At 41.8% G+C, this 71573-nt stretch overlaps 4 protein-coding genes, 1 long non-coding RNA gene and 1 pseudogene across 6 annotated transcripts; all 6 read right to left on the bottom strand.

The window, feature by feature from the left end:
- Positions 1-7302: 7302 nt before the first annotated feature.
- Positions 7303-15239, bottom strand: LOC149982745 (uncharacterized). The gene is made up of 2 exons (XR_016496495.1): positions 14478-15239; positions 7303-12964 (listed from the first exon to the last, which is right to left on the bottom strand). It is a non-coding gene; the product is annotated as an uncharacterized LOC149982745 (long non-coding RNA).
- Positions 15240-46038: 30799 nt separating this feature from the next.
- On the bottom strand, positions 46039-47486 carry LOC118936655 (uncharacterized). Its single transcript, XM_090236915.1, has 2 exons — positions 46785-47486; positions 46039-46631 (listed from the first exon to the last, which is right to left on the bottom strand). Exons 1-2 carry the CDS (start codon positions 47297-47299, stop codon positions 46607-46609), a joined length of 540 nt encoding a protein of 179 aa, XP_090093041.1. The 5' UTR covers positions 47300-47486; the 3' UTR covers positions 46039-46606.
- Positions 47487-47669: 183 nt separating this feature from the next.
- LOC149982744 (uncharacterized) lies at positions 47670-50639 on the bottom strand (annotated as a pseudogene). Its single transcript, XR_016496494.1, has one exon. The product of XR_016496494.1 is annotated as an uncharacterized LOC149982744 (transcript).
- LOC149982743 (uncharacterized) lies at positions 50506-52415 on the bottom strand. Its single transcript, XM_090236918.1, has 2 exons — positions 52333-52415; positions 50506-52007 (listed from the first exon to the last, which is right to left on the bottom strand). The coding sequence occupies exons 1-2, from the start codon at positions 52413-52415 to the stop codon at positions 51104-51106; spliced, it is 987 nt and encodes a 328-aa protein (XP_090093044.1). The 3' UTR covers positions 50506-51103.
- A 13489-nt stretch (positions 52416-65904) lies between these two features.
- On the bottom strand, positions 65905-68358 carry LOC149982742 (uncharacterized). Its single transcript, XM_090236913.1, has one exon. It carries the CDS (start codon positions 68356-68358, stop codon positions 65992-65994), a length of 2367 nt encoding a protein of 788 aa, XP_090093039.1. The 3' UTR covers positions 65905-65991.
- A 601-nt stretch (positions 68359-68959) lies between these two features.
- On the bottom strand, positions 68960-70118 carry LOC149982741 (uncharacterized). Its single transcript, XM_090239248.1, has 2 exons — positions 70036-70118; positions 68960-69710 (listed from the first exon to the last, which is right to left on the bottom strand). Exons 1-2 carry the CDS (start codon positions 70116-70118, stop codon positions 68960-68962), a joined length of 834 nt encoding a protein of 277 aa, XP_090095374.1.
- Between the last annotated feature and the right edge of the window lie 1455 nt (positions 70119-71573).

Genomic DNA, 71573 nt, shown 5'->3' with positions numbered 1-71573 from the left:
TTTCTAGGCCTCCCAGGTATTTTCATTTAAAGTAATGTATATGATTACTGCTGCTAGGGGGAGCTGTGACGTCAATGGGGAGCGTTAGTGAGATCGTGAGGTCTTAGAGGTTTCTTCTTCAATCTTGGAGAATTCCTACTACTGAAAACTAATAACGTTTCTCTGTCTCATCATTTTACCCTATTAATCAAGTTACGTAATGTGCAAAAGTGCAGTATGACTCTCAGCATATTGAGGTAACATGGTTAACTACATAGTCCATGAGTTTGGTCACATTTGAAGGCAATTGAAGGGAGTTTTAACAGAGTGATAAACTGGTTGGTATTTTCCCCATTGTAAGTAATGGAGGTTGGCTAGGTTGCTTATGGTTTACATGTAAGAGAAGGGAACAAGATGGCGTCTGAACTTTCTGTACTTTTTTTCAACAACGTTTCAGATCCTATTTGTTTTATTTTCTATCAAAGACTCAGTTTAGTTCAGGTAATATTTGTAAATATGTGATGTCACGATAAAATGTGTTGATATTTCTACAGCTTAATGCTAACCATATTTAGCTTAATGCTAACCATATTTAGCTTGGCTAAGCGCTAGCTAGCTCTAGGCTAGTTTATCTCAGTCTGATAGCTTACATGTTAGTGGTTTATAATATAATGGTTGTAGCACCGTTTAGCACAGGCCTCCAGTAATGTATAGCTTTTCCCAAATTGACACTGATAGTACAGTGAGTTATATATAATGTGAATGTGTAGATGTGTGGTGATAGTATTTTAACCTCAGACCTTTTATTTTTTTGATACAGGAATATGAAATGTGGAGATGTAATGCAACAATAGAGTTGTAATGGATACTTGGTTTTGACAACCAAAAAGATTAACAAAAGAGAACAGTATTTTAATACATCTTGGAGAATTCCTACTACTGAACACTAGTAACGTTTCTCCGTCTCATCATTTTACCCTGTTAATTCAGGTTTATTATCTGCTGACCACATCCCAGTCCGAGGCGTGTAACATCTGTCAACAGGTGTCAAGGACTTGAAAGTTACAGACATCGTGTCAACTGTTAGGACAAGGGATAACAGCTAAATGAAATCCAACTGATGCCATTGTGTGAAGACACACACAAGCTGATATTAATTGACTATTTTTGACTGCTGTCATATCGACACTTACATGAATTATAATGGCATTATTGTTTTGTGCTGAGTTTCACTATTTATCAAGGCTACTTGGCGATGATGTTTGTTCTACCAATGTTTTCATCATTTGACCTCACGTCTTGGTGGCTGGGGTATTTTATTTATTTTGTCGTTGTAAAAAGAAGCTCATACTGTGTTCCAACACCAATGCTTTCTGTTTCATAGTCGTAACAAAGGCATGAACACAATTGATTGAACACTTGATTGTGGTGTTTTAAGTGGTGTTTAATTTTTATATATAGCCGACAGGAACATAAACTAATGAAAATGCTGTTGTATTATTTGAAATAAAATAAAAATGGTATTCTAATTTTATCCATGGCTTTCATAAACACAACCAAATTATTATTTTTGCGATAACATATGAAATGTATTACACTGTTAGAATGTCGTAGTCAATATGACTGCTCATTAGTTTGATGGGGGGTGTCTTGAGGTCCAGAGGTTCTAGAAACCACATCAGTCAGTCTGGTCAGAGTGACTCAGTGTCACGACTTCCGCCAAAGTCGACTCCTCTCCTTGTTTGGGCGGCGTTCGGCGATTGACCTGGCTTTCTAGCCATCCTCGCTCCATTTCTCATATGTCCATTTGTTTTGTCTTGTTCCATACACACCTGGTTTTCATTCCATAATCACACTGCATGTTTTTAGTCCTCTGTTCCCCTCCATGTCTTTGTGTGTAATTGTGTCTTGTCATGCGAGTATTGTCAGGCGCTATACCTCTGTTAAGTTCCGTACTTTGGAACGCTTATGTTGTTATGTGCTGTTTTAGAATTAAAGTGTGCCTATTAACTACATTCTGATCTCCTGGAGGAGACGAGGAGCGAGTGTAGGAACATTCGGCTATGTTATATCACCTTGGTTCCATGATGGATCGTGTTGTCCAGACTATGGACCACTGGGAGAGACAGGAAGTCTCCCCAGTGCCTCGACTAGCGCAACCGGGGTTGTCTCTACCCGTCTCATCCGGAGCAGGGGACGGGTAGAGGTAACAGGGGACGAGGAGGGAATTCAGGACCTTGGCCGCCGGAGCAGGCTTTAGCCCTTAGTTTAGGGATCCCCATTATTCCTGTAGTTAGACCTTTCCCTGTTCACGCTCTGGATAGTCGACCATTAGGGTCCGGGCTAATCAGGGAAGCATTGGACTAGTAACCCAAAGGTTGCAAGATCGAATCACCGAGCTGACAAGGTCGTTCTGCCCCTGAACAAGGCAGTTAACACACTGTTCCTAGGCCGTCATTGAAAATAAGAATTTGTTCTTAACTGACTTGCCTAGTAAAATAAAGGTTAAAAAAAATGGAGACACAGGGGGGTTACGAGGAGAAAATCAGTCTCTTCCTGCGTTTTCTGTGGTACTAGGCCTTCCCTGGTTAGCTCATCATAACCCCACTATTTCCTGGCCACAGAGGGCTCTCACGGGGTGGTCGTGAGAGTGCTCGGGGAGGTGTGTAGGGGTTTCCATTGGTTAGTTACCTCTTATCGCCACGGAGACTGAGTCAATGCATGGGGCGCGCTTCTATACGGAACTGGATCTCAAGAGTGAGTATACCCTGGTGCATATCCGGGAGGGAGACCAGTGGAAGACAGCGTTTAGTACCACCTCAGGGCATTATGAGTACTTTAGATGGGTTGATGAATGCCCCATCAGTTTTCCAATCCTTTGTAGACGAGATTTTCAGGGACCTGCACGGGCAGGGTGTAGTGGTATATAGCGATGACATTCTGATATACTCCACTACACGCGTCCTTGGTACGCAGGTACGACTGTTGGAGCATGACCTGTACATCAAGGCCGAGAAATGCCTGTTCTTTCAGCAGGCCGTCTCCTTCCTAGGGGGTGTAGATGGAGGGTGACCGTATTTCAGCCTTGTGTAATTGGCCGACTCTCACTACGGTAAAGGCGGTGCAGCGATTTTTAGGGTTTGCCAATTACTACCGGAGATTCATCCGGGGTTTGGGTCTGCAGTTTGTGGGGCCATTCAAAGTCCTGAGGAGAGGGAATGAGGTTTGTTATAGGTTACAACTTCCAACCGATTACCGTATTAACCCCTCGTTCCATGTGTCTCTCTTCATGCCGGTGGTGGCTGGTCCACTCCAGGTGTCTGAGGTGCGGGAGGTTCCTCCACCCCCTCTGGACATCGAGGGGGCCCCGGCGTACTCCGTTCGCTCCATACTGGATTCGAGGCGTTGGGCCTTCAGTACCTCGTGAAGTTGGAGGGGTATGGTCCGGAGGAGAGATGCTGGGTTCCGGTGGAGGACGTGTTGAACACTTCAATGCTGCAGGAGTTCCACCGTCGTCGTCTGGATCGCCCCGCGCCTCGCCCGCTGCTGGAGACATGCATCAAGGGGGGTGCAGGGTACCGTCTCGACTTCCGAAGTCAGTCCCTCTCCTTGTTCGGGCAGCGTTCGGCATCGCCGGCCTTATAGCCATCGCCGATCCACTTTTCATTTTCCAGTTGAATTGTCTCGTCTTCCCACGCACCTGGTTCCAATTCCATAATTACATGTTGTGTATTTAACCCTCCGTTTCCCCCATGTCCTTGTCTGGAATTGTTTATTGTCAGAGTTGGTGCACGTTATGTCTGGCCCATTGTATCTATTGTTGTTGTTCATTGTGATTTTATTATTAACCTGCGCAGATGTAACAAAGTCTTTGCTCTCCTGAGCCTGACTTCTCTGCCGCCAGTCATTACAGTAGGCTCTGGTTGCTGTTCGTTTGTCACTGAACTTTAGGCCCATACAAAGACAAATCACACAACATAGAATTCCAAATAACCTTTGGCAAAAATACACAAAATAAAAGTCAAGTGAAAATAGTTATAAATGTCTTTATCAATTATGAGTAGCTAAACATTATCGACTTTTGGACACTGATGCGCAGGAGAACCCATAGCTGTCAATCAAGCAGGCGCGGTGAACGGATTATGACGCTCAAGCGTTTCAAATGACGCAACAATACAGCTCCAGACCAGAGAAAGTTAATGCCGAAGATATGAGGTTTGACACGTGTGATTTGAGGTGAGTCAAATATTTACACAAGTTTACAATACATTAACCATCCGCTCGCCTACTTAGCCAATAATTCTGTCATGGTAAGAAACACATGTGAAGGTGAACGTTGATGTATTTGAAATATTTCTTTATTTCTGACATTATATAGCTAGCCTTATAAAATACAATGATTTATTATAGCTTTGTTATTTCTGTTGCTATCAATCACTCCATCTGTATCTACTCTTCTGTCTGTTTGTCCATCTGTCTGTCTGTGTACTGTCTAGGCAGCATATGCCAGAAAGGTTCTTTCCCATATTCACAAAGTCTCACGGTAGGAGTGCTGATCAATAATTTGTTTTGTCTTTTAAATCATACTGAATATGTTTTGATGGACAGGAGGCGACCTGATCCTAGATCAGCACTCCTACCCTGAAACACTTTGTGAACACAATCCAGGTGTACTGTGATTATGAAGTTGTGAGGAGGTATTATTGTATTAGTTGTGCTGATGCATGATGGGTTGTAGGCTAGAGCTTGAGTACTCAACTCTGAAGACTGTTTCTGAATTCACTGACCTGGTGAGTAAATGTGTACAATGGCACCATCTAGTGACAGAAACATAGAAACACACATTGTTGCTGAACGAAGGCATCTCTTTATTTTCCAGAAATAAAACTTGTAGACCTTTCCTGCAGTCTCTGAGGAGATGGACACCTCTTCTTCTTCTGGACGATCTCCGTCTCCTACTGGGACTGTCTTCTTGCCCCTTCCTATCATGTGGAACAGTCTGTAAGTCATTCATCACATAACCTAGCTCTGGTCCAGGGCATTATGTGCGGTTTGCTGAAGGAAGGCTCAGTGTCTGCAAGCTGTACGTAACGCCCTGGACCAGAGTGACACATGACCCACCTCTGGCCATCATGGACAGTCAACTCATCACATTCACCTACTGTTAAGTCACAGTTGTGTTAGTTTTGTTATTAAAGGAAGTTTAATTGAACAGAAGTTTAATTATTATTTTAACACTGTAGTAAATTGTCTGAGTTCACTTCCTAAATAATGTGTTGACATACCTTTGCTCCCAGCTACAAGCAGGCAGAGATGGAGGTTCAGTTCCTGAGGGAAGAGAAGAAGACCGGTACAGAGAAGGAAGCCCACATGCTTGAGTTGAGGGGGAAGGATCGTACGATCCGAAAATCAGAAGGAGAAGGACAGACTTCAAGTGTGCCTCTGGGAGGAGGAAAAGAAGAAGAGGAATGGTGGAACGGAGAAAGACAAGATCATTGAACAATTACAGTCTGAGACACAATCTCCGAGCCCCTTTAAAAGACGAAAGGAGGAGAAGAGTAGAAAGGGGTATAATGAAAGAGTGGAAGACTGAGACTCAGGAAGGCAGAGTGTCAGAGGGAGTCAGAGCCAGAGAGCCACAGAAACGAAGGAGAACCAAAGAAAAATGCAGGAGATCAACAGACTCAAACAACTGCTGGAGCTACTGATGGTGTTGTTGTTAACTGTATCTGTGCAATTTGTAAATAATTGCATTACTCATTTGTAGGTTCTACAAGCATAAACATCAGAGACAACATTGTTGTAACACTACACAAATGGTATTGGGAATTTCATTTAGCTTCAATCAGAGAGAGAGAAGATAATAGAGGCAAACAAAAGAGAGGAAATGGCGGAAGAGGAAAGAAGGAAGATCCTTGAGACAAGAGGGGTGAGTTAGAGAACACTGCAGAGGAGAAGGAAGATGACAAGGAGGACATTCTCCCACCTGATACAAGTATCCGAAGGAGAGCTGTGGGCTGGGTAAACAAGAAGTGGGAGAAGAAGAACCTCAAAAAGATCGAGAGAACGTATCAGAGAGAAGCTGAGGAGGGCTATAAGATCATCCACATTGGTAAGACCTGTTTTCCCTCTGTTCATGACGTTTAAGTTGATAGCAGAGTAAGTTGAGACCCTGAAAGAGTTCCTCATGGGGGTCAGGTCAGGTCAATTCGGGATGGGAATTATTGCACTTTATTGACAAATTCCATGCCATGCTCAACTGAAAAGAGTAAAGAATCATTGGATCCAACTGGGTTTTCTATTCTTCATTCCCTGTGTCCATTACATTTAAGTTGATACCAGATCCACTAAGTTGAATGTAAACTCTACTTCTTCTCCCCTCCCAGCCATCCCTGGACACACAAGGCTATGTTCAACTTAGGGCCAGGTCAATTCGGGATGGGAATTATTGCACTTTATTGACAAATTCCATGCCTTGCTCAACTGAAAAGAGTAAAGAATAATTGAGATCCAATTGTGTTTTCTATTCTTCATTCCCTGTGTCCATTACATTTAAGTTGATACCAGATCCACTAAGTTGAATGTAAACTCTACTTCTTCTCCCCTCCCAGCCATCCCTGGACACACAAGGCTAACATCCACCATGACCCGGGCAGAGAGAGAGGGAGAAGAGGAAGGAGCTGCTGAAGGCTGAGGAGAGAAGGAAGAAGATGGAGGATTTCAATAAGCAGTGGAGAGAGCGGTCCCTGCTTAAAAAACAGACTCATCAACAACTGAAGGAGGAGAGGGAGAGGATGAAGGAAAACTACCTGGAGCAGATGAATCTGGAGGCTGATGCTCAAATCAACAACCGGTGTCTAACCACCCAACACAGCCACGATTACAACCACGGTCAGGAGTTGCCCTGGTGGGCCACAGGCCAACAAATAAGCCAAGAGCCCACTGGATCTGCTGATGGCCACCAGGAAAGGCCAAGGAGGCAACAGGCATGGGCAGAGAACCATCAGGGGGGGCCAGACAGCCAGCAGCTAGAAGCTCCAGAAGAGGCTGAAACATCAGAGCTAACCTCCAAGAACAAGAAAAAGAAAGGCATCTGGAAGAGTTAACCGATATAAGATACTTGTATGTACCTGAATGTTTAATTGAATTGAGCGCCCTCCAATTTCACCGGAAGTTGTCGACTGGTGTCCCGCTGACGGGACACCTAGCCCCAAGAAGTATTTTAAGACCTTAATTAGCGAGCTAGGACAGACATACAGTGGTTTGTTAATAATGGGATATGTAGGAGGGTGAGCCGGTCAAGGATCGATTCAGACAAGGTGGTCTATTGTATGACAAGTGACAGTTTAATTATGAGTAAAGATATCTGGTACAACGTATACGGGCCATTTCATTCGGTTCTTAAGGAACCAGCAGAAAAGAAGCGCAGATAACAGAGTGCACATGTCTCATATACAGAACAGAAAGTAGGTTGATTCTAGAAGATCGGGTCTTCGGGTTGGTTCAGGCTGAGGTGTAGTCTTCTTGGATTGGCCCTGTTGGGCCGTCCGTCATCCCTCTGAGTCTTGTTCTTTGTCACACAATGTTCAGCTAAAAAGGAGATTAGGTGTGTGCGCTGGTTTCTGCAAGTCAAGGCTGTCTCTTCCTCCCAATGTGTGGGTGTATGTCTTATCTGTGTGTCCTCGGCAGTTAGTGTGTGTAATGTGTGTGTGCTGTGTGTGTGGGTGTGGGAGCTATCCTGTATGGGACCTAACATGTTTTACTGTGAAAATACGTTGTCTCAGTTATAGCAATGTAATAGCAGTAGGCTGGTCACCTGCATAAGAAATAGCACTTCCTTACAAATCCCTCTCTTCACGTCTCCCCAGAGACGTGACACAACCTAACTATATCCAGACACAAAAAGAAAACTTTTCCCAGAAGGAAAAGTTTTGTGATTCCCTCTCTTCACATCTCCTAAGAGATGTGACATAAACTAGGCTAACAATTACAAAGTTTAAAATACCTTCATGTTCTCCATTCGATCCCACTATGTACTAGATTGGCTACCAGCCACCTAGGAACTTGCAACCCTCATGTCAAAAGAGAACAACAGCTCATTCAAAAACAGAACAAAAGAAAATGATGTGAAATTTAAGCCCCCCTTTTTGACACCCACTAGGGTGTCACTCATTATCCCTTATTTCAGCAGTCATAGCATTTCATGAAAAGAAAAACAAAACCTAGTAGGCACTCTCAACCTCATCCTCAAATTCGGGCAGGTCATTAGCAAGCAGAGGAAACATCTGGGAAAGGGGGGAAAGGTCAATAGCTCTAGAGATAACCCTAGTGGTGAGGGAACGGATACATGGAATGCAACAGCATCCACAGAGAACCAAAATGGCCGCGAACACCGAAATGGAGACCAAAATGGAGGAGACCAGGGTTTTATATTTACCAAAGGCACTCATCCAGGAGTCCCACATTGAGGTATCAATCCCAGAATGAGATTTCATTTTACCATTAAGAGTCCTCAAACCTTCTAGGGCTATGGTCAAGCTACCATCGGAGGCTGTGTTATTAGGGATGAAAATACAACACTGTTCACCAAACATAGTGCAAGCTCCACCTTTCTCTGCCGGTAGCATATCCACTGCAATGCGATTCTGGAATGTATTCTATCCACATTTTTATTAACAGTGCACCACCAACAAATGGAGGACTCAAACCCAGCTGCCACCTGATCCACCAACTTGTACTCGTCAGGAACTCCCCTTGGGACTCCAATGGCGTCTATGTACGTCGGATCACCACTAGATGGGGTGGTGGCACGCCTGGAACGTCCCCTCCAATATTCAGGGTTCACCCTCTGGACCCTAAGGATGAGGTCTCCAGCCTCTGTAGGGTAGATAGAAACAGGCAAAAGGAGAGTAACAAGTGCACAGCTTCCAGTAGTATTGGAGGGTAATTTATCAAACAGGACAGTGTTGCCACACCACCACCCCACATCTGCTCTGGATATTGGCCTGAAACTCCCAACAATGTTGATTGTATCCAGACACCAATTCCCAGGAACCTGTCCCACATTAGTACCGCCTCCCGTCATTTTGACACAGGTGAAATGTGCCCTGGCAACCTTGTTGGAAAACAATGGTTTCCTAGCAGTAGATTTAGTCATGGGATAGACAGCATCCCAGGCAGAGCAATTACAACTGGGGTTATCCGTAGTCATTAATGGGATTAAACATGTTAGAGTCACATCTGTAACAGACTTCTTAAAACACGGTATGATGCAAGCAGCACAACACATCAATAATAAAAATACAAGAATTAGGGTCAGAAATCCAGTAACCACCATACCAGTGTACTTACCAAACCAGGCTCCCAACCAAAAGAACAGTCTAGACTCCTCCACCCCCGCCATGGTCCTCATCTCAGCAGATAGTGCACCAAGCCCATTAAAGGCCTTAGCTATACCACCATCTGGAGTGGTGTTATTAGGAATATACGTGCAACATTGTTCACCGAACATCTTGCAGACTGTCTGGCAACCCTAGATGTGGCCTCAAGCTGTTCAGACAGACCAGTGAGTGCATCACGGGGGTAATTCACAAAACGCTGTTGATTATAGTAGATATAACTGATCCATGCAGTCTGTCTAGCATCCACTATGGCTGGACCTATAATAGGTAGTAAGTGCCAGAGTCCATCATTCCTACCCAAGGCCTGAAACTCATGAGGAACCCCCATTGGCACTCTCAACAGGTTAGTGTGTATGTCAACTACATCCTCTGTCCATGGAGCACTACATCTATGTCTCCCATGGGATGGAATGTTTTCAGGTCCCCTGGATACAGAACCCAACAGCTGTTCAGAAGTAACATCAACAATGGTCAGTGGAATTATCAAACTGGTCAGAGCATACATACCTTGCCAGTCTCCTCTAAGAATGGGTCTCAGTACTCTTTTGGGTCCACATATCCACCACACATCAGCCAGACCACTAGTTTGGTTTAGGCCTGTAACTGGCCAAGTGGCATAAATGGTTATGTTACTGCTGCAATCAGCTTCAGGCAATCTCCCATAGTCCATGCCACTACCTGTACCCGTGATGCAACTGTAATTGCCCCCATATGCCTTAACACCCCAAGGGGCCCGATGAGGAGGTACTGTAGGAAACACAAGGCTCAAAGAGGAACAGAGGGTTGAATTGGGCTGAACCTGGTAAAAACCTCTCAGAATACACAACCACCCTTCTCCTTCTCCTATAGCAAATGGGTGTGTAGCCAGAACAAGTCTAGCATGACTACAAATAGTGCAGTCCTTTCTTCTCATGGTTTTAGCTGTGTACCTCATATAAGACAGCCACAAATTGTCCCTACCATCAAAACCAGTCTCAGTGCCTAATTGATCAATAGCTGTGTAGTCTCTAACATTAATTACCTGAATAGGATTTTTTAACACAGTGGTGGTAGGTGGCAGGTTCGGTCCAGGGGTGGTAGAGGAGTGTGTCTGGCCCTGGTTCGTCTGGGACCTCTGGTTTTGGCAGCTCCCTAATAGAAAACACACCCATCGTGTCTGTCCCGGTCCTTTGTAGTCCGAGGGTGTAAGTGCCTGCATCAGAGAGCTTAATAGTTTTGATGGTTAGTAGGATTTCATCACCTTTACAAAGTTCAACAGTGCTACCAGGTTTTCCCCATATGATGGAAAACCTATCCACCTTTGTGGGATCCCCTATGCTATAAGAATACCCTCTTCTCCAATCCTAGAATTGTCCCAAGTTGGTTATCATGTAATCCCCATATGGACACCCTCCCCCATTACACAGGTACACTGACACTCCTGTAAAGCCCCACCCTCTCCCAGAGAACACATCACTAGCAAGAGCCAGACACATCTTCACTTCTATGAACAAAAACAGGGGTGACAGGACAGGGAGGGTTACTTCATTCGAGAGATGGCCCCCGGAATTCTGTTAATTCCAGTTCTCCTCTCGAACACTGTTTTTTGTTCGACAGTGTCAGTGTCCTACCCTTCCCCGTGCGATATGAATCCGGGTAGCTCTTTCAGCTAGCTGTCACCAGGAGTCCTTGTATGGTCCCCCCAACAAGCCTCTGGGACTGGATTGAGTGACTTCACCTGTAGTTCACCTGTAATGCATAAAATCCTGGACATACAGGCTTGGTTAACAAACAGTTTCTCATATGTTTTATCTGATTATATATTTAGTTTCTTATCCAATAGGCCCCATCCTATCCTAGACCACAATTTACCCATCCCCCTTTTGATACCTGGCTCTGCCCAGGTAACAACCTTACCTACTCTAAATAATGACTTAGGTAAGATTAGTATATTATCCTTCTGTTCTGACATTATCATGTAGGAGCGCCCCTTTCATTTTCCACATGTCCAATTCTCCCTTTTGTCTCCACTCAGTAACTGTTATCTACACATTCTGTTATCTTTGCTCGTCCTGGCTCCCTTTTAAAACTTATCCTCTCTGCTCTCCAACCTTCAAGGTCTCTGCAGTGCAGGGGAGGGCTCTTCTGTCTGCCTTTTCCCCTTATCTGTCTGTAGCTCGTTTTCTCATGTTTCCAAATTTGAACTAAATGTCTCACTGTTTGGCTTTATCTAAACTCATGGATTTTTTTTTTTTAGAAAAACATGTCTATGGTGGCACTTTCTAAAGTCCTTATATAGGTTAATTAAACCCCACTATAATTAATTTACCTTAAAAAATAAAAACAAAAACAAACCGTATTACCCATGACCACAAATTAAATATTCAAATGGCACCCCCTATATACAGGTGTTAAAACCAAACACAAATATCTCAATTTCTTCCCTGCCCTGTTTGCTCAAAATATGTCCCAAATACTTAACATGAGTCTACCATAAATAAAACTTATCCTAGCTAAATTTTCACACCACGTTCATCAGAGAAAATATAATGACACTATAATGTAAATTTCACTGCCTTTTTGTATTAAATTACCTTAATATCAGTATTACAAATTACCCTAGATTCTCCATCCAAATGGCTTTCCAATGAGGCTGATCAGACCACAAAGGAAAGTTACAATGGAGGTCATAAGTCATACCACCTTCCCTGTGTTTGATTACCAATTTCAAACCAGTTGTAACTTTAGTTAACGTCAACCTGCTCCGCCACAGGAGTGCCATCTGATGCACTGTCCAGCTAGACCAGTCAGGACCAGTCTCTGCCACTAAATTCTTCCACGTCCATTTATTATACCCCCCTTCTGTCATGTACCACACTGATCTAGACCAACTGATTGCATGAGTACCATAACCGCCACCTGGGCTTCCAATAACACCCCAGGTAAGTATAACAGTGGTAGTAGCGTTAGGCGGGATACACAGAGTAGCTGACCTAATCAATTCTGCAGTACACTCAAAGTCATTATTCTGAACTTGACGTTTAGACAGAACATGCGTATCCGAGAATATTGAAGCATTGGTGATGTTTAGCTGGGTAGTCTGTTCCTGGTCAGTGATTATACGCTGGGCTGCCCATATCATTACTCCCAATGTCAAAACAACATTGACTATAATTAGGACAAACAATGGGCCAGAACAACCCAGTCTTTCCCATGGTCTCCTAGCCCTTCTAGCCCATGGTGCTACTCTAGTGTCCCTATCATCTGAGGATGGGAGTCTCCTCCACATGATCAGACGGGAGGGATGTCAGAATTTGAATTCGAATTGGATGTGAGTAAATCACTTCTTACTTCAGCCAGAGTTCTGGCAGGGGTTGGGGCTGGTGTACAATGTGTCAGGTGGTGCCAAGGTGCGCCTAATTTACCTTTGACCTGGACTGAGTGTGAAGTAACCTCCTTCACTTCGTACGGTCCAGTCCACCTGGGATCAGCCCACTTTCTCTTGTGGACCTTGATCCTTACCCAGTCCCCAACTTTTACCCTTGGTTGTTCCGGGACGTCAGTCAGCTCCCTCTCTGCGACACGGTGTATCTGTTTGGAGAGAGCTGCAGACAATTCCGTCAATTTCTTCACATAGTCAGACATCCCTATTTGGTGCACATCAAGAGGGGGCATATGACCTCCCTCTCTTGGTGGCCCTGGCATTACTCTACCTGTCATTATTTCATGGGGTGAAAGATGTGTCCCTGCACCTGGTGAGGACCTCATGGCCATCAGTGCCAGGGGCAGGGCTTCCACCCAGGTCAATTTGGTTCCTGCACATACTTTAGCTATTTTAGCTTTCAGATTTTGATTACAGCGTTCCACAAGGCCCTGCGATTGCGGCCTATACACAGAGCCAAACTTGTGTGTAATGCCAAACCTCTCCTCCACCTGTCTTAGGTGCTGATTTGATGTGTTTTTTTTTAGAAATATTTTGTACACTCTTTGGATATACTTAGCCCGTCACTGGCTCGTGCCAGTGATGTATTCTTAGGAGACACTATTACTCGTACTCTGTCTTAACTCAGAGCCTCTCCGTCATATATCCAGAATTTTAAACAATAATGTTTTAATGATTAAACACGAGCCACCAATTCAGGAAATGATTATCAACATAAACTATGTTTTAACAATTTGGATAATAGATTTTTTTTTTTTTTTTTGAATTTAGGAAATACTTTTCTCACAATAATTTTAAATATTGGTAATAATATCAGGGACTTGTGAAACGCCGTTTACATTTAGTCTATAGTCAACACACAAATATTATTACATGGACATAGTTTTAAACACAATTGTTCAATTAGAACATCTTATTCTATGACATCACACATTAGTACATTTATCACATTCATTCTGGCCACAACACAAAGCGGACTTTTCAGTCCAACATATCTTAATCATACATTAATCTATTGTAGACACCTCACCGGACACTACCAGCTATTGGATTTTAACCTCACCGGACACTACCGGCTATTGGTTCTATCTAAAACACTAATTGGATTTATCTTTTGCAGATGAATGATCGAATCATACTCAGATGTTAATGATAAAACTGATCACGCCCTTTTTCAGACGCCCGAACGAATATCACTTATACATAGAATATAATCCTGGTCACATCAATACTCAATAATAGACCACCTTACCAGACACAGCTGGACCGGTCACTAGCCGGACTATCGGTGAAAATCTATCCTAGACTATATTATTTATTCCTTACTGGTGTCTGCCACCAGACCGTTCACAGCCGGACTATCAGAATATTCTATTAATATTAGGTCTACTACTAAATATCCCTTACCGGTGTCTGCCACCGGACCGTTCTCATGCCGGACTATCGGAATATTCTAACTACTACTCATCCCTTACCGGTGTCTGCCACCGGACCGTTCTCATGCCGGACTATCGGGATATTCTAATTACCACATATGTTTACTTCACTGTCAATTTCAAGTCCATTATTTACGTAAAATTTACACAAAAATTCTTACCCACACTCGGTACTACTGATCGTAATTTGGTATGACTATTCGACAATATGCAAAGTTTGATAAAACAGGTTTTGCTTACCTTATTTTGTGGTCGACCAGAGATCAGTTTCCCGAGTTGAGCAGAATTGTTGTCCACCCCCGAATGGTTTTCACCTGTCCTCCGGGAACCGTCCTTTCACCAACTCGCCCCCTCACACCCACATCAACCACTCTGGACTGGGTCGTTAGTAAACCATCCCTCTGCTACCAAGTTTCTGTTAATAATGGGATATGTAGGAGGGTGAGCCGGTCAAGGATCGATTCAGACAAGGTGGTCTATTGTATGACAAGTGACAGTTTAATTATGAGTAAAGATATCTGGTACAACGTATACGGGCCATTTCATTCGGTTCTTAAGGAACCAGCAGAAAAGAAGCGCAGATAACAGAGTGCACATGTCTCATATACAGAACAGAAAGTAGGTTGATTCTAGAAGATCGGGTCTTCGGGTTGGTTCAGGCTGAGGTGTAGTCTTCTTGGATTGGCCCTGTTGGGCCGTCCGTCATCCCTCTGAGTCTTGTTCTTTGTCACACAATGTTCAGCTAAAAAGGAGATTAGGTGTGTGCGCTGGTTTCTGCAAGTCAAGGCTGTCTCTTCCTCCCAATGTGTGGGTGTATGTCTTATCTGTGTGTCCTCGGCAGTTAGTGTGTGTAATGTGTGTGTGCTGTGTGTGTGGGTGTGGGAGCTATCCTGTATGGGACCTAACATGTTTTACTGTGAAAATACGTTGTCTCAGTTATAGCAATGTAATAGCAGTAGGCTGGTCACCTGCATAAGAAATAGCACTTCCTTACAGGTTCCTCCTTTAAAAGTTGCGTCACACCTTGCGGGCTGCCGCAGCATCCTGCGGCACAACATTTAACTGTCAGCAATTTTTTATTTTACTGCAAATTAGTGTTAGTTTGAGAAGCATTTGACAGTCTTCCATATTGGCATTACCAGAAGACGGGGAGGGCACAAGGGAGACCGAGGTTCAATTCCTTGACGGGAAGGAAGGAGTATGTTGTCCTTGTAGGATGTTACATCTATTTGGATGGAACAGAAAATATGGCGCTGTACAACGTGACGGGCGGCAGTACAGTACTGGGCTATTTAGCTAAAGAATCCCTGTGTTGTGCAGATGGGAGATCGGGGTTCAATCCCCCAATGGGGAGGAAGGAGTAGGTTGTTCTTGTAAATAAGAATTTGTTCGTAACTGATTCCATATGTGTTATTTCATAGTTGTGATGTCTTCACTATTATTCTGCAATGTAGAAAAGAGTAAAATATAGAAAAATCCTGGAATGAGTAGGTGTGTCCAAACGTTTGACTGGTACTTAGATTAATATTATGGTGTTTCTATTCCATGAAAAACAAAAAACCTCTGGGTAAATTCAGACCGTTTCGCTCTCGGAGCTCACACTGGACGGTCGGGCCGAGGAGTAGGGTTGATTTGAGCGTTCTGGCCTTACAACGGCAGTCAAGCACCCAAGCTAACGTTGGCTACCTTGCTAGTGTAAGGAAGTGCTATTTCTTATGCAGGTGACCAGCCTACTGCTATTACATTGCTATAACTGAGACAACGTATTTTCACAGTAAAACATGTTAGGTCCCATACAGGATAGCTCCCACACCCACACACACAGCACACACACATTACACACACTAACTGCCGAGGACACACAGATAAGACATACACCCACACATTGGGAGGAAGAGACAGCCTTGACTTGCAGAAACCAGCGCACACACCTAATCTCCTTTTTTAGCTGAACATTGTGTGACAAAGAACAAGACTCAGAGGGATGACGGACGGCCCAACAGGGCCAATCCAAGAAGACTACACCTCAGCCTGAACCAACCCGAAGACCCGATCTTCTAGAATCAACCTACTTTCTGTTCTGTATATGAGACATGTGCAAACTGTTAGCGGGGCTTCTTCTTTTCTGCTGGTTCCTTAAGAACCGAATGAAATGGGCCCGTATACGTTGTACCAGATATCTTTACTCATAATTAAACTGTCACTTGTCATACAATAGACCACCTTGTCTGAATCGATCCTTGACCGGCTCACCCTCCTACATATCCCATTATCAACACTAGCAACTTCCAGACACTTTGATCATTTTACTCACCCTAGCAGAGCTGGTTAGGCAGTTTCCGTGTTAACCAGAGCATTGGTGACTGTGTTGCTGGAAACAATTTAATTGAGCTTTTTTTGCTGACGTTTACTGACAGGGCTGAGAGGAACTGTTGAATGCTGTGAGATTGACAGTGCAGTTTGTTTAGGCAATGGAACAGCTAGCTAGCTACTTTTGTATTATTGTGTGTCGCTATGTTTACTAGCTACCTAGCTAGAGAGAGCATTGCCGGTTTTAAGGTCGACATGAGCTGCAACATTTTTCCACAGGGATTTTCAAGTATCTAACAACCTTGCTCTAGCGACAAAATTAAACATTGTTCACAAAAAATATTGTTTTCACATACTAGTGTTATTAATCACTATTAATAATAGGGATTAGTGGTTTGGGTGGATTATCCCTTTAAGAGACAAGTTACTCCCACCCTTTACCCATGTTTCATTGCATTGAATGAAAGGAGGTCTGGGGCATCCCCAGGGAGGGTGGTGTATTATGAGGTGGAAGTCATTGAAGTTTTAAGGAAGTATTTTTTTAAATGTAAAGTCAATTTAAAATGATTTTAAAAAACATTGCCATTCAAAAAAGGTACATGTTCTATCAGTGGGTAAAATAAAAAATTGTCCTGCATGATTTAACTTCTAAATGGTCAGGAAATTGTACAGGAACGCATCATAGCGACATAGTTCTTCTCACTGGAGATAGGGGATAACACACTGTCACATTTCATAACGCTTTTAAAACAATTACCTGGACTCCAGATTGACAAATCAGTCAATATTTGGTATGGGCATACTTGTCTAGAACACATCCATATGTTCATATTGTCCTGACAAAGTATATATTTGGCTTAGATGTGCTCAATCTAAACAGTGTAGTAAATTATTCAACTCACTTTCTCCCAATGAGCCCTGTGTGTCTGTGGGGAAGGCTGTTGCTGCCATAGCAACGTACTCTGGCCTGAGATGAACTGTTGAACTCTGTGATTGATAGTGCAGTTTGTTTAGCCGATGGTCCAGCTAGTATTGAGAATTTTTCCAGAACATATGTGGTAATTAATTGCAGAAGAGCTAGCAAGATGAGTGCACTCTATGTGCTCTGGGGTCATAAGACGACATTAGACATGCACCTGTCTGGGGAGTGGACATGACTGTTTATATTTGTAACTGTTATGACCTAATATGTACTGTTGCTATGGTTACATATAGCGGTTTTTATATGTACCACAGGAGAACAAAGAAATGAAGAGCGACACCACGGCTGTCTTTTTGGCTTTTATGTCGATCTGCAATAGTATTGTGAAAAGACAGGACAGGAACACATCAGTCTCCAATTAATTGTTCTGACAAGTTGTTCTGTCTCAGTGTTTTCTCAGACTGAGGAGAACGGGAGCTACGGGTTGTACCAGGGTGTTAGTAGGTGACGCAAGCACCCAGATGAAATAAAATACATTTAATGAAACAAAACCCCAAGATGTTAACATCATTCAGCTACTGTAGTTCCCTACCTAACATCAACAGGCAGCACCAGTAGCGCAACAATTAAAAATAGACACCAAAAGTAAATTTCCTGGCGATCATAGCGATCTGACTCCCCCCCCCTTCTGTCTGAACTTGGAATATTCCTGTTCGCGGGCTTGGGCCACTGACCCCCAACCTGGTTGTTCTGTTCTGCCTTGTGTACTATTCTAATCATTTGAAGTTTGATGGAATCACCTTTTTTAACTCTCCTACAAACTCTCGACAGCCCTGAGTTTTTCTGAACCGTCTCAGTGCTTCTCCTTCCAATAGGGCGCTTTCCCTTTAATTCCCAATTAAATATCCAGCATCAGCTGCGCAAAAGTGGGGTTGTGATGGAGACGTGAATGAGGATGTGTTTTGTAGCCTAATAGAGTTTACCCAGGATAGGATCCACTCTTGGCGTCCGTGAACTACACCTCTCCGTTGTTTTTCGTGACCTTTCTCCGCTGGAGATCTGTTGGCGGATTGGATTGTCTGACTACAACCTTTTTGTATACGGTATTTCATTTGTTTTGATGTATACTGTGATTTAAGTTAGTTGAGGACGTATTAAGAGTTGATACGCTTGATGGTTGTGTGGTAAAATAATTATTTTGAGAGCTCATTATTTGTTTAATAATATGTGTATGGTCACTTATGTTGGTAATACAACCCACGCAAAATAATACCGTTTTTGAAGTTCTTTCCAATGTTTTAAGGGATTAATGAAAAGTATATTTCCATCCTGTCTTTTACAAAATATCTTTGGTGTAGACTTGACGGACCAGATGGGACTCATTCCCTCCCAAACCAAAAGGAGAAAGCAATATTTTCTCTGCTAGGCACAACCTACCTGGCACCCCTATAAATAATAACTTTAAGTCAAAACCGTTACTTAACACGTCTTGGGACTTTTCCAGAACATGGGTGTTCCTTTCAGAGGAACAAGCATAATAATATTACTATCATACTATTCTCTCCTATTTATATCCATGTTATTTTCCTCTCTGATTAATGTACTGAACTATTGGTAATTACCCGTTTCTACGTTATAATTGTTCTCTCTTTGAGTGTATTCTTACTTCAAGTGTTCCAATTTCTATATATTGTATATTCTTCCACTTCTAGTATCATATTCCTTCAATGGGTATTTATGTACCAATCACATTCACCTCCCCTAGTGCAGGACGAGACACGTCCCTTCTGTCAGATCAAGAGAGGCCCTCAACCTTTTTATCCCACAACAGCAGACAACAGTCACTCACCTTTCACTCTTTCCTAAGCGACCTGAGTATACAGGATTTGCATTTTAATTCATTATCAATACATTCCCTCAACACGATAAGTAAGTATTCTTATAGTATTTCTCTTCCACTTTCCTAAGTGGCTTGGAATGCACATTCTGATCCACTTCCTCGACACAGAAAAGCAATATTATTCCGCATTATTTGAGTAAGGATATTGTAATATGGGGTACTTGGTAAAGTTACTAACATGGAACCCAAACCGGCTGCTCGCGTGCGCCATCGTGCATACATTTAATTTGTCCCCTCACGCCAAACGCGATCACGACATGCAGGTTAAAATATCAGAACAAACTCTGAATCAATTTTATTAATTTGGGGACAGGTCGAAAAGCATTAAACCTGTATGGGAATTTAGCTAGGTAGCGTAGCTTGCTGTTGCTAGCTTATTTGTCATGGGATATAAACATTAGAGTTATTTTACCTGAAATGCACAAGGTCCTTTACTCCGACAATTAATCCACACATAAAACGGTCAACTGAAACGTTTCTAGTCATCTCTCCTCCTTCCAGGCCTTTTCTTCGCTTGGCTTTATAATTGGCAACTTTCATTAATTAGGTGCATTACCACCACTGACCTCGTTCGTCTTTCAGTCACCCATGTTGGTGTAACCAATGAGGAGAAGGCACGTGGGTACCTGCTTCTATAAACCATTTAGGAGATGGGAGAGGCAGGACTTGCAGCGCGATCTGCGTCAGAACTAGAACCGACTACCATTTTAGTCCTTGGCAAGTGGCGCGCGAGATAATAATTGAAATAATTGAATTACATACATTTAGAAATCTATTTTGCAACGCGTGCGCGAGCGGTGTAGTCAGAATGTAAGCCAAATATATACTTTGTCATGACAATATGAACATATGGATGTGTTCTAGACAAGTATGGCTGGTTTGGGAATCTGGAGTCCAGGTAATTGTTTTAAAAGCGTTATTAGCGTTATTAAATGTGACAGTGTGTTATCCCATATCTCCAGTTATGAGAACCATAACTCGACAGCTATTATGAGTTCTAATATTATTTCCTGACCACTTAGAAGTTAAATCATGCAAGAACATTTGAATTTTACCCACTGATAGAACAAACATTTACATCACTTAGCAGACACTCTTATCAAGGAGTGATTTACAGGAGCAAATAGGGTTAAGTGACTAGCTCAAGGACACAGCGACAGATTTTTCACCTAGTGAGCTTGGAGATTCAAACCAGCAACTGTAACAGATGTGAAACGCTAGCTTAGTTAGCAGTGGTGCGCACTAAATAGCGTTTCAATCGGTGACGTCACTTGCTCTGAGACCTTGAAGTAGTAGTTCCCCCTTGCTCTGCAAGGGCTGCGGCTTTTGTGGAGCGATGGGTAACGATGCTTTGTGTGTGGCTGTTGTTGATGTGTGCAGAGGGTCCCTGGTTTACGCCCGGGTATGGGCAAGGGAACGGTATGAAGTTACCTTTCCGTTATTGGCCCAACGCTGTTAACTAGGCTAACTGTCCCCCATAGTCTTTCACCAAATTGACAGGAGTTTCATGATATTTATTCTTGGGATGGATTATCACTTTAAGGTAGCCAAATGTGACTCACCACCCGGATGCGATCTTATGAGGCAAAATGTGATTTTTAAAAATTATTATATATTTTTTTTTACATTGGATAAAAGTAGACTCAAAATGGTATATCATACACTGCATTTGAGGATCAATGGGAAAGTCATTCTGCTTTGAAAGTTGATCAACTTGTAAACTCAACTTTTGAGAAAAATCGCTTATGAATGTTTTGGTATCTAGTGAAGAGCTCTTCTTTGTCTACACCCATTCAGCATCGTTCACACCCTCTTCAGCTTTAGCCCCACCCATCTCTGACCGCACACTTGACTCTCTGGCCGATGATTTGTTAACTTCTGAATAACATGAAAACAGCCTAACAAGCTCTGCTGGCAAAGGGTGTTGTACACACGTTACGTAATGTTAGCTAACGAGCCAGCCAGCTAACTTTAGCTAGTGCAACAACAATGAACATGGCTTCCAACACTTTCTAACATTAGGCTCTAACTAGAAAAGCTCTGAGAAACGTATAATGTCCGCTAGGGATCCAGCCAGCTAATGTTAGCTAGCTAGCTAACAGTTCACTCTAGCTTTAGACCTAGCCAGGTTAACAATGAACCTAGCTAGGTAAACCATGTTTAAGACCACCACACACGTCACGTAACTTTAGCTAATGAGCCAGCCAGCTAACGTTAGCTAGTTAAACAACAATGAACAAAGTGGCAACAATGCCACACTGCTGGGAGTTAAGCAACCAGGTCCAATGTTAGCTAGCTAACATTAGACTCTTAACTAGAAAAGCAAATGGCTCTGGGAAACAAATAACGTCAGCTAAGGGACCCAATCAGCTAACGTTAGCTAGCTAGCTAACAATGCACTTTAGCTTGCAATGAAACCCCTTTCTGTTAAAATTAGAAACATATAATATATGAAAATGTAGCTGGCTATCTTTTCTGCTTCTCACTGTCAGGAATGCCATACCACGGAACAATCTGAACTCCTCTCTCGGCATATCCAGCCCACTCATTATTTTTCTGTGGCTTAACCAACTAGGCTCATAATTTACAGATGGCATACAAGTTTTGTTATTAAGGCACATGAAAGTTCACATGTTCGAGAAGGAATTTCTGGCAAAAAAAAACGCATTTTGATAAAACCGTTTTTTAAAAGTTCAAACGACTTGCCTCATGCCTAGTTTCCTGAATCGGGTCACACACTGCTCTAAAATGGCCAGTGGAGCAAAAGCTGGTCTCTACCTTTTTTATTCATACAAGTCATATGGAATGGAAGTAATTGAGGTTTGAAGAAAGTATTTGTCATGTAAACACAATTCATTAGAGAATTAATTAGAGAATATCCAAACATAATTGCTGTGGATTTGATGGAAGAGGTCCTTGGACCAATAACAATTGGTTGTATTCATGCAAGTTATATTGAGTTGAAGCTATTGAAGTTTTATTAAGGAAGTATTATTCATTACTTAAAATAAAATGAATTGAAAATATAAAAAGTCAAAAGTCCATATGGATTTGCCGTTGATTGGAGAGAACAGATCCTTGAACCAATATCAGTTTTGTTGTATTGAAGCTATCGAAGTTTTATGGAAGTATTTTTTTTCATGTAAAGTCAATTAAAATTATTTTTAAAAAGAATACAAAAAAGTAATTGGTGAGGTTCCAGAACCAAAACAGTTGGTTGTATTCTTAAAAGTAATATGGGGTGGAAGCTATTGATATTCTAAGGAAGTATCTCTAATGTAAAGTTAATTTAAATTGGTAGAATATCACAAGTCAAAAAATACTAAAGTAATTGCTGTTGATTGAAGGGCCCTGAACCAGTCACAGTTAGTTTTCCTCATGAATGTTACATGGGGTGGAAGCTATTGACGTTTAAAGTAATAGTCAATAGTAATAGTCACATTTTTAAATAAGTATCCAAAGTCTAAAATAAAACACATTGCTGTTGAATGGAGGCATGACGTCCCTGAACCAGTTGGTTGTATTCATAATAGTCTTATGGGGTGGAAGATATTGATGTTTTAATTTAAGATTTTTTTTATGTAAAGTGAATTTAAATTGATAGAAAATTGCTAAAGTAAGAAATTACAAAAGTAATTGCAGTCAAATCACGTTCGTATATGAATTGCTCAGAGATCCTAGAATGTAACCAGACTTCACTATATCATTAGGGGTGTAGTATATCCTATAGGACACCATATCAGAGATCCTAGAACGTAACCAGACTTCACTATATCATTAGGGGTGTAGTATATCCTATAGGACACCATATTTGTTCAGAGAGCAATGCCTTTATGGCACGCTGATGACGCGGTCTTCACTTGAACGACTAACTTTGTCAAATAAGCACCAATCGGGGTCATGCAAAGCTAGCTAAATAGCCAGTGAGCTGGGCTTTATGGGAGTATTCGGGAAACCCTGTATCTGTCATCAAATGTAGCTACTAACCATGTACGACAGTATTTTCCTTTTGGACAAAAATTATTAGAACATTCAGAATTATGAAGTTATGAAAACTGGTTGTTTTGCAAATGTTGTAGTTATAATATGGCTACTAATACTGGAAAAGCTAAATCAAAGTCCAAGTATACAGATTTGACGATATTCTTAGAGAAAATGCAATATGAATGCAAATGTCTCTTCACGATATGCCCAAATGTACCTGGTTGACTTCGCTCATACATCAACTTATCCGTCTGAAACTTTTGCACATACACTGGTGCCATCTTGTGGACACCAACAGAATTACAACCAGAGTGATGGCTGGAACTGGGACCTTTCTGTTGCATTTCAAAGAGGGTGTTAGAAAAAAAAGTTGTTTTTTCTTTGTATTTTCTTCTCCTATATTCAATTCACATTTCCACAAACTTCAAAGTGTTTCCTTTCAAATGCTACCAAGAATAAGCATATCCTTGCTTCAGGGCCAGAGCTACAGGCAGTTAGATTTGGGTGTGTAAAATTGCTAAAATAAGAAAATACAAAAGTAATTGTTGATTGGAGGGATGAGGTCCCTTAACCAATAACAGTCATGAAAGTCTTATGGGGTAGAAGATATTGATGTATTTTTGTGCTTTTCTGTAAAGTGGTTTATTTATTTAAACATTTTATAGATGAAGTCAAACAAAGTTCAACTAATTGCGTTCGAAAGAAGAGGTCTCTTTACAGTGTCAAATTGGTTTGAGTACTCTATGTCTTGTAGTTGAGAAGGTATTGGCATTTATAATTTACAAGCAACAGTAGGCGTTTCAGTTTTAAGACGGTCCCTTAACCCACTGAGCAGAGGATAGTACATTTTTAGCTACGTTTCACCTCCAAAAAGTAAATATGACACCGAATGGTAAAAACAAGGGGTTTAACTTATTCACTATCATCAGCTGATTTAGAATATTATATTAATATCATCCTTGCATGTTCCGTTGAAGAGTTACTGAAGAGTAAAGTCTGAATCTTTAATATAAAGCTAACTTCACCGTTGTAAAACACTGTATGATTGAATCAACCAATTTTGATTCACCAATAAAAACGGTGAGCTCATCTTTTAATAATAATGTATTCATCATAGAATCATCTTTGATTATAGTATTGTCAGTGGCGAGCCGTCATTTAGGGCAGGTTTTGAGCCCCACGTGTTTAGCAAAAAAAATATTTTGCAATGATGTTGCTTGTTTTGCATGTTATTTTGGCATTAATATGTGTCGCATATAAGTTTGCAAACAATGTAAATACTGTTCTGACTTAGTGGTGCACATTTAGACTATAGCCTGTTTTAGAGAAATGTAATCACCGAATATTATAAGAGCTTTCATTGTCTGCTTATATGCCCGCTTTATTCATCCTGCGGTTCTGATTTGGTGTACAGGGATAATGCTGTAATAACGGCCCGTGTTCTGAATTCTGTCGCTGTACATTTCAAAAGTGCTGAACAAATGGTTATATTCATTACAGTGGTTCCTCCTTTAAAAGTTGTGAGCTTATACGGCAGGACTTGAGGTACACAGTGTCACGGCGTCATTGCTCCAGACCACCACAAGGGGGAGTTAGAGCACTCAGTATGCATTTGGGTCCCAAGGTTTTTATATGACCAATCATATTGAATTTGACGCGAGCCACATGTAAGTAATTATAACGTCACAACACGTCAAGCAAAAAAATGACAATTGAGAGGAATATGTTAGTTAATTTAAAGACAAACGAGTGTGTATCATTAGTTGTTCATTAGGTGATGGGGAAGCATCATTAGTTGTTCATTAGGTGATGGGGAAGCATCATTAGTTGTTCATTAGGTGATGGGGAAGCATCATTAGGTGATGGGGAAGCATCATTAGTTGTTCATTAGGTGATGGGGAAGCATCATTAGTTGTTCATTAGGTGATGGGGAAGCATCATTAGTTGTTCATTAGGTGATGGGGAAGCATCATTAGTTGTTCATTAGGTGATGGGGAAGCATCATTAGGTGATGGGGAAGCATCATTAGTTGTTCATTAGGTGATGGGGAAGCATCATTAGTTGTTCATTAGGTGATGGGGAAATATGCAATATGCATACAAAATAATATACTTACCTGTTTGTATGTTGAAAAAAAGCATTGGAATTAAAAGTGAAATGTTTAAACTGCTTCATTATTTATGTATAACCAGTTGACGAAGAACAACTCCAATTTCATACATCATTGAAAATGTCTTACATGAATAAAAAAGTTTAAATTACTTCTTAGATATGAGGGAGACATTATACATCTTAGTACCTCATCAATTTAGGATTTATATCAATGTGTACGAGAGACAGGGGAGCAGGAACATAGTATTTTAACCGAGCAATGCAACGCAGCTGGATCATTCTGGCAATGATACCTGCACCATCTACACGCTGCAGAGACTCCCTAATTCTTCGCCATTGCACACGATGGCCCATTGCTCTGAGACTTCCTCTGACCATCTTAAAGCCCTGCATGAGGCATCCCTTTCTTCTCCATTGCACACGATGGCCCGTTGCTCTGAGACTTCCTCTGACCATCTTAAAGCCGGCATGAGGCATCCCTGCCTTAATGGGGCTGACTTTCTGGTCTAACTCTTCATCTGACATATCAGAATAGCATTCCCTGACAGACATATTATGTTCTTTCATCCTTCTGTAAAACCTTTTTTTTTTTTTAAGCGAACCGTTTCACTGTCATGGAATATGATTATATATCGACTATGAAACAAATAGGACATGGCCTGCTTATGAGTCGCCATAAAAGAAAGTTAGATTAATTCAACTGAAAATGGCGAGAACAGGCGTTTGTAGGTAAATGCTTTCGGTTAGCTTGAGAACGATAATTGCATGATTTATCATTCTATATAGTACAATGTTATGAACCGACACTGAATCGTGTGAGCTAACTACTAGCTATGTAAAATTTGGGCGGAAGAACGCCCAGTGCTGCTTACCTGAGATGCCATCATCACACAGTCCTTCTTCGTAGGTGTCCGCTATGACTTCCTTTGTGTCGTAAAGAAAGGATGAACAGTATTGGTTGTAGCCAAACTGACAATCCAAAAACTGGCCAAAATGGAGGGTGGTTGATAGCGAAGTTTTGTTTTCAAATACATTTTTTGTTCTCTAAATATTATTTAGGAAAAAATGCATGAAGTTTTGCGCTCTATAACAAAATATTTGATTGCAAAAAAAAATGTTGAACTTTGAAGCCTAGTTTTTGCTTTCAGAAAAATAATTTTTGGAGATTTGCTCTTGACAAAAATACATCCATTTGTTGCAAGTTGGGGAGGGGGGCTAATAGCTGAACAATAGGCTGTTCAACCTTTACTAAAGAATAGTCTAATAGCCGAGCTAGGTATCACAGACCAGATTTGCCCTCATGACCCAGTTAGAGCACTGATTAAGCTTTTGGGTCACAATGCACTAAGGTGTCTCTAACTGACACCGAATGGGCAATATAAACCAAATAATAAACTGATAATTGTGCACAACATCAAATGAAACAAGCAGGGAGCAGGTTTCCAACCCTCAAACTTCTTGCCCGAAATCCAGCGAGCTATCGACTGTGCACCAAAAGCATGCTCAAGCTGCAGAGTCGATAGAGCGTGTCCCTGTGGTAGCATGCTACACAATGTAGCAATACTAATGACTTTTCAAATAAGTTACCTTACACTTTATGGTGGCTGACAATTTGTTAGCTATGTTGTCCACCGGTATGTTAGCTATCTACCTAATGTTAGTAGTTATCCATCAGCCTATAGTTCATACACTGTCAAGTTTATCTAACTACCTAACGTTTGACTTGATTATTCCCGTCATTCTTAGCTTAGCTAAATGTGCTTTCATAAATTCGCTCTGGCTATCTACTCCGATTTAAGAGCACTCTCGTCTGAATGTACCAGAGTGCAGAATAATACATTTACCAGCGCTCAACACCTGTTGAATATTGCCGGTGTCAGTACACGTCAGCAAAAAAAGCTCAATTAAATTGTTTCCAGCAACACAGTCACCAATGCTCTGGTTAACACGGAAACTGCCTAACCAGCTCTGCTAGGGTGAGTAAAATGATCAAAGTGTCTGGAAGTTGCTAGCAAGGTAGCCAACGTTAGCTTGGGTGCTTGACTGCCGTTGTAAGGTCAGAACGCTCAAATCAACCCTACTCCTCGGCCCCGACCGTCCAGTGTGAGCTGCGAGAGCGAAACGGTCTGAATTTACCCAGAGGTTTTTTGTTTTTCATGGAATAGAAACACCATAATATTAATCTAAGTACCAGTCAAACGTTTGGACACACCTACTCATTCCAGGATTTTTCTATATTTTACTCTTTTCTACATTGCAGAATAATAGTGAAGACATCACAACTATGAAATAACACATATGGAATCAGTTACGAACAAATTCTTATTTACAAGAACAACCTACTCCTTCCTCCCCATTGGAGGATTGAACCCCGATCTCCCATCTGCACAACACAGGGATTCTTTAGCTAAATAGCCCAGCGCCCGTCACGTTGTACAGCGCCATATTTTCTGTTCCATCCAAATAGATGTAACATCCTACAAGGACAGCATACTCCTTCCTCCCCGTCGAGGAATTGAACCTCTGTCTCCCTTGTGCCCTCCCCGTCTCTGGTAATGCCAATATGGAAGACTGTCAAATGCTTCTCAAACTAACACTAATTTGCAGTAACATAAAAAATTGCTGACAGTTAAATGTTGTGCCGCAGGATGCTGCGGCAGCCCGCAAGGTGTGACGCAACTTTTAAAGGAGGAACCACTGTATGTCTGTCCTAGCTCGCTAATTAAGGTCTTAAATACTTCTTGGGGCTAGGTGTCCCGTCAGCGGGACACCAGTCGACAACTTCCGGTGAAATTGGAGGGCGCTCAATTCAATTAAACATTCAGGTACATACAAGTATCTTATATCGGTTAACTCTTCCAGATGCCTTTCTTTTTCTTGTTCTTGGAGGTTAGCTCTGATGTTTCAGCCTCTTCTGGAGCTTCTAGCTGCTGGCTGTCTGGCCCCCCCTGATGGTTCTCTGGCCCCTCCTGCTGGTTCTCTGCCCATGCCTGTTGCCTCCTTGGCCTTTCCTGGTGGCCATCAGCAGATCCAGTGGGCTCTTGGCTTATTTGTTGGCCTGTGGCCCACCAGGGCAACTCCTGACCGTGGTTGTAATCGTGGCTGTGTTGGGTGGTTAGACACCGGTTGTTGATTTGAGCATCAGCCTCCAGATTCATCTGCTCCAGGTAGTTTTCCTTCATCCTCTCCCTCTCCTCCTTCAGTTGTTGATGAGTCTGTTTTTTAAGCAGGGACCGCTCTCTCCACTGCTTATTGAAATCCTCCATCTTCTTCCTTCTCTCCTCAGCCTTCAGCAGCTCCTTCCTCTTCTCCCTCTCTCTCTGCCCGGGTCATGGTGGATGTTAGCCTTGTGTGTCCAGGGATGGCTGGGAGGGGAGAAGAAGTAGAGTTTACATTCAACTTAGTGGATCTGATATCAACTTAAATGTAATGGACACAGGGAATGAAGAATAGAAAACCCAGTTGGATCCAATGATTCTTTACTCTTTTCAGTTGAGCATGGCATGGAATTTGTCAATGAAGTGCAATAATTCCCATCCCAAATTGACCTGACCCCCACGAGGAACTCTTTCAGGGTCTCAACTTACTCTGCTATCAACTTAAACGTCATGAACAGAGGGAAAACAGGTCTTACCAATGTGGATGATCTTATAGCCCTCCTCAGCTTCTCTCTGATATGTTCTCTCTATCTTTCTGAGGTTCCTCTTCTCCCACTTCTTATTTACCCAGCCCACAGCTCTCCTTCGGATACTTTTATCAGGTGGGAGAATGTCCTCCTTGTCATCTTCCTTCTCCTCTTCAGTGTTCTCTAACTCACCCCTCTTGTACTTCTCAAGGATCTCCCTTCTTTCCTCTTCCGCCATCTCCTCTCTTTTGTTTGCCTCTATTATCTTCTCTCTCTCTCTGATTGAAGCTAAATTAAATTCCCAATACCATTTGTGTAGTGTTACAACAATGTTGTCTCAGATGTTTATGCTTGTAGAACCTACAAATGAGTAATGCAATTATTTACAAATTGCAGATACAGTTAACAACAACACCATCAGTAGCTCCAGCAGTTGTTTGAGTCTGTTGATCTCCTGCATTTTTCTTTGGTTCTCCTTCGTTTCTGTGGCTCTCTGGCTCTGACTCCCTCTGACACTCTGCCTTCCTGAGTCTCAGTCTTCCACTCTTTCATTATACCCCTTTCTACTCTTCTCCTCCTTTCGTCTTTTAAAAGGGCTCGGAGATTGTGTCTCAGACTGTAATTGTTCAATGATCTTGTCCTTCTCCGTTCTACCATTCCTCTTCTTCTTTTCCCCCTCCCAGAGGCACACTTGAAGTCTGTATATCTCCTTCTGATTTCGGATCGTACGATCCTTCCCCCTCAACTCAAGCATGTGGGCTTCCTTCTCTGTACAGGTCTTCTTCTCTTCCCTCAGGAACTGAACCTCCATCTCTGCCTGCTTGTAGCTGGGAGCAAAGGTATGTCAACACATTATTTAGGAAGTGAACTCGACAATTTACTACAGTGTTAAAATAATAATTAAACTTCTGTTCAATTAAACTTCCTTTAATAACAAAACTAACACAACTGTGACTTAACAGTAGGTGAATGTGATGAGTTGACTGTCCATGATGGCCAGAGGTGGGTCATGTGTCACTCTAGTCCAGGGCGTTACGTACAGCTTGCAGACACTGAGCCTTCCTTCAGCAAACCGCACATAATGCCCTGGACCAGAGCTAGGTAAATCATGCAAGAACATTTGAATTTTACCCACTAATAGAACAAACATTTACATCACTTAGCAGACACTCTCATCAAGGAGTGATTTACAGGAGCAAATAGGGTTAAGTGACTAGCTCAAGGACAGATTTTTCACCTAGTGAGCTTGGAGATTCAAACCAGCAACTGTAACGGATGTGAAACGCTAGCTTAGTTAGCGGTGGTGCGCACTAAATAGCGTTTCAATCGGTGACTTGCTCAGAGACCTTTTATTTATTTTATTTATTTATTTTACCTTTATTTAACCAGGTAGGCTAGTTGAGAACACCTTTATTTAACCAGGTAGGCTAGTTGAGAACACCTTTATTTAACCAGGTAGGCAAGTTGAGAACAAGTTCTCATTTACAATTGCGACCTGGCCAAGATAAAGCAAAGCAGTTTGACACATACAACAACACAGAGTTACACATGGAGTAAAACAAACATACAGTCAATAATACAGTATAAACAAGTCTATATACGATGTGAGCAAATGAGGTGAGATAAGGGAGGTAAAGGCAAAAAGGCCATGGTGGCAAAGTAAATACAATATAGCAAGTAAAACACTGGAATGGTAGATTTGCAATGGGAGAATGTGCAAAGTAGAAATAATAATAATGGGGGTGCAAAGGAGCAAAATAAATAAATGAAATACAGTAGGGAAAGAGGTAGTTGTTTGGACTAAATTATAGGTGGGCTATGTACAGGTGCAGTAATCTGTGAGCTGCTCTGACAGTTGGTGCTTAAAGCTAGTGAGGGAGATAAGTGTTTCCAGTTTCAGAGATTTTTGTAGTTCGTTCCAGTCATTGGCAGCAGAGAACTGGAAGGAGAGGCGGCCAAAGAAAGAATTGGTTTTGGGGTTGACTAGAGAGATATACCTGCTGGAGCGTGTGCTACAGGTGGGAGATGCAATGGTGACCAGCGAGCTGAGATAAGGGGGGACTTTACCTAGCAGGGTCTTGTAGATGACATGGAGCCATGGGTTTGGCGACGAGTATGAAGCGAGGGCCAGCCAGCGAGAGCGTACAGGTCGCAATGGTGGGTAGTATATGGGGCTTTGGTGACAAAACGGATTGCACTGTGATAGACTGCATCCAATTTGTTGAGTAGGGTATTGGAGGCTATTTTGTAAATGACATCGCCAAAGTCGAGGATTGGTAGGATGGTCAGTTTTACAAGGGTATGTTTGGCAGCATGAGTGAAGGATGCTTTGTTGCGAAATAGGAAGCCAACTCTAGATTTAACTTTGGATTGGAGATGTTTGATATGGGTCTGGAAGGAGAGTTTACAGTCTAACCAGACACCTAAGTATTTGTAGTTGTCCACGTATTCTAAGTCAGAGCCGTCCAGAGTAGTGATGTTGGACAGGCGGGTAGGTGCAGGTAGCGATCGGTTGAAGAGCATGCATTTAGTTTTACTTGTATTTAAGAGCAATTGGAGGCCACGGAAGGAGAGTTGTATGGCATTGAAGCTTGCCTGGAGGGTTGTTAACACAGTGTCCAAAGAAGTGCCGGAAGTATACAGAATGGTGTCGTCTGCGTAGAGGTGGATCAGAGACTCACCAGCAGCGAGAGTCGGTCCAAGAATTGAACCCTGTGGCACCCCCATAGAGACTGCCAGAGGTCCGGACAACAGACCCTCCGATTTGACACACTGAACTCTATCAGAGAAGTAGTTGGTGAACCAGGCGAGGCAATCATTTGAGAAACCAAGGCTGTCGAGTCTGCCGATGAGGATGTGGTGATTGACAGAGTCGAAAGCATTGGCCAGATCAATGAATACGGCTGCACAGTAATGTTTCTTATCGATGGCGGTTAAGATATCGTTTAGGACCTTGAGCGTGGCTGAGGTGCACCCATGACCAGCTCTGAAACCAGATTGCATAGCAGAGGTAAGGTGAGATTCGAAATGGTCGGTAATCTGTTTGTTGACTTTCGAAGACCTTAGAAAGGCATGGTAGGATAGATATAGGTCTGTAGCAGTTTGGGTCAAGAGTGTCCCCCCCTTTGAAGAGGGGGATGACCGCAGCTGCTTTCCAATCTTTGGGAATCTCAGACGAAACGAAAGAGAGGTTGCACAGGCTAGTAATAGGGGTGGCAACAATTTCGGCAGATAATTTTAGAAAGAAAGGGTCCAGATTGTCTAGCCCGGCTGATTTGTAGGGGTCCAGATTTTGCAGCTCTTTCAGAACATCAGCTGAATGGATTAGGGAGGAGAAATGGGGAAGGCTTGGGCGAGTTGCTGTTGGGGGTGCAGTGCTGTTGACAAGGGTAGGAGTAGCCAGGTGGAAAGCATGGCCAGCCGTAGAAAAATGCTTATTGAAATTCTCAATTATGGTGGATTTATCAGTGGTGACAGTGTTTCCTATCTTCAGTGCAGTGGGCAGCTGGGAGGAGGTGTTCTTATTCTCCATGGACTTTACAGTGTCCCAGAACTTTTTTGAGTTAGTGTTGCAGGAAGCAAATTTCTGCTTGAAAAAGCTAGCCTTGGCTTTTCTAACTGCCTGTGTATAATGGTTTCTAGCTTCCCTGAACAGCTGCATATCACGGGGGCTGTTCGATGCTAATGCAGAACGCCATAGGATGTTTTTGTGTTGGTTAAGGGCAGTCAGGTCTGGGGAGAACCAAGGGCTATATCTGTTCCTGGTTCTAAATTTCTTGAATGGGGCATGTTTATTTAAGATGGTTAGGAAGGCATTTTGAAAAAATATCCAGGCATCCTCTACTGACGGGATGAGATCAATATCCTTCCAGGATACCCCGGCCAGGTCGATTAGAAAGGCCTGCTCGCTGAAGTGTTTCAGGGAGCGTTTTACAGTGATGAGTGGAGGTCGTTTGACCGCTGACCCATTACGGATGCAGGCAATGAGGCAGTGATCGCTGAGATCTTGGTTGAAGACAGCAGAGGTGTGTTTAGAGGGGAAGTTGGTTAGGATGATATCTATGAGGGTGCCCGTGTTTAAGGCTTTGGGGAGGTACCTGGTAGGTTCATTGATAATTTGTGTGAGATTGAGGGCATCAAGTTTAGATTGTAGGATGGCTGGGGTGTTAAGCATGTTCCAGTTTAGGTCGCCTAGCAGCATGAGCTCTGAAGATAGATGGGGGGCAATCAGTTCACATATGGTGTCCAGAGCACAGCTGGGGGCAGAGGGTGGTCTATAGCAGGCGGCCACGGTGAGAGACTTGTTTTTAGAGAGGTGGATTTTTAAAAGTAGAAGTTCAAATTGTTTGGGTACAGACCTGGATAGTAGGACAGAACTCTGCAGGCTATCTTTGCAGTAGATTGCAACACCGCCCCCTTTGGCAGTTCTATCTTGTCTGAAAATGTTGTAGTTTGGAATTAAAATGTCTGAATTTTTGGTGGTCTTCCTAAGCCAGGATTCAGACACAGCTAGAACATCCGGGTTGGCAGAGTGTGCTAAAGCAGTGAATATGAAACCAAGGCTATTACGGTTACAGAAGTCGTCAAAAGAGAGCGCCTGGGGAATAGGAGTGGAGCTAGGCACTGCAGGGCCTGGATTCACCTCTACATCGCCAGAGGAACATAGGAGGAGTAGAATAAGGGTGCGGCTAAAAGCAATAAGAATTGGTCGTCTAGAACGTCTGGAACAGAGGGTAAAAGGAGGTTTCTGGGGGCGATAAAATAGCATCAAGGTATAATGTACAGACAAAGATATGGTAGGATGTGAATACAGTGGAGGTAAACCTAGGTATTGAGTGATGAAGAGAGATATTGTCTCTAGAATCATCATTGAAACCAGGAGATGTCATTGCATGTGTGGGTGGTGGAACTAATAGGTTGGATAAGGTATAGTGAGCAGGACTAGAGGCTCTACAGTGAAATAAGCCAATAAACACTAACCAGAACAGCAATGGACAAGACATTGACATTAAGGAGAGGCATGCTTAGTCGAGTGATCAAAAGGGTCCAGTGAGTGGAGAGGTTGGTTGGGGGTCACGGCGATTTAGACAGCTAAATCGGTAGCAAGCTAGCATAGGAGCAAGCTAGCATAAGATGGAGGTATGTTTTTAGCCACCTCTTGCGTTCGGTCAGTAGATTAGTGGGGTTCCGTGTGGTAGAGGGGATTAATCCAAATCACACAACAACAACAAAAATAAGAACAATAGATATAGTTATAGAGGCCCAAGAAGAAAACATAATAATAATAAAAATAAATAAATTGTCCGATTGTCTATTCAGATAGCAGCCGGTAAGACAGCTAACGGTTAAATGTAATGGACAGGGAATGAAGAATAGAAAACACAATTGGATCTCAATGATTCTTTACTCTTTTCAGTTGAGCATGGCATGGAATTTGTCAATAAAGTGCAATAATTCCCATCCTGAATTGACCTGACCCTAAGTTGAACATGAGTCCAGAATGGCACCTATTCTTTGTATAGTGCCAGGGCATATGTGATCGCTTAGCGCCCCATGGCCACTAGTAGCCCCCGGATCCCCCCAAAACACGTTTTTGTGTGTGTTTATTAGGAACTTGACCCCCATGAGGAACTCTTTCAGGGTCTCAACTTACTCTGCTATCAATTTAAACGTCATGAACAGAGGGAAAACAGGTCTTACCTACGTGGATGATCTTATAGCCCTCCTCAGCTTCTCTCTGATACGTTCTCTCTATCTTTCTGATGTTCCTCTTCTCCCACTTCTTATTCACCCAGCCCACGGCTCTCCTTCGGATACTTTTATCAGGTGGGAGAATGTCCTCCTTCTCATCTTCCTTCTCCTCTGCAGTGTTCTCTAACTCACCCCTCTTGTACTTCTCAAGGATCTCCCTTCTTTCCTCTTCCGCCATCTCCTCTCTTTTGTTTAACTCTATTATCTTCTCTCTCTCTGATTGAAGCTAAATGAAATTCCCAATACCATTTGTGTAGCGTTACAACAATGTTGTCTCAGATGTTTATGCTTGTAGAACCTACAAATGAGTAATGCAATTATTTACAAATTGCACAGATACAGTTATCAACAACAACAGTAATGATATTAAAAAAGGAAGTGGATATTCAACCAGCAGAAGAAAGGCATAGGGTTTGAGATAAATTAAGGTTAAAGGTTCAGTACCTAGGTTTGGGTTAAGGTAAAGGTTAGGTATAGTTTCAGTGAGGTTAAGGTAAGGGTTAAGGAAAGGAATAAAAGTTAACATTGGGTTAGCGTACCGCTGTCTGCCACTATTCATTTTCAGCTGGGTAAATATACACTGCCTTTTAATAATAACAATGACATGTCTTACTTGGGCCAGTTGTAGGTCCACCATCAGTAGATCCAGCAGTTGTTTGAGTCTTTTGATCTCCTGCATTTTTCTTTGGTTCTCCTTCGTTTCTGTGACTCTCTGGCTCTGACTGGTTTCTGTGTTATGCACTATAGCCCATTACCATATATATGATTGAATATTATCTGCTGTTGGCTTGTGTGGATGTATGTATGTGTTATGCAACATAGCTGACTTGAAACATTGTTAAAAGTGTCAGGGCCAGGGGACTTTCTCATGATGGAAAAATACAGAACACAGGGCACATTCAGAGCGTGGGGTTGCAGAACAAGCGGTCTTTTGTTAGATAACAGGAGCCAGGTGCGAGATAACGGTATGGAGCATGAGAGCCTGGATGTTCTTCACAGCAACACTTACATCTATCAACAGAAGCGCCAAGAGGCGGAGACCCGCAATAGGCTGAGCAAGTTTAAACCACGCCCAGGCTCTGTGATAGGCCAACAGACGGGTTGGAACTGTCTATTACAGTATAAAGAATACTGTTTTACATACATCTTGTCAGTTCTCTGTTTTGCCCTGCGAGGTGGGACAGAGAAAATTGCATTTACCACTTATTGCTTAGCTAATAAAAAATACATAGTATACAATCGATGACTCATTGTCATATTTATCCTGATACACAAGATTCGAATTGACGCAACTCTAACACACTCTACCTTCCTGAGTCTCAGGATTTCAGCCTTCCACTCTTTCATTATACCCCTTTCTACTCTTCTCCTCCTTTCGTCTTTTAAAAGGGCTCGGAGATGGTCTGTCTCAGACTCTAATTGTTCAATGATCTTGTCCTTCTCCGTTCCACCATTCCTCTTCTTCTTTTCCTCCTCCCAGAGGCACACTTGAAGTCTGCCCATCTCCTTCTTCTGATTTCGGATCGTTCGATCCTTCCCCCTCAACTCAAGCATGTGGGCTTCCTTCTCTGTACAGGTCTTCTTCTCTTCCCTCAGGAAGTGAACCTCCATCTCTGCCTGCTTGTAGCTGGGAGCAAAGGAATGTCAACACATTATTTAGGAAGTGAACTCAGACAATTTACTACAATATTAAAATAATAATTCAACTTCTGCTCAATTTAACTGTCTTTAATAACAAAACTAACACAACTGTGACTTAACAGTAGGTGAATGTGATGAGTTGACTGTCCATATTGGCCTGAGGTGGGTAATGTGTCACTCTGGTCCAGGGCGTTACGTACAGCTTGCAGACACTGAGCCTTCCTTCAGCAAGCCGCACATAATGCCATGGACCAGAGCTTGGTTATGTGATGAATGACTTACAGACTGTTCCACATGATAGGAGGGGGTAAGAAGACAGTCCCAGTAGGAGACGGAGATCGTCCAGAAGAAGAAGAGGTGTCCATCTCCTCAGAGCCTGCAGGAAAGGTCTACAAGTTTTATTTCTGGAAAATAAAGAGATGCCTTCGTTCAGCAACAATGTGTGTTTCTATGTTTCTGTCACTAGATGGTGCCATTGTACACAACATTTACTCACCAGGTCAGTGAATTCAGAAACAGTCTTCAGAGTTGAGTCCTCAAGCTCTAGCCTACAACCCATCATGCATCAGCACAACTAATATAATAATATCTCATCACAGTACACCTGGATTGTGTTCACAAAGTGTTTCAGGGTAGGAGTGCTGATCTAGGATCAGGTCGCCTCCTGTCCATCAAAACGTATTCAGTTTAATTTAAAAGACCAAACTGATTATTGATCAGCACTCCTTCTATGAGACTTTGTGAATATGAGTGTTGATGATTACAGGAGAGTGAGACCAAATCATGGACGCTGGACAGAGTGGATTTCAGTTGTAACAAAAAGGCAGTTTATTGAGTCAAAAGATATCTTGTCCTGCAGTTTAACGTGCACAGACCTGATTCATATAGCTCAGAAGGAGTTAGCTGAAGAAGGGGTCTAGACAAAGGCTGTAGCAGATTATATACATGGAATAATGTAGGTGTAGTCTTGTCGTGGTGGTCTTCTGACTGGTCCCGAAGAGTTGGGGGCGGGCCTGCTCCAGCCAGAGCAGGAACCCCAATGGTGCACAGCAGAGTCCTCTGCTCTTGGCACCCGACCAGTAGAGGGGGGTGGAGTGTCATCGGTCGCTGCATCAAAACCAAGTATCCATTACAACTCTATTGTTGCATTACATCTCCACATTTCATATTCCAGTATCAAACAAATAAAAGGTCTGAGGTTAAAATACTATCACCACACATCTACACATTCACATTATATATAACTCACTGTACTATCAGTGTCAATTTGGAAAAAGCTATACATTACTGGAGACCTGTGCTAAACGGTGATACAACCATTATATTATAAACCACTAACATGTAAGCTGACGTTGACTGAAATCAACTAACCTAGAGCTAGCTAGCGCTTAGCCAAGCTAAATATGGTTAGCATCAAGCTAGAGAACTGTTAAATGCTATTTTTGTAGAAATATCAACACATTTTATCGAGACATCACATATTTACATATATTACCTGAACTAAACTGAGTCTTTGATAGAAAATAAAACAAATAGGATCTAAAACTTTGTTGAAACAAAGTACAGAAAGTTCAGACGCCATCTTGTTCCCTTCTCTTACATGTAAACCATTAGCAACCTAGCCAACCTCCATTACTTACAATGGGGAAATACCAACCAGTTTATCACTCTGTTAAAACTCCCTTCAATTGCCTTCAAATGTGACCAAACTCATGGACTATGTAGTTAACCATGTTACCTCAATGTACTGATAGTCATATTGGACTTTTGCACATTTCGTAACTGAATTAATAGGGTAAAATGATGAGACGGAGAAATGTTATTAGTTTTCAGTAGTAGGCATTCTCCAAGATTGAAGAAGAAACCTCTAAGACCTCACGATCTCACTAACGCCCCCCATTGACGTCACAGCTCCCCCTAGCAGCAGTAATCATATACATTACTTTAAATGAAAATACCTGGGAGGCCTAGAAAATGATACAAGGGATGGATCCATCAGATAACAAATGAAGTAAAACATAAAGAATATGACCATACATATTTGTATGTTGCACATATACACATGGCATATGCTTGGGTGCCACCTTGACATCTCTGATCTGATGCCTCAGTGGTGGAAAAAGTACTCAATTGTCATACTTGAGTAAAAGTAAAGATACCTTAATAGAAAATGACCCAAGTAAAAGTGAGAGTCCCCCAGTGAAATACTACTTGAGTAAAAGTCTAAAAGTATTTCATTTTAAATATACTGAAGTATCAAAAGTAAAAGTACATTTAAAAATCCTTATATTAATCAAACCAGATGGTACAATTTTCTTTTTTTTAAATGTATTTGCTGATAGCCAGAGGAACACTCCAACACTCAGATATTATTTACAAACGAAGCTTCTGTGTTTAGTGAGTCCGCCAGATCAGAGGCAGTAGGGATGACCAGGGATGTTCTCTGTTTAGTGAGTCCACCAGATCAGAGGCAGTAAGAGATGACCAGGGATGTTCTCTGTTTAGTGAGTCCTCCAGATCAGAGGCAGTAGGGATGACCAGGGATGTTCTCTGTTTAGTGAGTCCTCCAGATCAGAGGCAGTAGGGGTGACCAGGGATGTTCTCTGTTTAGTGAGTCCTCCAGATCAGAGGCAGTAGGGGTGACCAGGGATGTTCTCTGTTTAGTGAGTCCTCCAGATCAGAGGCAGTAGGGGTGACCAGGGATGTTCTCTGTTTAGTGAGTCCTCCAGATCAGAGGCAGTAGGGATGACCAGGGATGTTCTCTGTTTAGTGAGTCCTCCAGATCAGAGGCAGTAGGGATGACCAGGGATGTTCTCTGTTTAGTGAGTCCTCCAGATCAGAGGCAGTAGGGATGACCAGGGATGTTCTCTGTTTAGTGAGTCCTCCAGATCAGAGGCAGTAGGGGTGACCAGGGATGTTCTCTTGATAATTGTGTAAATTGGACCATTTTCCTGTCAAAATGTAACAAGTACTTTTTGATGTCATGGAAAATGTGTGGAGTAAAAAGTACATTATTTTCTTTAGGAATGTAGGGAAGTAAAAGTAAAAGTTGGCCACAATATAAATAGTAAAATACAGTACAGATACAAAAACGACTTAAGAAGTACTTTAAAGTAGTTGTACTTAAGTACTTTACACCACTGGCTATCTTCAATAAATGAATGCTAGAACATTGGTAGCCAGGATTAGCTGTTTGTATCTAGTCTCTTAATAATTGCATAACGGTGCAAGTTAGACACATGTTGTCTTTTGTTTACATGTGAGCATGTCTTTTTCTGTCAATGTTGAGTGATCACACATGCCTCAGCACACATAGGTTACTTTGCCTGCTTGTAAATGTGGGCTAAAAGTGTTTCATATTATTTCAGATCATCTTAACTCCCCACCACCAATGAACCATTTATTTTATTGCAGAAAACCACTGAACCACCACTGCAATATAGACCTACACTAAGAACAAGGTGCTTTCTACAACCTAAAAGGATTATTCCTCTGTCCCCACAGGAGAATCCTTTTTGGTTCCAGGTAGAACCCCTTCTGTGCCTAGGTAGAACACTTTTGGGCTCCATTCCACAGAGGGTTCTACCCTAGAACCCTGTTGGAACCCCTTTTTAGAAGAGTGTCCTCAACAAGTTCAACCTGTTAAGTTTACACCATTTCATTCTGTCCTCAAACTGCTGATTGGTATTCAAGATAACATGCAACATAGCACCACCACCGTTGAAGGTTTTCATCAACCTCTTAAATAGCAGTGTTCCAAGATCCTCCACCAGGGGTGACTGTAGTATCCTCAAACGGACAGAAAGGAGACACTAGAGGGCCCCCACACTCATTTTAGATCCCAAGAGGTCTTTATTTTCATACTGGATGTTCTCAACCTCATCACTATCTCCTTTGTCATCTTCCATTCATGGCATTTCAACATTAAAACAGAGGGGCACATCACACTCATGTCTTTTCTTGGAGCTCAAACCACACACACACTATTATAGCATCTTGTTTACATTTCTCACATTGTAGGCGCCCAGCTGAGGCCCTGGATGGACCATATTGCAATGAGATGGGCACAGGGGTATGTACAGTTGATGTCGGGAGTTTACATACACCTTAGCCAAATATATTTAAACAGAGTTTTTCACAATTCCTGACATTTAATCCAAGTAAAGATTCCCTGTCTTAGGTCAGTTAGGATCACCACTTTCTTTTAAGAATGTGAATTGTCAGAATAATAGGACAAAGAATGATTTATTTCAGCTTTTATTTCTTTCATCACATTCCTAGTGGGTCATAAGTTTAAATACACTCAATTAGTATTTGGTAGCATTCCCTTTAAATTGTTTAACTTGTGTCAAACGTTTCGGGTAGCCTTCCACAAGCTTCCCACAATAAATTTGGTGAATTTTAGAACAATTTTTGTTTCATCAGACCAGAGGACATTTCTCCAAAAAGTACGATCTTTGTCTACATGTGCAGTTGCAAACCGTTGTCTGGCTTTTCTATGGTGGTTTTGGAGCAGTGGCTTCTTCCTTGCTGAGGGCCTTTCAGGTTATGTCGACTCGTTTTACTGTGGATAAAGATATTTCTGTACCTGTTTCCTCCAGCTACGTCACAAAGTCCTTTGCTGTTGTTCTGGGATTGATTTTCACGTTTTGTTTTGCACCAACGTATGTTCATCTCTAGGAGACAGAACACGTCTCCTTCCTGAGCGGTATGACAGCTGAGTGGTCCCATGGTGTTTATACTTGCGTACTATTGTTTGTACAGATGAATGTGGTACCTTCAGGCGTTTGGAACTTGCTCCCAAGGATGAACCAGACTTGTGGAGGTCTACAATTTTTTTTCCTGAGGTCTTGGCTGATTTCTTTCGATTTTCCCATGATGTCAAGCAAAGAGGCACTGAGTTTTTAAGGTATGCCTTGAAATACATCCACAGGTACACCTCCAATTGCCTCAAATTATGTCAATTAGCCTATCAGAAGCTTCTAAAGCCATGACATCATTTTCTGGAATTTTCCAAGCTGTTTAAATGCACATTCAACTTAGTTTATGTAAACTTCTGACCCACTGAAATTGTGATACAGTTAATCATAAGTGAAATAATCTGTCGGCACATTTTTGGGGAAAAAATAACTTTAGATGTCCTAAACATCTTGCCAAAACTATAGTTTGTTAACAAGAAATTTGTGGAGTGGTTGAAAAATTTGTTTTAACGACTCCAACCTAAGTGTATTTAAACTTCCGACTTCAATTGTATGTACAGTCCTTTCTAGTGGGGCGGCAAATTAGTTGAACAGGAGAAGAGGATGAGGTTGGTGGTGGAGGAAGAGCAGTGGGGGTGGTGGGTAGAACAGCTGGAGTGACGTTGATTGGTTGCTCTGGCTCATCACTTGTTGACTAAAAGAAAGAAAGATTTAGACATTTGTTGGACATTGCCATAGTTCAACAGCTGAAAAGCCTTCATTAACATACTCCCAGAGATAGAAAGACATCCAGTATTCACTGAATGAAGGAGCCTATTTACAATTTCATTCATCAATTAAATAAATGATACTATAGTACATTCAATGACATTATTATTGTAGACTATAGGCTACTCCTGTATCTACCTTCTACAATACCGTCATCATTGAATGAAGCAGCATACCTATCCACATTTATTATGGTAGGTGTGGTGATTGTTGGGATGGTAGGTGTAATGATTGTAGGGATGGTAGGTGTAATGATGGTAAGTGTGGTGATGGTAGGGATGGTAGGTGTGATAGGTGTGGTGATGGTAGATGTGGTGATGGAGGATGTGATGATGGTAGGTGTGGTAGGTGGGTGATTGCAGGTGTGGTGATGGTAGGTGTGGTGAAGGTTTGTATGACGGTGGTGGTAGTTATCGTAGGTGTGGTGATAGTAGGTGTGTGGATGGTAGGTATGGTGGGTGTGGGGATGGTAGGTGTGGTGATAGTAGGTGAGATGGTAGGTGTGTTGATGGTAGGTGAGATGGTAGGTGTAATGGTAAGTGGAGTGGTTGTAGGTGTGGTGATGGTAGGTGTGGTGATGTTAGGTGTGACGGTAGGTATGGTAGGTGTGATTATGGTAGATGTGGTGATGGTAGGTGTGGTGATGGTAAGTGTAGTGATGGTAGGTGTGGTTACGGTAGGTGTGGTTATGGTAGATGTGATGATGGTAGGTGAGGTGACGGTAGGTGTTGTGATGGTAGGTGTGGTGATGGTAGGTGTGGTGATGTTAGGTGTGGTGACGGTAGGTGTTGTGACGGTAGGTGTGGTTATGGTAGATGTGATGATGGTAGGTGTGGTGACGGTAGGTGTTGTGACGGTAGGTGTGGTTATGGTAGATGTGATGATGGTAGGTGTAGTGATTGTAGGTGTGGTGATGGTAGGTGTATGGATGGTAGGTATGGTGGGTGTGGTGATGGTAGGTGTAATGGTAAGTATGGTGATGGTAGGTGTGATAGTTGTGGTAGGTAGTTGTGGTAGGTAGATAGGTAGGTAGGTTTGGTGGGTGTGGTGATGGTACATGAGGTAGCTGTGGTTATGGTAGGTGTGGTGATGGTAGGTGTGGTGATAGTAGGTGTGATAGGTGTGGTGATGGATGGTTTGGTGAAGGTAGGTATGGTAGGTGTGTTAGGTTTTGTGATGTAGGTGTGAGAGAAGTGGTGATGGTAGGTAAGTTTGGTAGGTTTGGTGATGATAGATATGGTAGGTATGGTGATTATAGGTGTGGTAGTTTGGGTAGGTAGTTGTGGTAAGTTTGGTAGGTGTGGTAAGTTTGATGATAGTAGATGTGATAGTTGTGTTGGTGGATTGTAGGTGTGTTGATGGTGGGTAGGATAGTTGTGGTAGGTCGATGTGGTAGTTGTGGTAGGTAGGTTTGGTGGTTGTGTTTGGTAGGTGGGGTAGTTGTGGTACATATGTGTGGTGGTTGTGCTAGGTACGTTTGGTGATGGTAGGTTTTGTAGTTGTGGTGATGATAGGTGTGGTGGTTGTGGTACATAGGCATGGTAGTTGTGGTAGTTGGGATAAGTAGGTGTGGTAGTTGTGATAGCTAGTTGTGGTAGGTAGTTGTGGTGATTAGGCTTGGGCAGTATCCAGATTTTCATATTGTCATACCATCCTTCTCTCATACCGGGGTTTACAGTATTACCGGCATAGCACATGAGGGGGTGCTAAAAACACAAGAAAAACCTATTGCCCTCTATTACTAGAATGCTAACAAATTAGCACAAACCGATAGCAAATTCACATAGACTTTGTTAGCTAAATGCTAACAACTGAAAACGAACAAACTAATTGCAAAGCAGTGGAGGCTGCTGAGGGGAAGACAGCTCATAATAATGTCTGGAATGAAGTCAATTGACATCTTTGATGTGGTTGATCCCACTCCATGGACTCCATTCCAACCATTATTATGAGCCGTCGTCTCCTCAGCAGCTTCCACTGTTGCAAAGAAAGGCAAATCCAGCTCATAAAGTGATGTAAGGGATAATCAACGAGGGACTATGAGTTCTATGGTAAATAATGAACACTGTGGAACTGACCTTCCATGGACTTGCATTATTTTCCAGAGAACCATAAAGCCCTGAGTTGATTATCCCTTTTATACCATGGCTATAATTTAACACATTTGCCGGTAGAAATGTGTTCAACATCCATTGAAGTAGCTAGCAAGTTTACTAGATAGCTACAGTAGTTGCCTTGGTAACAAACCAACATACTTGCTAGTTTAGAGAACCAAACCATCAGTCCTAGATTGCTATTATGAAATGATCAAAAGTCCAAACGTGATTCATTAAAAAAATATAAAGTAAAAAAAAAATACAGAAAGTAATTGACGTTTATTAGTGAGGTTCCTGAACCAATGATAGCCAGCAGCATACCACCCTGCATACCACTGCTGGCTTGCTTCTGAAGTTAAGCAGGGTTGGTCTAGGTTAGTCCCTGGATGGGAGACCAGATGCTGTTGGAGGGCCAGTAGGAGGCACTCTTTCCTAAAAGAGTAAACAAATATCCCAATACCCCAGGGCAGTGATTGGGGACACTGCCCTGTGTAGGGTGTTGTCTTTTGGCTGGGATGTTAAACAGGTGTCCTGACTCTCTGAGGTCATTAAAGATCCCATGACACTGATCGTAAGAGTAAAGGTGTTAACCCCGGTGTCCTGGCTAAATTCCCAATCTGGCCCTCAAACCATCTCAGTCACTTAATAATCCCCAGTTTACAATTAGCTCATTCATCCCCTCCTCTCCCCTGTAACTATTCCCCAGGTCATTACTGCAAATGAGAACGTATTCTCAGTCAATTTACCTGGTAAAATAACGGATATGTTATTGACGTTTTAAGAAAGTATTTTTAATATGAAGTCAATTTAAGTTGGTAGAATATCACCAAAGTCAAAAAATACAAAAGTTATTGCTATTGATTGGAGGCATGAGGTCTCTGAACCAATATCAGTTGGTTGTATTCATGAAAGTTATATGGAGGGGAAGATATTGACGTTTTTATTGTAAAGTGATTTATTTTACATTTTGTAGATTTTACAGAAGTAAAAATAATGTAACTAATTGCATTCGAGAAAAGAGGTCTCTTTACAGTGTCAAATTTGTTTGAGATCTCTATGTCATGTCGTTGAGAAGGTTTTGATATTTTTCATTTAGAGGCAATTGTATGCGATGCAGTTTTAAGACGGTCCCTTAACCCTCTGAGCAGAGGATGGCACATTTTTAGCTACATTTCACCTCCAAAAAGTGAATATGACACCGAATGGTAAAAACAAGGGGTTTAACTTATTCACTATCATCAGACGAGTTAGAATATTACATTGATATATAAATATTTTTTATTTGAGGTATTATTGAAGAGCAAAGTCTGAATCTTTAATATGAAGCTAACTTCACCACTGTAAAACAATGTATGATTGAATCAACCAATTTTGATTCACCAATAAAAACGGTGAACTAATCTTTTAATAATAACACCACAACCCTGTTACCTATAGATAGACAGTCTAGACATGTTGAAACTATTTACATGTGTTTGGTAAGCTTGCATTCCATTCCCCCTGTCACATGGGGATCTATGGTTGATTCTAGATGAAATAGTCAACTCTGTTACAGTCAACCCTGTCACTTTATTTGGCACTTAATAGGCACTTACTATAGTATGTATTTGTTACTATTGAGATGGGAAACATGTTTTATATTAAGTTGAACATGTGCTCTTTATGACAGAATGTTAGAATTAGGTGAAATATAAAGTTACACTCCCCAAAAGGTACTCAATTGGTGGAATGACCTGAACTGGAGGTGGGAGAGCTAACGATGCGTCTACTGTTGCTCTCTCCTCAGATTCTTAGAGAAGCTATTTCAATCTGATATTTCTCCTATGGTCTAAAATAGATGTGTATAGAGGACTCCTCTCTAATATAACATGTCACACATTGTATCAAACTGATGGAATGTTAGGTGTCTCATTGAAAGTCTAACATCTACCATGACTACTGGATGTTTCAATTCTAATAAATAACAAAACAATCCACACCGTAACAACAATATTGCTTTTTTAATAAATGCTTTTATTAAAGAGTAAAACTTTGCAAACAAAAATGACATCATCAAACATCACTGGCCTGACTTGAGCAGCTCTGCCCGGGGATGGAGCCAGCAACTTAGCTGCTACCGGTCCGGTCCAGGCTACCTGCAGACCTCCTCCCAGACCTCCTTTTCAGAACCTCCCCTTAACAGGAGAGGTGGTGGAAATGATCAGAGTTGCATTCAACTTGAATAAAGATGAGAAACTCTGGTCTGTGGAGCCACTGGTCTGAGGGGAGGACTTCTGTTGAAACCATTTCCATTTTTGGGATATTTTCTAGGACTGTAGAGGTGGTAAGCAGAGATGAATTTAACTAGGATACAGATGAGAGTCTCTGTTCTTGGGAGGAGGGTCACTGACCTTTGATGGTTTGTTGCCTGATAAAGAGGATACTTGCTGGCTTGAGGAGACTATAATGTTTTGAGGAGGAAATGTGGCTCGATGACTTAAAGAGGAGGAGGAATTATTGGGCGACACTTTTAATTACCAACGTAACATTAGTGGAACTGTGGCTTCATCGAGTTCCAGCTCTAGGCAGACAGCACGTCAGGAAGGCTGTAAGACATCACAGAGACAGGTAAGTATCTATATATTTACATGTGTGATGCATGTACACTAAACCCTCACAGTTGGACAATGTCACTTTTTAAAGTGATGACATGTATATTAACAGTGTAAAACATGAATAGATGTTTAAACATTCTTTACCTCATCCTAATTTTCTTCCAGATGCTTGGCTTTTTCTTTGTCTTGGAGATTCGCTCTGATGTTTCAGCCTCTTCTGGAGCTTCTAGCTGCTGGCTGTCTGGCCCCCCCTGATGGTTCTCTGGCCCCTCCTGCTGGTTCTCTGAACTCCCCTCCTGGTTCTCTGCCCATGCCTGTTGCCTCCTTGGCCTTTCCTGGTGGCCATCAGCAGATCCAGTGGGCTCTTGGCTTACTTGTTGGCCATTGGCCCACCCGGGCAACTCCTGACCGTGGTTGTAATCGTGGCTGTGTTGGGTGGTTAGACACCGGGTGTTGATTTGAGCATCAGCCTCCAGATTCATCTGCTCCAGGTAGTTTTCCTTCATCCTCTCCCTCTCCTCCTTCAGTTGTTGATGAGTCTGTTTTTTAAGCAGGGACCGCTCTCTCCACTGCTTATTGAAATCCTCCATCTTCTTCCTTCTCTCCTCAGCCTTCAGCAGCTCCTTCCTCTTCTCCCTCTCTCTCTCTGCCCGGGTCATGGTGGATGTTAGCCTTGTGTGTCCAGGGATGGCTGGGAGGGGAGAAGAAGTAGAGTTCACATTCAACTTAGTGGATCTGGTATCAACTTAAATGTAATGGACACAGGGAATGAAGAATAGAAAACACAATTGGATCTCACTGATTATTTACTCTTTTCAGTTGAGCAAGGCATGGAATTTGTGAATTAAGTGCAATAATCCCCATCCCAAATTGACCTGGCCCTAAGTTGAACATGTGTCCAGAATGGCACCTATTCTTTGTATAGTGCCAGGGCTTATGTGATCGCTTAGGGCCCCATGGCCACTAGTAGCCCCCGGATCCCCCCAAAACACGTTTTTGTGTGTGTGTTTTTAGGAACTCTTTCTGGGTCTCTACTTAGTCTTGAGAGTTAGACTAGTAGATGACACAAGGTACCATTTAAAAACGTGGTTGTTATCAGCAGTATTTTTCTTGTTATGTCAGTCAGTCACTCAATGAGCCATGTCAGCTAACATATTCTTTGGACAGTAGTTTTATATTGAAACAATGATGCAACATGATGACTGGTGTGGAACGTATGTGTGTAGAGGAGACTAAAGAGGATAATGTCATAAGTAGAGGGAAAACAGGTCTTACCTATGTGGACGATCTTATGGCCCTCCTCAGCCTCTCTCTGATACGTTCTCTCTATCTTTCTGAGGTTCCTCTTCTCCCATTTTTTATTCACCCAGCCCACGGCTCTCCTTCGGATACTTTTATCGGGTGGGAGAATGTCCTCCTTGTCATCTTCTTTTTCCTCCTCTAACTCACCCCTCTTGTACTCAAGGATCTCCCTTCTTTCCTCTTCCACCATCTCCTCTCTTTTTTTTGCCTGTATTATTTATTCTCTCTCTCTGATTAAAGATAAAAGGCATTTAATGGCTTTCTTTCTCTCCTCCTCTCTCTCTTCCTCTCTCTGCCTCTCCTCCTCTCTTAGTCTCAACATTTCTTTCTGTCTAGCAATTTCAATCTCTCGTTTTTTATCCTGCTCCTCTTGTTGTCTTGCCCTCTCCTGTTTTCTTTCCATCTCCAGCCGTCTTTCCTCCTTCTCCCTCCTGATTTGTTGTCCTCTTTCTATGTGTTCTCGTTCCCCCTTCAACACTTCTAACCTCCTCTCTTTACGCCTATTGAAGACTTCCCGTGCTTTTGCTTTAACATTAACTACTACATGTTTCTTCATGCTTACTTCCTTTCCTCTCTCTTCTCTTTCCCTGTACTCTTCCTCTGCTTCCTTAACCACTTCCTGCTTTTCTTCCATCTCTCTCTCCTGTTCTATCTCCAGTTCATTCTGTCCCTCAATTTCCCCCAAAATATTTTTCTCCCCTTCCTTTCTTCTTCCTGCTTCCTCCCTTTCTCTCATAATCATCTTTTCTTTCTCCATCTCTTTCTGTTGCTGATCTTTTAATTCCATCTCTCTCTGATTGTCATTGTCTTTCTCCCTTTCTTTCTCCTTCTCCTTTTGTTTCTGTCTCTCCTCTTGTTGTTGTCGTCTGTGTATCTCTTCTATCTCTCTCTGTCTCTTGTTCTCCCTCTCTCTTCCCTCCTCCATGTCAATTTGCTTCTGTTTCCATATATTTTCTTCTTCTTGATCACTCTCAAACATGATCTTTCTCTCCTCTTGCTGTTGTCGTCTTTCTTTCTCTCCAATCTCTCTCTGTCTCTCTTTCTCTTCGATCGCTCTCTGTCTCTCTTCTTCTCTTTCTTCCTCTTCCATCTCTATTTGCTTCTGTTGACATCTTTCTTCTTCATTCTCTCTTTTGATCTCTCTCTGTCTCTCTTCTTCTCTTTCTTCCTCTTCCATCTCTATTTGCTTCTGTTTAAATAGTTGTTCTTCATTCTCTCTTTCAATCTCTTTCTGTCTCACTTCTCTTTCCATGTTTTTCTGTCTCTTCTCCATTCTCTTTCTTTTGATCTCTCTCTGTCTCTCTTTCTCCCTCTCTCGTTCTTCCTCTTCCATCTCTATTTGCTTCTGTTTACATCTTTCTTCTTCGTGCTCTCTTTCAATCTCTTTCTGTCTCTCTTCTTTTCTTTCGATATGTTTTTGTCTCTTTTCCATTATCTTTCTTTTGATCTCTCTCTGTCTCTCTTTCTCCCTCTCTCTTTCTTCCTCTTCCATCTCTATTTGCTTCTGTTTACATCTTTCTTCTTCAATCTCTCTTTCAATCTCTCTCTGTCTCTCTTCTTCTCTTTCCATAATTTTCTGTCTCTTCTCCATTCTCTTCCTTTTGATCTCTCTCTGTCTCTCTTTCTCCCTTTCTCTTTCTTCCTCTTCCATCTCTATTTGCTTCTGTTTACATCTTTCTTCTTCGTGCTCTCTTTCAATCTCTTTCTGTCTCTCTTCTTCTCTTTCCATAATTTTCTGTCTCTTCTCCATTCTCTGTCTTCTGATCTGTCTCTGTCTCTCTTTCTCCCTCTCTCGTTCTTCCTCTTCCATCTCTATGTGCTTCTGTTTGCGTCTCTCCTCTTCTTCTTCTCTCTCCATCTCCTTCTTCTTCTCATCTTCTTCTTGTCTCTGTTTTGGTATTTTCTCCATTCTCTTTCTTTCTACCTCTTTCTGTTTGTTGTGCTCACCCTCCATCTTCTCCTCCATGTCCATTTGGTTCTGTTTCCATTTATATTTGTCTGTTTCCATATTTTCTAATTCTATCTGCTGTTCCTTGATTTTCTTGAAGACTTCCTCCAATTCAGACGTATTTTTGTCATTGATGAGGGCTGTCTCCATCTCCATCTCTCTCTCCACTCTATTTTTCAACTCCTCTTCACTTCGTCTCCAATCATTTTCTCTCTCTCTGTCTCTATCAAATGTTCTCTCTGGTTCAGTCTCGTCTTTCAATCTAATCTCTTCTTTCATTCTCACAACCTCTCTGTCTAACACTAGTACATTTTGGTTAACCTGTTTCACTCTCTCATTCTGTCTTCTAAACGCTTCTTTCGCTCTTTCAAATTTGATTTTGTATTGAATCTCTTTTGTTGTCATATCTTCTTTCAGTCTCTCAACCTCTCTCTCTAACTCTTTTACCTTTTCGTTGACCAGTTTGACTTTCTCATTCTCTGCAATACGCATGTCTCTTTCTCTTTCAAATATGATTTCCTTCTCAATCTCTTTCAATCTCTCAATCTCTCGTTCTAACGCTTTTATCGTTTCTTCTGCCTGTTCCACTTTCTTCTTCATTTCTTGTTTTTCCAATTCTGCTTTTCTCTCACTTTCCATCTCCCTTTCTCTCTCTTTTTCCCTCTCTCTTCCTGTCTCAATAGGTTTGTTGTTCCAGGCCAGTCTTGGTCGCTGCTCCTCCATGACTTTCTGCCATAGCCTCAATCTCTCAATCTCTTGCTTCATTTTAAAAGGTTAAATTAGTGATAATCTATTACCAAGACATACTTTCAAAGGATTTGCAGAGAACGATACACAGAAATACAACCTAGAGCTAGGTAATTGCATCAAACACTGGACAACATCAATAGCAGGGTCATGTTGATCAATTCATCTGGACAATTCATTGTCAATTAATGTATTGACATGGTTTGAAAAAATTATGAGACATTTTATGGAATCAATTATGTCCACAATGTGTACAAATACAAACACACAACCTTCTTGCCCATTCAGTTAGGGGTTTGAGAAATTCCTGTAACAATTTGTGTGATGTTACAACAATGTTGCCTCTGATGTTTATGCTTGTAGAAATTACTCCTACAAATGATGTTTCACTAATGCAGCTATTTACAACCTGCACAGATACAGTCAACAACAACAACAGTAATGACGTTAATAAGGAAGTGGATATTCAACCGGCAGAAGAAAGGCATAGGGGTTGAGATAAATGATGGTTAGGTTCAGGACCTAGGGTTGGGTTAAGGTAAAGGTTAGGTATAGTTTCAGTGAGGTTAAGGTAAGGGTTAAGGAAAGGAATAAAAGTTAACATTGGGTTAGCGTACCGCTGTCTGCCACTATTCATTTTCAGCTGGGTAAATATACACTGCCTTTTAATAATAACAATGACATGTCTTACGTGGGCCAGTTGTAGGTCCACCATCAGTAAATCCAGCAGTTGTTTTAGTCTGTGGATCTCCTGCAGTTTTCTCTGGTGCTCCATTGCTTCTGTGGCTCTCTCTGCTTCCCTCTGTCTCTCTGCTTCCCTCTGTCTCTCTGCTTCTCTCTGTCTCTCTGCCTCCCTCTGTCTCTCTGCTTCCTTCTGTCTCTCTGCCTCCCTCTGTCTCTCTGCTTCTCTCTGTCTCTCTGCTTCTCTCTGTCTCTCTGCTTCTCTCTGTCTCTCTGCTTCTCTCTGTCTTTCTGAATCTCTCTGGCTCTCTGCCTCCCTCTGGCTCTCTGACTCCCTCTGACTCTCTGCCTCCCTCTGGCTCTCTGCCTCCCTCAGTCTCAGGATCTCAGCCTTCCACTCTTTCATGATACCCCTTTCTACTCTTCTTCTCCTCCTTTCATCTTTTAAAAGGGCTCGGAGATGGTCTGTCTCAGACTGTAATTGTTCAATGATCTTGTCCTTCTCCGTTTCACCATTCCTCTTCTTCTTTTCCTCCTCCCAGAGGCACACTTGGAGTCTGCCCATCTCCTTCTTCTGATTTCGGATCGTTCGATCCTTCCCCATCAACTCAAGCATGTGGGCTTCCTTCTCTGTACAGGTCTTCTTCTCTTCTCTCGGGAAGTAAACCTCCATATCTGCCAGCTTGTAGCTGGGAGCAAAGGAATGTCAACACATTATTTAGGAAGTGAACTCAGACAATTTACTACAATATTAAAATAATAATTTAACTTCTGCTCAATTAATAATACTTTAATACTTTAATAATAATCAATTAATACTTTAATAACACAAATCACACAACTGTGACTTACAGTACGTGAATGTGATGAGTTGACTGTCCATGATGGCCAGAGGTGGGTAATGTGTCACTCTGGTCCAGGGCGTTACGTACAGCTTGCAGACACTGAGCCTTCCTTCAGCAAGCCGCACATAATGCCCTGTACAAGAGCTAGGTTATGTGATGAATGACTTACAGACTGTTCCACATGATAGGAGGGGGTAAGAAGACAGTCCCAGTAGGAGACGGAGATCGTCCAGAAGAAGAAGAGGTGTCCATCTCGTCAGAGACTTCAGGAAAGGTCTACACGTTTTATTTCTGGAAAATAAAGAGATGCCTTCGTTCAGCAACAATGTGTGTTTCTATGTTTCTGTCACTAGATGGTGCCATTGTACACAACATTTACTCACCAGGTCAGTGAATTCAGAAACAGTCTTCAGAGTTGAGTCCTCAAGCTCTAGCCTACAACCCATCATGCATCAGCACAACTAATATAATAATATCTCATCACAGTACACCTGGATTGTGTTCACAAAGTGTTTCAGGGTAGGAGTGCTGATCTAGGATCAGGTTGCCTCCTGTCCATCAAAACGTATTCAGTTTAATTTAAAAGACCAAACTGATTATTGATCAGCACTCCTTCTATGAGACTTTGTGAATATGAGCCTTTGTGAAAGAACCTTTCTGGCATATGCTGGCTAGACAGTACACAGACAATTCAGATAGTCCGACAGACAGACAGAAGAGTAGATACAGATGGAGTGATTGATAGCAACAGAAATAACGAAGCGGATGGTTAATGTATTGTAAACTTTTGTAAATATTTGACTCACCTCAAATCACACGTGTCAAACCTCAGTTTTAGTGTTGAACCGAATAATATCCTCGGCATTAACTTTCTCTGGTCTGGAGCTGTATTGTTGCGTCATTTGGAACGCTTGAGCGTCATAATCCGTTCACCGCGCCTGCTTGATTGACAGCTAGGGGTTCTCCTGCGCATCAGTGTCCAAAAGTTTATAATGTTTAGCTACTCATAATTGGTAAAGACATTTATAACTATTTTCACTTGACTTTTATTTCGTGTATTTTTGCCTAAGGTTATTTGGAATTCTATGTTGTGTGATTTGTCTTTGTATGGGCCTAAAGTTCAATGAAATACAAACAGCAACTATAGCCTACAAACATTTCCCACACAAATACAAATGTGGGTGTTTAGTGAGAACACAAAATAATAACATTACAGCCATAACTGTACAAACAAACATTCAATCACAACTCTCTCCCCACAATGTATTATTTCTGCAGTGAGGATTCACCCCCTTTAGATAATGATGTTGTAATTTATCTACACAAAAACGTTGTTCTGATCTCAACAAGCAGTAGTAGCAGTTTGCAAATCATAGAGCCAGATGAATGGCTCTTTCACCGATGCAATTCGGTTCCCGAGGTTCAACAAAAAGATCCGTTCAAAAAGAGCCGTTCGTTCGTGAACGACACATCACCACACTGTTGTTCTCCACCATTTCGTATCGTGAGCTGGAGGAGCGTTCGTCCAACTTCTCATCCAAGTAAATGGCAGCGGCGCATCATCCATCCGATGAACGGTGCACGATTCAACAAGCGTTTGGGGAGGACATTCATTGTAACGCAATGACTTTTTAAATTCTTGAGGGACTCTTGCTCCAGGGGAAATCTCAGCAGCGATGTCTCTGCTGTGCGTCAGAGGTGGGATCTTTTCCTTCTTCACTATGCTTATTATACTGTACATATCGGTCACATTAATGACATTGCAGTCAGGAAAGTTGTCTGTAGGCTATTGGGGAGATGCGCATAGCCCGTTGACTTGTCACGTTCCAGTCCAAACATGACCTGGGATGTGAGAAGGGAGCTATTCTATAACACATGTAGATGACATGTTGTCTTTATATGTAGATTATATTTTGGTTTTATATTTCATATTTGATTGATGATTAGGCCTATGACTTTTGATTCCACTTTGGCAACCTTGCACCATATTGTCCTCTCTTGCTATATCTTAAACTTTATGCCCTTGTGCAGATCTTCTCTCTAAACAATATTCATGATAGTTTGAATGAGTTGAGTAAACTACACTGTTGTTAGCTTCTCAGTCTGTACTGTACTGTCCCTGGAAGACTCTCCACATAGTTCTCCTAGATCCAGTCCACTTTGTACCACTGGTCAACTAATCATCCAAACCTCTGATTAGTGAATCAGGTGTGCTGGTGGTGGAATACATGATATGAGCTGGTTAGGGGGAGGACAGGTTTGAGAAGGGAAAGACGAAATTGACTTTTCTGACCAACATCCCTTTGACAGCCTGTCTGGCCAAAACTTAAAACGGACTCTAACCTTAACCTTAACATTAACCAAACCCTTAAGCCTTAAAGGTAGTCTCATCAGTCATCAGACTGTAGTTTCTCCCTGTGTGTCCAGTAAACCTCCTCTCATCATGGGTGTGATTCAGCCTGTAGTTTCTCCCTGTGTGTCCAGTAAACCTCCTCTCATCATGGGTATGATTCAGACTCCAGTTTCTCCCTGTGTGTCCAGTAAACCTCCTCTCATCATGGGTGTGATTCAGACTGTAGTTTCTCCCTGTGTGTCCAGTAAACCTCCTCTCATCATGGGTGTGATTCAGACTGTAGTTTCTCCCTGTGTTTCTCCCTGTGTGTCCAGTAAACCTCCTCTTATCATGGGTGGGATTTAGACTGTAGTTTCTCCCTGTGTGTCCAGTAAACCTCCTCTTATCATGGGTGGGATTGAGACTGTAGTTTCTCCCTGTGTGTCCAGTAAACCTCCTCTCATCATGGGTGTGATTCAGACTGTAGTTTCTCCCTGTGTGTCCAGTAAACCTCCTCTCATCATGGGTGTGATTCAGACTGTAGTTTCTCCCTGTGTATCCAGTAAACCTCCTCTCATCATGGGTGTGATTCAGACTGTAGTTTCTCCCTGTGTGTCCAGTAAACCTCTCATCATGGGTATGATTCAGACTGTAGTTTCTCCCTGTGTGTCCAGTAAACCTCCTCTCATCATGGGTGTGATTCAGCCTGTAGTTTCTCTCTGTGTGTCCAGGAAACCTCCTCTCATCATGGGTGTGATTCAGCCTGTAGTTTCTCTCTGTGTGTCCAGTAAACCTCCTCTCATCATGGGTGTTATTCAGCCTGTAGTTTCTCTCTGTGTGTCCAGTAAACCTCTCATCATGGGTGTGATTCAGACTGTAGTTTCTCCCTGTGTGTCCAGTAAACCTCCTCTCATCATGGGTGTGATTCAGCCTGTAGTTTCTCCCTGTGTGTCCAGTAAACCTCCTCTAATCATGGGTGGGATTCAGGCTGAAGCTGGAGAGGCCAGTAGCAACCAGCCCGACCACTTTATTACTAGTTGGGGATGGATAGTATCTCTAGAGGTACAGTAGGGCATTTCCATGTGAAAGGATTGTCTATTAGGTATTTGTTGTGAAATTGTTAGATATTACTTGTTAAATATTACTGCACTGTCGGAACTAGAAGCACAAGCATTTCGCTAGACTCCCAATAACATCTACTAACCATGTGTTGTGACCAATACAATTTGATTTTGATTTGAGCACCAATTATAATGTTCATAAGAGCATGTGTAATTGGGTGTTAAATGAAATCTAAGAGTGTATATTTTTGGTAAATGTAATTCTAGATACATTTTTCAACCAGTGAAGGCTTTGATTTCTGGGTAAACAGATGGAAAAGGGATCTTAGAAAACATCACCAGAAAAAGTCTTAAAAGGTCCAATATCATAACTACATAAAACCAGAATCATGTTGACATAAAGACCCCTGACTACTATTATCAACACTTACATTTGGGTTTGTAGAAATCGTTTTGGTAATATTGTCTTGTGCCTTGTAATTCCGTTACCAAAACCCCACATAACTTCAAGATATTTTCACATTTGTCTTTGTGAGGAGGGAGGATAATGAAAGTTCACAGAAGTAACAAGTAGTGGTGGAGCTAACAATTAGTTCTAGTGATTTTTCTGATGTGTATTTTGTTTGTGAATTATTAAGTGATTACAACTCATAATTCCGTTGCCAAATTGGTCGCTGCATCAAAACCAAGTATCCATTACAACTCTATTGTTGCATTACATCTCCACATTTCATATTCCTGTATCAAAAAAATAAAAGGTCTGAGGTTAAAATACTATCACCACACATCTACACATTCACATTATATATAACTCACTGTACTATCAGTGTCAATTTGGAAAAAGCTATACATTACTGAAGGCCTGTGCTAAACGGTGCTACAACCATTATATTATAAACCACTAACATGTAAGCTGATGTTGACTGAAATCAACTAGCCTCGAGCTAGCTAGCGCTTAGCCACGCTAAATATGGTTAGCATCAAGCTAGAGAACTGTTAAATGCTATTTTTGTAGAAATATCAACACATTTTATCGAGACATCACATATTTACATATATTACCTGAACTAAACTGAGTCTTTGATAGAAAATAAAACAAATAGGATCTAAAACTTTGGAAAAAAGTACAGAAAGTTCCCTTCTCTTACATGTAAACCATTAGCAACCTAGCCAACCTCCATTACTTACAATGGGAAAATACCAACCAGTTTATCACTCTGTTAAAACTCCCTTCAATTGCCTTCAAACGTGACCAAACTCATGGACTATGTAGTTAACCATGTTACCTCAATATGCTGAGAGTCATATTGGACTTTTGCACATTACGTAACTGAATTAATAGGGTAAAATGATGAGACGGAGAAACGTTATTAGTTTTCAGTAGTAGGCATTCTCCAAGATTGAAGAAGAAACCTCTAAGACCTCACGATCTCACTAACACTGCCCATTGACATCACAGCTCCCCCTAGCAGCAGTAATCATATACATTACTTTAAATGCAAATACCTGGGAGGCCTAGAAAATGATACAAGGGATGGATCCATCAGATAACAAATGAAGTAAAACATAAAGAATATGACCATACATATTTGTATGTTGCACATATACACATGGCATATGCTTGGGTGCCACCTTGACATCTCTGATCTGCTTGCCTCAGTGGTGGAAAAAGTACTCAATAGTCATACTTGAGTAAAAGTAAAGATACCTTAATAGAAAATGACAAGTAAAAGTGAGAGTCCCCCAGTGAAATACTACTTGAGTAAAAGTCTAAAAGTATTTGGTTTTAAATGTACTGAAGTATCAAAAGTAAATGTAAAAGTGTAAACCATTTCAAATTCCTTTTATTAAGCAAACCAGATGGTACAATTTTCTTTTTTTAATGTATTTGCTGATAGCCAGGGGAACACTCCAACACTCAGATATAATTTACAAACGAAGCATTTGTGTTTAGTGAGTCCTCCAGATCAGAGGCAGTAGGGGTGACCAGGGATGTTCTCTGTTTAGTGAGTCCTCCAGATCAGAGGCAGTAGGGATGACCAGGGATGTTCTCTGTTTAGTGAGTCCTCCAGATCAGAGGCAGTAGGGGTGACCAGGGATGTTCTCTGTTCAGTGAGTCCGCCAGATCAGAGGCAGTAGGGGTGACCAGGGATGTTCTCTGTTTAGTGAGTCCTCCAGATCAGAGGCAGTAGGGGTGACCAGGGATGTTCTCTGTTTAGTGAGTCCTCCAGATCAGAGGCAGTAGTGGTGACCAGGGATGTTCTCTGTTTAGTGAGTCCGCCAGATCAGAGGCAGTAGTGGTGACCAGGGATGTTCTCTGTTTAGTGAGTCCACCAGATCAGAGGCAGTAGGGGTGACCAGGGATGTTCTCTGTTTAGTGAGTCCACCAGATCAGAGGCAGTAGGGGTGACCAGGGATGTTCTCTGTTTAGTGAGTCTGTCAGATCAGAGGCAGTAGGGATGACCAGGGATGTTCTCTGTTTAGTGAGTCCTCCAGATCAGAGGCAGTAGGGGTGACCAGGGATGTTCTCTGTTTAGTGAGTCCTCCAGATCAGAGGCAGTAGGGATGACCAGGGATGTTCTCTGTTTAGTGAGTCCTCCAGATCAGAGGCAGTAGGGGTGACCAGGGATGTTCTCTGTTTAGTGAGTCCTCCAGATCAGAGGCAGTAGGGATGACCAGGGATGTTCTCTGTTTAGTGAGTCCTCCAGATCAGAGGCAGTAGGGATGACCAGGGATGTTCTCTGTTTAGTGAGTCCTCCAGATCAGAGGCAGTAAGGGTGACCAGGGATGTTCTCTTGATAATTGTGTAAATTGGACCATTTTCCTGTCAAAATGTAACAAGTACTTTTTGATGTCAGGGAAAATGTGTGGAGTAAAAAGTACATTATTTTCTTTAGGAATGTAGTGAAGTAAAAGTAAAAGTTGGCAACAATATAAATAGTAAAATACAGTACAGATACAAAAACGACTTAAGTTCTTTAAATTAGTTGTACTTAAGTACTTTACACCACTGGCTATCTTCAATAAATGAATGCTAGAACATTGGTAGCCAGGATTAGCTGTTTGTATCTAGTCTCTTAATAATTGCATAACGGTGCAAGTTAGACACATGTTGTCTTTTGTTTACATGTGAGCATGTCTTTTTCTGTCGGTCCTGTCAATGTTGAGTGATCACACATGCCTCAGCACACATAGGAGGTTACTTTGCCTGCTTGTAAATGTGGGCTAAAAGTGGGGATGTTTCATATGATTTCAGATCATCTTAACTCCCCACCACCAATGAACCATTTATTTTATTACAGAAAACCACTGAACCACCACTGCAATATAGACCTACACTAAGAACAAGGTGCTTTCTACAACCTAAAAGGATTATTCCGCTGTCCCCACAGGAGAACCCTTTTTGGTTCCAGGTAGAACCCCTTCTGTGCCTAGGTAGAACACTTTTGGGCTCCATTCCACAGAGGGTTCTACCCTAGAACCCTGTTGGAACCCCTTTTTAGAAGAGTGTCCTCAACAAGTTCAACCTGTTAAGTTTACACCATTTCATTCTGTCCTCAAACTGCTGATTGGTATTCAAGATAACATGCAACATAGCACCACCACCGTTGAAGGTTTTCATCAACCTCTTAAATAGCAGTGTTCCAAGATCCTCCACCAGGGGTGACTGTAGTATCCTCAAACGGACAGAAAGGAGACACAAGAGGCCCCCACACTAATTTTAGATCACAAGGGGTCTTTATTTTCATACTGGATGCTCTCAACCTCATCACTATCTCCTTTGTCATCTTCCATTCATGGCATTTCAACATTTAAACAGGGGGCACATCACACTCATGTCTTTTTTTGGAACTCAAACCACACACACACACACACACACACACACTATTATAGCATCTTGTTTACATATCTCACATTGTAGGCGCCCAGCTGAGGCCCTGGATGGACCATATTGCAATGAGATGGGCACAGGGGTATGTACAGTTGATGTCGGGAGTTTACATACACCTTAGCCAAATACATTTAAACATAGTTTTTCACAATTCCTGACATTTAATCCAAGTAAAGATTCCCTGTCTTAGGTCAGTTAAGATCACCACTTTCTTTTAAGAATGTGAATTGTCAGAATAATAGGACAGAGAATGATTTATTTCAGCTTTTATTTATTTCATCACATTCCTAGTGGGTCATACGTTTAAATACACTCCATTAGTATTTGGTAGCATTCCCTTTAAATTGTTTAACTTGGGTCAAACGTTTCAGGTAGCCTTCCACAAGCTTTCCACAATAAATTTGATGAATTTTAGGACAATTTTTGTTTCATCAGACCAGAGGACATTTCTCCAAAAAGTACGATCTAAATGACTTGCCAAAACTATAGTTTGTTAACATGACGTTGATTGGTTGCTCTGGCTCATCACTTGTTGACTAAAAGAAAGAAAGATTTAGACATTTGTTGGACATTGCCATAGTTCAACAGCTGAAAAGCCTTCATTAACATACTCCCAGAGATAGAAAGACATCCAGTATTCACTGAATGAAGGAGCCTATTTACAATTTCATTCATCAATTAAATAAATGATACTATAGTACATTCAATGACGTTATTATTGTGGACTATAGGCTACTCCTGTATCTACCTTCTACAATACCGTCATCATTGAATGAAGCAGCATACCTATCCCCATTTATAATGGTAGATGTGATGATGGTAGGTGATGGTAGGTGTTGTAGGTGGTGTGGTAGGGATGGTAGGTATGATGATGGTAGGTGTGGTGATGGTAGGGAAGGTAGGTGTGGTGAGTGTAGGGATGGTGATGGTAAGTGTAGTGATTGTAGGTGTGGTGATCGTAGGGATGGTAGGTGTAATGATGGTAGGTGTGGTGATGGTAAGTGTAGTGATTGTAGGTGTGGTGATGGTAGGTGTGGTGAAGGTAGGTATGGTAGGTGTGGTTATGGTAGATGTGATCATGTTAGGTGATGGAATGTGTGGTGATGGCAGGTGTATAAATGGTAGGTGTGGTGAAGTAATTATGGTATGGTATTTGTGGTGATGGTAGGTGTGATAGGTGTGGTGGTTGTAGGTATTGTAAGTGTGGTGATTGTAGGTGTGATAGGTGTGGTGATGGTAGGTGTGTGGATGGTAGGTATGGTGGGTGGGGTGATGGTAGGTGTAATGATGGTAAGGATGGTAGGTGTGGTGATGGTAGGTGTGATGTAAAAATCTAATCAAATCCAATTTTATTTGTCACACATACACATGGTTAGCAGATGTTAATGCGAGTGTAGCGAAATGCTTGTGCTTCTAGTTCCGACAATGCAGTAATAACCAACAAGTAATCTAGCTAACAATTCCAAAACTACTACCTTATAGACACAAGTGTAAGGGGATAAAGAATATGTACATAAAGATATATGAATGAGTGATGGTACAGAGCGGCATAGGCAAGATACAATAGATGGTATTGAGTGCAGTATATACAAATGAGATGAGTATGTAAACAAAGTGGCATAGTTAAAGTGGCTAGTGATACATGTATTACATAAAGATGCAGTAGATGATATAGAGTACAGTATATACACATACATATGAGATGAATAATGTAGGGTATGTAAACATTATATTAGGTAGCATTGTTTAAAGTGGCTAGTGATATATTTTACATCATTTCCCATCAATTCCCATTATTAAAGTGGCTGGAGTTGAGTCAGTGTGTTGGCAGCAGCCACTCAATGTTAGTGGTGGCTGTTTAACAGTCTGATGGCCTTGAGATAGAAGCTGTTTTTCAGTCTCTCGGTCCCAGCTTTGATGCACCTGCACATATTGATGGAAACAGTCTTGGAGTGTGGAATCAGATTGGTCGGACCAGCGTTGAACAGACCTCAGCGCGGGAGCTTCTTGTTTTAGTTTCTGTCTGTAGGCAGGGATCAACAAAATGGAGTCGTGGTCAGCTTTTCCGAAAGGAGAGCGGGGCAGGGCCTTATATGTGTCGCGGAAGTTAGAATAGCAATGATCCAAGGTTTTTCCAACCCTGGTTGCGCAATCGATATGCTGATAAAATTTAGGGAGTCTTGTTTTCAGATTAGCCTTGTTAAAATCCCCAGCTACAATGAATGCAGCCTCCGGATAAATGGATTCCAGTTTGCAAAGAGTCAAATAAAGTTTGTTCAGGGCTATCGATGTGTCTGCTTGGGGTGGAATATATACGGCTGTGATTATAATCAAAGAGAATTCTCTTGGTAGATAATGCGGTCGACATTTGATTGTGAGGAATTCTAAATCAGGTGAACAGAAGGACTTGAGTTCCTGTATGTTGTTGTGGCCACACCACGTCACGTTACCAGAAAGATGTTTGTTTCTGTCGGCGCGATGCGTGGAGAAACCAGCTGGCTGCACCGACTCCGATAGCGTCTCTCCAGTGAGCCATGTTTCCGTGAAGCAAAGAACGTTACAGTCTCTGATGTCCCTCTGGAATGCTACCCTTGCTCGGATTTCATCAACCATGTTGTTAAGAGACTGGACATTGGCGAGAAGAATTCTAGGGAGTGGTGCACGATGTGCCCGTCTCCGGAGTCTGGCCAGAAGACCACTCCGTTTCCCCCTTTTATGAAGTAGTTTTTTTGGGGTCGCCGGCTGGGATCCATTCCGTTGTCCTGGGTGAAAGGCAGAACACAGGATCCGCTTCGCGAAAGTCATATTCTTGGTCGTACTGATGGTGAGTTGACGCTGCTCTTATGTTCAGTAGTTCTTCTCGACTGTATGTAATGAAACCTAAGATGACCTGGGGTACCAATGTAAGAAATAACACGTAAAAAAACAAAAACCTGCATAGTTTCCTAGGAACGCGAAGCGAGGCGGCCATCTCTGTTGGCGCCGGAAGACTATTGGGTGTAACAGCTGTGTTAGGTAGGTGGGATAGTTGTGGTAAGTATGTGTGGTAGATGTGGTAGGTAGGTAGGTAGGCTTGGAGGGTGTGGTAATGGTAGGTGAGGTAGCTGTGGTGATGGTTGGTTTGGTGAAGGTAGGTATGGTAGGTGTGATGATGGTTGGTGTGGTAGGTTTGGTGATGGTAGGTGTGAGAGATGAGGTGATGGTAGGTATGTTACTTGTGGTTGGTGTGGTGGTAGTTGTGGTAGGTAAGTTTGGTAGGTGTGGTGATGATAGGTGTGGTGGTTGTGGTAGGTAGTTGTGGTAGATGTGGTAGGTAGGTTTGGTGATGGTAGGTGTGGTGATGGTAGCTTTGGTATGTTTGGTGAAAGTAGATGTGATAGTTGTGGTATTTGTTGATTGTAGATGTGTTGATGGTAGGTGTGATAGTTGTGGTAGGTCGATGTGGTAGTTGTGTTAGGTTGGTGTGGTAGTTGTGTTAGGTAGGTGTGATAGTTGTGGTAGGTAGGTATGGATGTTATGGTACGTAGGTGTGGAAGTTGTGTTAGGTAGGTTTGGTGATGGTAGGTTTTGTAGTTGTGGTGATGGTAGTTGCGGTAGGTGTGGTGATGGTGGGTGTGGTAGTTGTGATAGGTTGGTGTAGTAGTTGTGGTACGTACGTGTGTTAGTTTTGGTAGGGAAGTGTGGTAGTTGTGATAGGTAGGTGTGGTAGTTGTGATAGGTAGGTGTGGTAGTTGTGATAGTGTTGGGGAATAATCAGAATAGTTGGGTAACATAGATAAGATGTTTTATTTTCATTATATGCTTGTGAGTTACTTCTCATATAGAATGTATCTTGTTGTACTATAGTGCTGGCTGGTTGCAGTTATCTGTTCTCTGTCAGGGTTCAGTTACTTGGGCCACAGAGAGGGGAGAAGTCAAGCTTGTCTTCATATGTAAACATATCTTTTAAACCAATTATTTCTTGGCTCCACAATGTCTGTGTGCCAGTCACTGTGTCTCTGTGATCTTGTCCAGGAGGGGTGTATTTGATATATGCCTGTTGATGAGGTTTTGTTTTATGTTCCTGAGAGCGAGATAAGAACATAGTTTAGGAGATAATTTATAGCCAATGCTGTCTGTTTGGAAGGAATCAGTGGCCAACTGCAAGCTTAACAAATCAATCACTATCCTGCTATTCAACATGACTCCTGCCGCATTCAAAACAACTGGAAACTCGGAACTGGGAAATCTTAGACTTCAGTGAGTTCAAGACAACTGGGAACTCTGACTGGGAAAACAGGTTTTGAACGGTCATCCAACTCAGAAATCCAAGTCGGGAACTCGGGGCTCTTTCTTGTGCTCTGACCTGAAGATCACTGACATCATGATTCAACCTTGTTTTTTCCCGAGTTCCCAGTTGTCTTGAAAGCACCATAAATCCAGAGAATGACAGACTTTGATGCCAAACCGCCGCTACACCTTCCTGTTCAAGTGAGCACAGCACAACAAGGTGTCCAAAAATGTATTGAATACTGCTCTATAAATGATGTAATATGCCAGGGAGATATGTATACTGTATCTAAGAAAGTAATACTAAGTGTATGTTGTGTAGTAAGCTGTTAGTAGCCCATGTGCCTCACCCTAATAATTTTGTCCCTTTCCCCTCTCATAACTTAGCCTACTGCTCTGACTTGATGGTGCACATGTAGACTATAGCCTGTTTTAGAGAAATGTAATCATCATTGTCTGCTTATATGCAGTTATGACTTGGTATACAGGGAGAATACTGTAAGAATGGCCCATGTTCAAAATTCTGTCGCTGTACATTTCAAAAGTGCTGAACAAATAGTTATATTGACGACGTTCATCCTAGGTCTCTCATTGTCTTAATCTAAATTACAGATATCCTGTAGTCCACTCGTTGTCCCCTTGTGCCATAGTTTGTACTTCTCAATTGTCAGTAGAAACCACATTTGTTTAAGCAAGTCAGCCATATCAGCTATGTTTTTTAAAAAGGATTCTCTCCATGGTGCTGAAAAGAAAGCTCTGCTATTGGGACAGCTTTATGTCGACCCTAACAGTTTGTGGGCACCGTTTGTTAAAGTTATAGTGCAATTAATGTATTGTTTAGTGTTGTGTTGTGTAGTGGCTTTGCTGGTATTCATCTAAAACATTTTGGGGGAGTTTTCCCCACCAAGATGTACATGCTGCAATCACCACTGGGTGGGTGAATTATAACACACCAACCCTGTTACCTATAGATAGACAGTCTAGACATGTTTAAACTATTTACATGTGTTTGGTAAGCTTGCATTCCATTCCCCCTGTCACATGGGGATCTATGGTTGATTCTAGATGAAATAGTCAACTCTGTTACAGTCAACCCTGTCACTTTATTTGGCACTTAATAGGCACTTACTATAGTATGTATTTGTTACTTTGAGATGGAAAACATGTTTTATATTAAGTTGAACATGTGCTCTTTATGACAGAATGTTAGAATTAGGTGAAATATAAAGTTACACTCCCCAAAAGGTACTCAATTGGTGGAATGACCCGAGTACTGAACTGGAGGTGGGAGAGCTAACGATGCTTCTACTGTTGCTCTCTCCTCAGATTCTTAGAGAAGCTATTTCAATCTGATATTTCTCCTATGGTCTAAAATAGATGTGTATAGAGGACTCCTCTCTAATATAACATGTCACACATTGTATCAAACTGATGGAATGTTAGGTGTCTCATTGAAAGTCTAACATCTACCATGACTACTGGATGTTTCAATTCTAATAAATAACAAAACAATCCACACCGTAACAACAATATTGCTTTTTTAATAAATGCTTTTATTAAAGAATAAAACTTTGCAAACAAAAAGGACATCATCAAACATCACTGGCCTGACTTGAGCAGCTCTGCCCGGGGATGGAGCCAGCAACTTAGCTGCTACCGGTCCGGTCCAGGCTACCTGCAGACCTCCTCCCAGACCTCCTTTTCAGAACCTCCCCTTAACAGGAGAGGTGGTGGAAATGATCAGAGTTGCATTCAACTTGAATAAAGATGAGAAACTCTGGTCTGTGGAGCCACTGGTCTGAGGGGAGGACTTCTGTTGAAACCATTTCCATTTTTGGGATATTTTCTAGGACTGTAGAGGTGGTAAGCAGAGATGAATTTAACTAGGATACAGATGAGAGTCTCTGTTCTTGGGAGGAGGGTCACTGACCTTCGATGGTTTGTTGCCTGATAAAGAGGATACTTGCTGGCTTGAGGAGACTATAATGTTTTGAGGAGGACATGTGGCTCGATGACTTAAAGAGGAGGAGGAATTATTGGGCGACACTTTTAATTACCAACGTAACCTCAGTGGAACTGTGGCTTCATCGAGTTCCAGCTCTAGGCAGACAGCACGTCAGGAAGGCTGTAAGACATCACAGAGACAGGTAAGTATCTATATATTTACATGTGTGTTGCATGTACACTAAACCCTCACATTTGGATAATGTCACTTTTTAAAGTGATGACATGTATATTAACAGTGTAAAACATGAATAGATGTTTAAACATTCTTTACCTCATCCTAATTTTCTTCCAGATGCTTGGCTTTTTCTTTGTCTTGGATATTCGCTCTGATGTTTCAACCTCTTCTGGAGCGTCTAGCTGCTGGCTGTCTGGCCCCCCCATCTCCTCTTTTTTCTTTACCTCTAAAATCTTCTCTCTCTCTCTGATTAAAGCTAAATGGCCTTCAATGGCTCTCTTTCTCTGCTCCTCTCTCTCTTCCTCTCTCTGCCTCTCCTCCTCTCTTAGTCTCAACATTTCTTTCTGTCTAGCAATTTCAATCTCTCGTTTTTTATCCTGCTCCTCTTGTTGTCTTGCCCTCTCCTGTTTTCTTTCCATCTCCAGCCGTCTTTCCTCCTTCTCCCTCCTGATTTGTTGTCCTCTTTCTATGTGTTCTCGCTCCCCCTTCAACACTTCTAACCTCCTCTCTTTACGCCTATTGAAGACTTCCCGTGCTTTTGCTTTAACATTAACTACTACATGTTTCTTCATGCTTACTTCCTTTCCTCTCTCTTCTCTTTCCCTGTACTCTTCCTCTGCTTCCTTAATCACTTCCTGCTTTTCTTCCATCTCTCTCTCCTGTTCTATCTCCAGTTCATTCTGTCCCTCAATTTCCCCCAAAATATTTTTCTGCCCTTCCTTTCTTCTTCCTGCTTCCTCCCTTTCTCTCATAATCATCTTTTCTTTTTCCATCTCTTTCTGTTGCTGATCTTTTAATTCCATCTCTCTCTGATTGTCATTGTCTTTCTCCCTTTCTTTCTCCTTCTCCTTTTGTTTCTGTCTCTCCTCTTGTTGTTGTCGTCTGTGTATCTCTTCTATCTCTCTCTGTCTCTTGTTCTCCCTCTCTCTTCCCTCCTTCTCCATGTCAATTTGCTTCTGTTTCCATATATTTTCTTCTTCTTGATCTCTCTCAAACATTATCTTTCTCTCCTCTTGTTGTTGTCGTCTTTCTTTCTCTCCCATCTCTCTCTGTCTCTCTTTCTCTTCGATCGCTCTCTGTCTCTCTTCTTCTCTTTCTTCCTCTTCCATCTCTATTTGCTTCTGTTTACATCTTTCTTCTTCATACTCTCTTTCAATCTCTCTCTGTCTCTCTTTCTCCCTCTCTCGTTCTTCCTCTTCCATCTCTTTTTGCTTCTGTTCAAATAGTTCTTCTTCAATCTCTCTTTCAATCTCTTTCTGTCTCTCTTCTTCTCTTTCGATATGTTTTTGTCTCTTTTCCATTATCTTTCTTTTGATCTCTCTCTGTCTCTCTTTCTCCCTCTCTCGTTCTTCCTCTTCCATCTCTATTTGCTTCTGTTTACATCTTTCTTCTTCGTGCTCTCTTTCAATCTCTCTCTGTCTCTCTTCTCTTTCTTTCTCTTCCATCTCTATTTGCTTCTGTTTACATCTTTCTTCAATCTCTCTTTCAATCTCTCTCTGTCTCTCTTCTTCTCTTTCCATAATTTTCTGTCTCTTCTCCATTCTCTTCCTTTTTATCTGTCTCTGTCTCTCTTTCTCCCTCTCTCTTTCTTCATCTTCCATCTCTATGTGCTTCTGTTTGCGTCTCTCCTCTTCTTCTTCTCTCTCTAGCTCCTTCTTCTCATCTTCTTCTTGTCTCTGTTTTGGTATTTTATCCATTCTCTTTCTTTCTACCTCTTTCTGTTTGTTGTGCTCACCCTCCATCTTCTCCTCCATGTCCATTTGGTTCTGTTTCCATTTATATTTGTCTGTTTCCATATTTTCTAATTCTATCTGCTGTTCCTTGATTTTCTTGAAGACTTCCTCCAATTCAGACGTCTTTTTGTCATTGATGAGGGCTGTCTCCATCTCCATCTCTCTCTCCACTCTATTTTTCATCTCCTCTTCACTTCGTCTCCAATCATTTTCTCTCTCTCTGTCTCTATCAAATGGTCTCTCTGGTTCAGTCTCGTTTTTCAATCTAATCTCTTCTTTCATTCTCACAACCTCTCTGTCTAACACTAGTACATTTTGGTTAACCTGTTTCACTCTCTCATTCTGTCTTCTAAACGCTTCTTTCGCTCTTTCAAATTTGATTTTGTATTGAATCTCTTTTGTTGTCATATCTTCTTTCAGTCTCTCAACCTCTCTCTCTAACTCTTTTACCTTTTCGTTGACCAGTTTGACTTTCTCATTCTCTGCAATACGCATGTCTCTTTCTCTTTCAAATATGATTTCCTTCTCAATCTCTTTCAATCTCTCAATCTCTCGTTCTAACGATTTTATCGTTTCTTCTGCCTGTTCCACTTTCTTCTTCATTTCTTGTCTTTCCAATTCTGCTTTTCTCTTCCTTTCCATCTCCCTTTCTCTCTCTCTTTCCCTCTCTCTTCCTGTTTCAATAGGTTTGTTGTTCCAGGCCAGTCTTGGTCGCTGCTCCTCCATGACTTTCTGCCATAGCCTCAATCTCTCAATCTCTTGCTTCATTTTAAAAGGTAAAATTAGTGATAATCTATTACCAAGACATACTTTCAAAGGATTTGCAGAGAATGATACACAGAAATACAACCTAGAGCTAGGTAATTGAATCAAACACTGGACAACATCAATAGCAGGGTCATGTTGATCAATTCATCTGGACAATTCATTGTCAATTAATGTATTATCATGGTTTGAAAAAATTATGAGACATTTTATGGAATCAATTATGTCCAAATGTGTACAAATACAAACACACAACCTTCTTGCCCATTCAGTTAGGGGTTTGAGAAATTCCTGTTACAATTTGTGTGATGTTACAACAATGTTGCCTCTGATGTTTATGCTTGTAGAAATTACTCCTACAGATGATGTTTCACTAATGCAGTTATTTACAACCTGCACAGATACAGTCAACAACAACAACAGTAATGACGTTAATAAGGAAGTGGATATTCAACCGGCAGAAGAAAGGCATAGGGGTTGAGATAAATGAAGGTTAGGTTCAGGACCTAGGGTTGGGTTAAGGTAAAGGTTAGGTATAGTTTCAGTGAGGTTAAGGTAAGGGTTAAAGGAAAGGAATAAAAGTTAACATTAGGTTAGCGTACCGCTGTCTGCCACTATTCATTTTCAGCTGGGTAAATATACACTGCCTTTTAATAATAACAATGACATGTCTTACGTGGGCCAGTTGTAGGTCCACCATCAGTAGATCCAGCAGTTGTTTGAGTCTGTGGATCTCCTGCAGTTTTCTCTGGTACTCCATTGCTTCTGTGGCTCTCTCTGCTTCCCTCTGTCTCTCTGCTTCTCTCTGTCTCTCTGCTTCTCTCTGTCTCTCTGCCTCCCTCTGTCTCTCTGCCTCACTCTGTCTCTCTGCTTCTCTCTGTCTCTCTGCCTCTCTCTCTGCATCTCTCTCTCTCTCTGCCTCTCTCTGGCTCTCTTCCTCTCTCTGGCTCTCTGCCTCCCTCTGGCTCTCTGCCTCCCTCTGGCTTTCTGCCTCCCTCAGTCTCAGGATCCCAGCCTTCCACTCTTTCATGATACCCCTTTCTACTCTTCTTCTCCTCCTTTCGTCTTTTAAAAGGGCTCGGAGATGGTCTGTCTCAGACTCTAATTGTTCAATGATCTTGTCCTTCTCTGTTCCACCATTCCTCTTCTTCTTTTCCTCCTCCCAGAGGCACACTTGAAGTCTGCCCATCTCCTTCTTCTGATTTCGGATCGTTCGATCCTTCCCCATCAACTCAAGCATGTGGGCTTCCTTCTCTGTATAGGTCTTCTTCTCTTCTCTCGGGAAGTAAACCTCCATCTCTGCCTGCTTGTAGCTGGGAGCAAAGGAATGTCAAGACATTATTTAGGAAGTGAACTCAGACAATTTACTACAATATTAAAATAATAATTTAACTTCTGCTCAATTAATAATACTTTAATACTTTAATAATAATCAATTAATACTTTAATAACACAAATCACACAACTGTGACTTACAGTACGTGAATGTGATGAGTTGACTGTCCATGATGGCCAGAGGTGGGTAATGTGTCACTCTGGTCCAGGGCGTTACGTACAGCTTACAGACACTGAGCCTTCCTTCAGCAAGCCGCACATAATGCCCTGTACCAGAGCTAGGTTATGTGATGAATGACTTACAGACTGTTCCACATGATAGGAGGGGGTAAGAAGACAGTCCCAGTAGGAGACGGAGATCGTCCAGAAGAAGAAGAGGTGTCCATCTCCTCAGAGACTGCAGGAAAGGTCTACACGTTTTATTTCTGGAAAATAAAGAGATGCCTTCGTTCAGCAACAATGTGTGTTTCTATGTTTCTGTCACTAGATGGTGCCATTGTACACAACATTTACTCACCAGGTCAGTGAATTCAGAAACAGTCTTCAGAGTTGTGTCCTCAAGCTCTAGCCTACAACCCATCATGCATCAGCACAACTAATATAATAATACCTCATCACAACTTCATAATCACAGTACACCTGGATTGTGTTCACAAAGTGTTTCAGGGTAGGAGTGCTGATCTAGGATCAGGTCGACCTCCTGTCCATCAAAATGTATTCAGTTTAATTTAAAAGACCAAACTGATTATTGATCAGCACTCCTTCTATGAGACTTTGTGAATATGAGCCTATGTGAAAGAACCTTTCTGGCATATGCTGGCTAGACAGTACACAGACAATTCAGATAGTCCGACAGACAGACAGAAGAGTAGATACAGATGGAGTGATTGATAGCAACAGAAATAACGAAGCGGATGGTTAATGTATTGTAAACTTTTGTAAATATTTGACTCACCTCAAATCACACGTGTCAAACCTCAGTTTTAGTGTTGAACCGAATAATATCCTCGGCATTAACTTTCTCTGGTCTGGAGCTGTATTGTTGCGTCATTTGGAACGCTTGAGCGTCATAATCCGTTCACCGCGCCTGCTTGATTGACAGCTAGGGGTTCTCCTGCGCATCAGTGTCCAAAAGTCGATAATGTTTAGCTACTCATAATTGATAAAGTCATTAATAACTATTTTCACTTGACTTTTATTTCGTGTATTTTTGCCTAAGTTTATTTGGAATTCTATGTTGTGTGATTTGTCTTTGTATGGGCCTAAAGTTCAATGAAATACAAACAGCAACCAAAGCCTACAAACATTTCCCACACAAATACAAATGTGGGTGTTTAGTGAGAACACAAAATAATAACATTACAGCCATAACTGTACAAACAAACATACAATCACAACTCTCTCCCCACTATTTATTATTTCTGCAGTGAGGATTCACCCCCTTTAGATAATGGTGTTGTAATTTATCTACAGAAAAACGTTGTTCTGATCTCAACAAGCAGTAGTAGCAGTTTGCAAATCATAGAGCCAGATGAATGGCTCTTTCACCGATGCAATTCGGTTCCCGAGGTTCAACAAAAAGATCCGTTCAAAAAGAGCCGTTCGTTCGTGAACGACACATCACGACACTGTTGTTCTCCACCATTTCGTATCGTGAGCTGGAGGAGCGTTCGTCCAACTTCTCATCCAAGTAAATGGCAGCGGCGCATCATCCATCCGATGAACTCCCAAGGGACTGGGAGGATAGTTTACGATGCAACAAGCGTTTGGGGAGGACATTCATTGTAACGCAATGACTGTTTTTAAATTCTTGGGGGACTCTTGTTCCAGGGGAAATCTCA

The sequence above is a fragment of the Oncorhynchus mykiss genome, chromosome 6, assembly GCF_057628025.1.
Source record: "Oncorhynchus mykiss isolate SJ-2025 chromosome 6, ASM5762802v1, whole genome shotgun sequence".
In the NCBI taxonomy this organism is placed as follows: Eukaryota; Metazoa; Chordata; class Actinopteri; order Salmoniformes; family Salmonidae; genus Oncorhynchus; species Oncorhynchus mykiss.
This window is presented reverse-complemented; position numbering and strand designations above follow the sequence as displayed.

Coding starts and splice junctions, on each gene's coding strand:
- LOC118936655 (XM_090236915.1), bottom strand. CDS start 47,299: ATGACCCGGGCAGAGAGAGAGAGGGAGAAGAGGAAGGAGCTGCTGAAG. Junction 46,632..46,784: donor TGGAAGAAAATTAGGATGAG/GTAAAGAATGTT, acceptor GATGTCTTACAG/CCTTCCTGACGTGCTGTCTG.
- LOC149982743 (XM_090236918.1), bottom strand. CDS start 52,415: ATGGACACCTCTTCTTCTTCTGGACGATCTCCGTCTCCTACTGGGACT. Junction 52,008..52,332: donor CCTATCATGTGGAACAGTCT/GTAAGTCATTCA, acceptor CTTTGCTCCCAG/CTACAAGCTGGCAGATATGG.
- LOC149982742 (XM_090236913.1), bottom strand. CDS start 68,358: ATGGAGGAGCAGCGACCAAGACTGGCCTGGAACAACAAACCTATTGAA.
- LOC149982741 (XM_090239248.1), bottom strand. CDS start 70,118: ATGGACACCTCTTCTTCTTCTGGACGATCTCCGTCTCCTACTGGGACT. Junction 69,711..70,035: donor CCTATCATGTGGAACAGTCT/GTAAGTCATTCA, acceptor CTTTGCTCCCAG/CTACAAGCAGGCAGAGATGG.